A 60,948-nucleotide genomic window follows, 5' to 3' on the forward strand; every position below is an offset into this window, starting at 1 on the left:
CCCTGGTGTGAAAAGCTCCCGGCCCCACTGACGGAGCAGGGCTGCCGCCGAAGGTGCTGACAATCTCACCGCGCTCTGCGTTGAGCTGCGCACAGGCTAGGGACCCGGAGAGCCGGGTGTACCGGGGGGGCAGGAGCTCACGGGGACAGCGTGGGGGTGCACTGGCAGGGAGGTGAGTGTCCCGTTTGCAGGGTGTCTGGATCTGGCCGGGCACGTCCACACAGCAGCCGGGAGGGGTCGGTCCCAGCGGGGACAGACAGATGCGCTGGGGGCTTAAAATAGCCGCGTGGCTGCAGGAGCTCGAGCCAGTCACCGGAGTACGGCCCTGCCTGGCCCCTGGGGGCACACTCGGCGCTAGCCTGGCCCCCACCTGTGCTGCTGTGGCCACACGGCTATTGTCAGGCAGTAGCTGGAGCAGACTGAGCGTGTGTCTGTCGACCCGGGCTGGGCAGGGCGCTTCCCAGCAGCTGGGCACACCCCTGCCAGGCCCCAGGAGCTCCCCAGTGCAGTGCCGAGTCTGTCACCGTCCCTGGACACGTGTTGTGGGAGCGTCAGGGGACGGCTCAGAGCTGCCCCAGAACTTGGCGCTTCCTGGCTTTGTAGGGTTCATGGGGGAGAAGAGGGGTCACATGAGACCAGACATCCTGTCTCTCAAACAGATTGTAGAGCAGCTGATCTCCCTAACCTGAGCCCAGGAGGGGGTTGGGGCCAGGTGACACCTTCTGCCAGGGAAGCTGGACAAAGGGGAAGCAGGGGAGGGGGGGCCTGTGGAAGGCAGGAAAAAGGGGTTTCAGTTTGGAGCTGGCTGGGGAGACCGGGGGTGGGCAGAACCTGGGTCTGGGCTCCCCACTCCCCAGAATGGACCCGGCCGAGGGGTCCGGCTCGCGGTACCTACAAGCTCTGTGTTAGACCCTGTTCCTGTCATCGAATAAACCTCTGTGTCACTGGCTGGCTGAGAGTCACGGGGAATTGCTGGAAGTGGGGGGTGCAGCGAACACATGGATGCTGTGACCGCCCCTTCCTAACCAGAGACCCCGGAGGGGGATGTGACCAGGCCGGAGGAGGAGCAATGGGCCGGGCAGGGGCCAGGCAGCTGGAACCGAGTGGGTCTGGCTGGCTTGGGGCTCAGGGGGAGGACGAGAGCCCTGGCTCTGGGCTCCCCTCTCCCCAAGTTGAACTTGGCTGAAAGTCCCTGATTTCTGTGCTAACAAGCTCTGTCCTACGCTGTGTTCCTGTCGCCTAATAAACCTGCTGTTTACCCAGCTGTCTGACTGCGCAGTGGGGGGGCAGGACCCGGTGGCCCCCCCAGGACCCCGCCTGGGGGACTCGCTGGGGGAAGCGCACGGAGGGGCAGAGGAGGCTGAATGCTCCAAGGAGAGACCCAGGAGGTGAAGCCGGGGGAGCTTCTTGCCCTGCAGACAGGCTGCTCCGAGGGAGAGGAGGCTCCCAGAGTCCTGCCTGGCTTGGTGGGGAGCAGTTCCAGAGCAGCGCCCGGGGACTCCCTGACACCCACTGCACCCCATATCCCACAGACCCCCCTTCCCCTCCCCCTGCATCCTGTGCCCCCTATGCCCCACATCTCCTTGTCTCCCCATGGCACCCCAATCCACGCATGCCCCTGCACCCCACAGCCCCCTGCTCCCACTGTGCTGATCTGCCACCCCCCACAGCCCCTTCCCCCAGTCCCTGCCCCGCTCACCCGCCGCCACGCCGGGGATTGTGATCTGTCTCTGCTGCATGTCCCTTGTGCTCGGCCGGAACGTGCAGCTGAAAGATTCTTCGTCACACGGGGTCTGGACGGTGAGGACCGACATGAGCTGCTGCCTGCCCAGCCGGAGGCGGCGCCGCCACGTCACCACGTGGTGCTGCTCCGGCTTCAGTGCGCTCAGCTCCCCGGGCTGCCCAGGGCCTAGCACCTTCCCCAGGCGCAGGTTCCTCCAGGTCAGGCTGTCTGTGTCGCGGAGCCTCCCCTCCACCCCGCAGAGCAGCACGGTGACGCCGCCCTTCGGCCAACACTCCCAGGCACGGATCGGGGACACTGCGGGGAGACGAGAGCGTCAGGCGGGGGGGAGGGACGGTGTGGGGGAGGGGGAAGGGCGTGAGCCAGAGGGAGGGGGTAGTGTGGGGGAGCGCAGAGCATGAGGCTGGGGAGGGAGGAGGAGCCCCTCAGGGACGGGGTCTGGGCCCACTTACTGCTGATGTGATGATAGCTCCAGTACACGAAGCACCCCAAGGCCACGCCCAGCAGGACCCACGTGGCCAGGCATAACGACTTCCAGACCAGAGGATTGTGGGGGCTTGGTTCGGGTTCTGTGAGGGGGGAGGCACAGGGTTACTGCTCTGCTCCCAGTCCCACATGCAGAGCAGTTAAAAACCATCCAGGCTCCTGCCGGGAGGCTGCGGCGTGACTTGGGTTCAGTGTTTGGAGCCCAGGATGAAGCCGAAGCTCCCAAAACAGAGAGAGACGAAGCAGGCTGCTCCCTCCAGCAACAGGCTCCACCCACCCACCTTGCCCTAGGCTGAGACAGCAGCGCCCACGGGAGCAGATGAAAGTGAAGTCTGGTCATCTGAACACAGCTGGGGGAGCAGGGAGGGACCAATGCCAGGGAAGGGAGCAGCACAGGCAGAGTGATGCTGAGGCCGGCTGGGCCTGGGGGTGGGGGGGGTGTTAGACCATTTCATGGAGTCCCCGGGCGCTGCTCTGGAGCTGCTCCCCACAAGCCAGGCAGGACCCTGGGGAGCCTCCTCTCCCTCGGAGCAGCCTGTCTGCAGGGCAAGAAGCTCCCACGGCTTCACCTCCTGGGTGTCTCCTTGGAGCATTCAGCATCCCCTGCCCCTCCGTGCGCTTCCCCCAGCGAGTCCCCCCGGCGGGGTCCTGGGGGGCCACAGGGTCCTGCCCCCCCACGTCGCAGGCAGACGTGACTCCCAGCCAGCCAGTGACACAGAGGTTTATTAGGCGACAGGAACACAGCGTAGGGCAGAGCTTGTTAGCTCAGCAATCAGTGACCTTCAGCCAAGTCCAGCTTGGGGAGTCCTGGGCCAGACGCCCTGGATTGCCCCCTGTCAGTCCCCCCACACAGACTGCCAGCCTCCAGCGACCCCACCTCCGACACCCCCATTACTGCTCGTGAGGAAGTGGGGCTGGTTTTAATGTTCCCGCTGCATACTGTGGGGGGGCCTCAGCTCTGGCCGACCCTCTGTCGCCTGGCAACTAATGGCCAGGCCCTTCCCCCTGCAAGGGGATGCTAAAGGTGGGGGAGAACAAAGAGGTCAGGTGACCTCGTGGCCCAGGAAAGAGACACAGCCCAGAGAGGAGGGGATGGAGGGGGGTTGGGAGTTTTTTGGAAGCTGGCTGGGAAATGGAGGGGAGCCCCGCGGAGGCTCAGGCCTCCCAGCGGGGCGGTGGCCTCTCTGGGGCCCCAGATGGACCTAACTAAGGGGGGTCTTGTTCTCTGTACCTTCAAGCTCTGTGTTAGACCCTGTTCCTGTCATCGAATAAACCTCTGTGTTACTGGCTGGCTGAGAGTCACGTCTGACTGCGCAGTGGGGGGGCAGGACCCTGTGGCCCCCCCAGGACCCCGCCTGGGCGGACTCGCTGGGGGAAGCGCACGGAGGGGCAGAGGAGGCTGAATGCTCCCAGGAGAGACCCAGGAGGTGAAGCCGTGGGAGCTTCTTGCCCTGCAGACAGGCTGCTCCGAGGGAGAGGAGGCTCCCAGAGTCCTGCCTGGCTTGGTGGGGAGCAGTTCCAGAGCAGCGCCCGGGGACTCCGTGACACTGCTTCTCCTCCTCTTCTTTGTCTCACTTCCTGGGCAAAGAGTCACCTGGTCACATCCCCCTCCTGGGTCTCAGGTTACGAAGGGCACCGGCCCCAGAGGTTTCAGCCAAACTCACTCACCCCTGTTCCCACCACCAAGGTATTGGTGCAGCACACGGGGAAACTGAGGCACAAACCGTATTCATGCAAAACAGTAAAGCTCACATACAATTGTCAGGAAGGAGTTAAAATTCAGCCAGCAAAGAAGACAGAAACTGCTAAAAAGCAAGGACATAGTTTCTGTCAATACCTAGTAACTTAGCTCAGCTTATTAGTAAAAAAAACACCAATGCTGACCACCCCTTCATAACCCACCGGATGTCAGTAAGCACTCATCCCTACCTCCCCCCCCCGCCTCCTTCCCCCGCAAAATACCCATACAAATAACCCCTATATGTACGGACTGTTCTTATATTTACCTTTTTTCGGGGTTCTGTCTGGACTTATAACGTTTGTCTCTGTATGTACAAATAAATGCAAAGAAATTAATAAAAGAATGTCTATAACTGGGCACTATGGCACCATATTTTTGAAGCTGCTGGTCAGTCTTCCCAATACCATAAATAACCCCCCTTCAATATTACCTATGCTTACCTAATACTTTAAAGAAGGGAAATCCCCACTTTGTCACAAAAAGAACAGGAGTGCTTGTGGCACCTTAGAGACTAACACATGTATTTCAGCATGAGCTTTGGTGAGCTGCAGCTCACTACATCGGATGCATAGACTGGAACACACAGACAGGGGATATTTATACATACAGAGAACGTGAAAAGGTGGAAGTATGCATACCAACAGGAAGGTGGTATGGGTACTTCCACCTTTTCATGTTCTCTGTATGTATAAATATCTCCTGTCTGTGTGTTCCAGTCTATGCATCCGAAGAAGTGAGCTGTAGCCCACGAAAGCTCATGCTGAAATACATTTGTTAGTCTCTAAGGTGCCACAAGGACTCCTGTTCTTATTGCGGATACAGACTAACACGGCTGCTACTCTGAAACCTGTCACTTTGTCACAGACACTCCCCCCTTCCGGCCCCCCGCCCGTCACACTGACCTTTCCAGGTGATGCTCTGCCCCAGCGGGGTGCTCAGCGCCGGGTGCTGCACGCGGCAGGTGAAGGTGACCCGGGTGTCAGGCTCTGGGCCGTCGAGGATGTAGCCGCTGTGGAGGGTGAAGGACCCATCCGGTTCCCGTGTGGGGAGCGACTCCATGGAGGGCAGGATCTCCCCGTCCCGCAGCCAATCCACCGTGATGTTCGGGGGGTAGTAGCCACTCACCCGGACATGCAGGGCACCCAGCCCCTCTGGCGTCACCACCGTCTGCAGGGTCAGGGAGGGCGGGGCTGCCGGGTGGGGAGACAAGGTCAGGGAGCTGGGCTCCCTCCCCGTGGGCTGGGGCCCCCGGAGGGGACCACCATGGGGGGCTCTCTAGGTAAGAGTAGGGGAACAGACACCTGTGGGGTCCAGGCAGAAGGAAGGGGGCCCCCAGAGGCACCAGGAGCTCAGTGAGGGGGTGCTGCGTGGGAATGGGGTGCTGTACAGGGAGGGAGAGCTACACTGGGGACGGGGCTCTGGCAGGGGAGTGGGCACTGCTGTGGGGAAATGGGGATGCTATGGGGGTGCAGTATGGGGTACGGTGCTGTGGGGGATGGGGTTCTGTGGGGGAATGGGGTGCAGCGGGGGATGGGCAGTGGTGGGTGCTGCGAAGGCATGTATAGAAGTGGGGGTGCTGTGGGGAGGATGTGGTGCAGCGGGGGGATGGGGCTCTGGCAGGGTGTCACAGAGTGTGGGGGAGTCAGGCCCTGCACCCCCGGCCTCCTGCGATTCCCCAGGACTCTCAGCCAGCCAGTAAAGCAGAAGGTTTATTTGGACGACAGGAACACAGTCCAGGACAGGGTCTTGCAGGCACAGACAACAGGATCCTCCCCAGTTAGGTCCATCTTGGGGTCCCAGGAGCATCAAAGCCCCTTGGGGGGGTCAGAGCCCTGTCTGTGCTTCCCTCCATTCCCCAGCCGGCTCCTGAAAACCTTCTCAGGGCTTGGCTACACTTACAAATTTGCAGCGCTGCAGCAGGGTGTGAAAACACACCCTCTCCAGCGCTGCAAAAGTGTGGTCAAAGCCCCAGCGCTGGGAGCGCGGCTCCCAGCGCTGTACGTTATTCCCCACAGGGAGGTGGAGTACGGACAGCGCTGGCGCTGGCGCTTTGATTACACTTAGCGCTTTACGGCAGCGCTTTGAAGTGCTAAGTGTAGCCACAGCCTCAGTCTCCAGCATCTTGGGGCAGAGGTGTCACCTGGCCTCTCACCCCTCCCTGGGTTCTCACGTTACCTGCTCAGTGACCCTCCCTCCAGCCAGTCTCCCCTCCCCCAATGCAGATCGTCCTCCCAGGCTGACACCCCCCACTCAGCATTCACAGACCACAGTAAGAACAGTCCCAGCTCCTCACATCTCTCCCTGCTTCAAGACCAAACTGAGCGAGGTCACTTCAGCCAGTGACCTGGGGAAGTTCGAACCTACCCACATTCCCAGGGACGCCCCAACATCCCTCCCATTCCTTGGTGAGAATTACCCCAGGCCCTTCCAGTTTCACGCCCCCCTTTAGGTCGGGGGTGCTCCATGGCACCCGTAGTCTGCAGGTGGGAAGGCTGATGTGGCCCATGTCCTTTCCCCACCCCAATACCACTGGGGTTCAAGCTGGGCTGGGGTCTTCTCCCTGCGTTGCAGGCTGGGGGGCTGTGATTCGGGCTCTCTCGGTTCAGAGCCCCCCTTCTGACCCTGGCCCCCCCCCTGGACAGGCTCCTCGGGGCGGGGCGAGGGTCCTACATCCATTTTCCCCCTGTCTCGGGCCTTCCTCCCCCTCTGGCAGGGGTCACAGGAGCAGCAGTGATGCCGGACATGGGTAAAGACCCCAGGCCAGTAAAAGCTCCGTAGCAGCTTCTGCTGGGTACGCCAGGCTCCCGGGTGCCCTGAGGGGGGGATGTCATGGGCCCGGCACAGCAGCTGGCGGCGATACTCCTGGGGTACCACCAGCTGCCTCCTGATCCCCCCTGACTCCATCTTCCCTGGGGGAGCCCATTCTCGGTACAGGAACCCCTTCTCCCACAGGAACCTTTTCCGGCCACCTCGTCCCATGGTCTGTACTGCACCGAGGTCGGCCAGGTCCCTTATCTTCTGCAAGGAGGGATCTTTCTGCACCTGGGCCTGGAACTCAGCGGCTAGGACAGGGATGGGGACTTGCTCTCTCTCACCGGCTGGGTCTGAAGCCGCAGCCTCCCTGAGCCCTGTCCCTGGGCGTTCCCTCCCCACCGGGTTAGGGTCCTGCACCTCAGGCAAGGTACCCGCACTGTCGTCAGGGCGCAGTGCCCCTTGCCGGCTCTGGCTACGGGTCACGGCCAGGGCACCCCGGGTGTTACTGGGCCAGTCCTCGAGGTCCCCCCCATTAACACCTCCGTGGGCAAATGTGGGTGCACCCCCACGTCCTTGGGGCCCTCCTTGGCCCCCCACTTCAGGTGCACCCTTGCTACAGGCACCTTGAATGGGGTCCCGCTCACACCCCTCAGGGTCAGGTAGGTGTCAGGCACCATCCGATCTGAGGCCACCACCTCGGGCCGGGTCAGCGTCACCTCTGCGCCCGTGTCCCAGTACCCAGTGACCTTCCTCCCATCCACCTCCAGGGGAACAAGGCACTCGCTCCGGAGGGGCAGCCCCGTGCCCACCCTGTAAACCCAAAACCCAGAGTCTGGATCATCCAGCCCCCCAGAGGAGCTGACCTGGGGCCCTCTTCCCTCCTTCCCAGGTGGTACGCGGCCAGCCCCCCTTGCCTGGGAATGTTGCCCCTCATCTGACTGGGTCTTTACCCAGTTAACCCTTTGCGGGTTGGGTCTGCTCGGTCTGTCTCTGAACTTGGGGCATTGGGCCCGTGTGTGGCCTCGTTGGCCACAGTGAGAGCAGCTCATGTCTCGTGGGTCCCCTCGAGCAGGGTTCTCCCTGCTTCCCCTCTGGGAGGCCCCGTGGTGACTCTCTCTCTGCGTTGAGGCAGACCTGCTCCTTCGAGACTCCTCCCTGCCATCCCCTGCCTGACTGTCCACATATTGGTCGGCCAGCTGGCCTGCGTGCTGCGGGTTCTCCGGCTTCTGGTCCATCAACCACCGCCTCAGGTCAGACGGGCACTGCGCATAGAGGTGCTCCAGTATGAATAGGTCAAGCAGGTCCTCTCTACTTTGGTCCCCGGCCGTCCATTTGCGGGCATATCCCTGCGCCCGGTTGACCAGTTGTAGGTATGTGACCTCCCGGGTTTTACGTTGACTCCGGAACCTCTTCCGGTACATCTCCGGGGTCAGCCCAAACTCGCGGAGCAGGGCCTGTTTGAACCGTTCGTAGTCCCCTGCCTCCGCCCCTCTCATCCGGCTGTACACCTCCACGGCGGTGGGGTCCAGTAAGGGGGTGAGGCACCGGATCCTGTCTGCGGGGTCAACCTGGTGCAGCTCGCAGGCATTCTCGAAGGCCGTCAGGAAGGTGTCTATGTCCTCCCCCTCCTTCCGCCGGGCCAGGAAGCTCTTATCAAAGCTCTTTGTAGGCTTGGGCCCCCCCTCACTCACCGCAGCCGGGGCCTCACTGCTCCCCAGCTGGGCCAGGGCCAGCTCATGCTGGCGCTGGTTCTCCTCACGCTGACACTGTCTCTCCCGTTCCTCCCGCTCCTGCCTCAGTTCTTGCCTCAACTCGAGCTCTTCCCGTCTCAGCTCCCTGTCATATTCCAGCCGCATCCGTTCCAGGGACAGGGAGCTCCGCCGGGATGATCCCCTGCTGGCCGCTGACCCCTTGGTATTCGCTGGGCTTCCCCCAACCCCTCCCTAGGTATCGGTGAGCAGGGTCTCGGGGTGGCCTCGGCAGCAGTCTGCCCCCCCCCAGCCATGTCAGGTCCCAGGGCCCCCACTGTGTCCTCTGGGTGGCTTCCCTCTGGGACAGGGCTCGGTTCACCCAAGCGATCCTTCTCCTCCAGCTGGGCAATTAGCTGGTCTTTGGTGGACCTCCCAATGCGCAGCCCCCTCTGCCTGCACAGCTCCACCAGGTCGCTCTTAAGGTGCTTAGCAAACATCTTCCTGCTGGCCCCTCGCCAGCCTGTGCTCTCAGCTTCCCACCGGTTCCAGGGGGACCCCTCGTGCACCAGCCCTTCTTCAGGTCACCGCCTCTCTGCCAGGGTCAAGCTGCAGACTCCTCCGCCCCTGGGACTGCTCCTGCGATCCCCCCGGGGGACCCTGTTGCTGCAAAGTCCTTCTCTCTCCCAGGGTCGAGCGGCCAGCGCCTCCGCCCGAGACTGCTCCCTGCAGTGCTCAGGGGGACCCCGTTATTCCAACAGTCCATCTCGCTGGTCACACACTGGTTAATCGCCCCTGAAACCGTCTCTCTCCAACTCCAACTCTTCAGCACACCTGGCTCCTGTCAATCCCTCTTCGTTTTACTGCTCCCCAGTCACTTACTGCAGGAAGCGCCGTCCATGGGGTGCAGTAGATCCCACCGCTACCACCAGTTGTCACGGAGTGTGAGGGAGTCGGGGCCCTGCACCTTCCTGCGATTCCCCAGGACTCTCAGCCAGCCAGGAAAGCAGAAGGTTTATTTAGACACCAGGAACACAGTCCAGGACAGGACTTGCAGGCACAGACAACAGGATCCCCCCTGTTAGGTCCCTCTTGGGGTCCCAGGAGCATCAAAGCCCCTTGGGGGGTCAGAGCCCTGTCTGTGCTTCCCTCCATTCCCCAGCCTGAACCCTGAACCTCCTCCCACTCCCCAGCGTCCTCCCCCCCAGCCTTTGTTCAGCTCCCCCGGCAGAGGTGTCACCTGGCCTCTCCCCCCTCCTGGGGTCTCACGTTACCTGCCCAGGTCCCCTCCCTCCGGCCAGTCTCCCCTCCCCGAATGCAGAGCATCCTCCCAGGCCAAACCCCCCCCCCCAGCACTCACAGCCCCCAGTAAGAACAGGCCCAGCCCCTCATCCAGGGGATGGGCAGTGGGGGGTGCTGCGGAGGGTGTATAGAAGTGGGGGTTCTATGGGGGGAATGGGATGCAGCGGTGGGGGGTGCAGGGGGAAGTGGGGCTCTGGCTGAGGATGAGCAGTGGGGGGTGCTTCAGAGGCATGTATAGAAGTGGGGGTGCTGTGGGAGGAATGGGGTGCAGTGGGGAGGATGGGGTGCAGCGGGGGGATGGGGCTCTGGCAGGGGATGGGCAGTGGGGGGTGCTGCGGAGGTGTATAGAGAAGTGGGGGTGCAGCGGGGGGATGGGGCTCTGGCAGTGGGGGGTGCTGCAGAGGTGTATATAGAAGTGGGGGTGCACTGCGGGACAGGCACTGGGGGTGCTGCAGAAGCGTGTAGAGAAGTGGGGTTGCTGTGGGGAGGACGGGGTTCTGTGGGGGGAATGGGGTGCAGTGGGGTTCTGGCAGTGGGGGGTGCTGCAGAGGCGTGTAGAGAAGTGGGGTGACTCACACAACACGCTCAGCCGGAAGAGCTCCTGGATCGGCGCCCCCAGAGCGACGTGCTGCACCTGGCAGGAGTAGTTGGCGTCGGCGAGGGAGATGCTGGGTACGAGCTGGAGGATGCTGGTCGCGCTGTACAGGCCATCAGGGCCCAGCTGGGCGTGGGGCGTCTCGGGGCCCCCCACGACCTGCTTGTCCCGCAGCCACGTGACGATCACGCTCTTGGGATAGAAGTGGCTCACGCTGCAGGTCACGTTGCTGAGCTCGCCGGCCCTCACCACGGTGCCACTCACCGAGACACGGGGTGGGGCTGGGGGGGAAGGGGAGGGGGGAGTCAATGGGGCCCAGACCCTGTCATCTGCCCCAACCGCCCCACAGCACCCTCATCTGCCCCCCACCCCATCTGCCCCACGCTGCCCTCATCCACCCCCAACCACCCTCCTCCGCCCCCCACCCCCTCTGCCCCCCAAGGCCTTCATCCACCCCACCACGGTGCTGGCCACGGAGACTTGGCCGGGCCATGGGGCAGGGACAGGTGCTGCCCCGGGGGGAGGTGGCTTAGTGGGAGTGACCCCTCAATGCACCTGGGACCGTCCCCCCCATTGATTGCCACGTGGCCAGGAGCTCCCAACACGGATCTATCCAGAGGTGCTGGGGCCACAGGGCGGCTCCGGACCCAACCCTGGAGCCACAGCCCTCTGGGTGCTGCCTTGGGACCCTGCCCCCCAACCAGCCCTGCCCCCCCAGCCCATCCTGCAGTTACCTTCCACGCGCAGCTCCAGCTGCTGACTCTCCCGGCTCGGGGAGTGGATGACGGAGCAGGTGTAGAGCCCGGCGTCGGCGCCCCCCACCCGCGGGAGGAGCAGGGAGGCGTTGCCGACCCGCAGCTCGTCCAGGAACAGTCTGGCCCCGGCCCTGGGGTACGACAGGACCTCATCGAACTCGGCCACCAGGCGGTCCCCCAGCTTCCACTGCACCACCAGCGCCTGCATGTCCACGGCCCCCCCCACGGAGAAGTGACAGCCCAGGAGCAGGTCGGAGCCCGGCTGGGCCCGCACCGGGGAGGCGGGGACGGAGACCACCAGGGCGCCCCCTGCACAGACAGACAGACAGACAGACGGGGTTACTCGCCGCTCTGCGGGGCATGGGGGCAGGAGTGGGGCAGCCCGGGGGGAGACCCCACCACCCCCAGGGACTGAGCTCCCTTCCAGCCCCCACCCCCGTGTGCCCCCAGCCTGAGCCCCTGGCCCCTGCCCCCAACCCACCCTGTGCCCCCAGCTCCACCTGCCCCCCGTACCCCCAGCCTGAGCCCCCGGCCCCAGCCCCCCACCTGCCCTGTGCCCCCAGCCTGAGCCCCTGGCCCCTGCCCCCCACCCGCCCTGTGCCCCCAGCTCCACCTGCCCCCTGTACCCCCAGCCTGAGCCCCTGGCCCCAGCCCCCCCCCCTGCCCTGTGCCCCCAGCCTGAGCCCCTGGCCCCTGCCCCCCACCCGCCCTGTGCCCCCAGCCTGAGCCCCTGGCCCCTGCCCCCCACCCGCCCTGTGCCCCCAGCTCCACCTGCCCCCTGTACCCCCAGCCTGAGCCCCCGGCCCCTGTACCCCCAGCCTGAGCCCACGGCCCAAGCCCCCCACCTGCCCCCCAGCACCATGGGAGCCCACATCCTCTCTGCAAGGGCCAGTCAGTGCTGGGGGGGGAGGGGGCTCCAGGCTGAGGCCTGGCAGCCTCGGCCCCACGTGGGCCGGGCACTGGGTTCCCGCGGGGGCAGGTGGTGCTGAGCCTCAGGCAGAGGAAACGACGCGCTTCCTGTTTGCGCAGCTCGTGCTGCGGCCGTTACATGGTTCCCCGGCACCACCCCGGTCACTGCCCCAGCCCCTTGTGCCCCCAGCCCGAGCCACCGGCCCTGTGCCCCAGCCCCCACCCGCCCTGTGCCCCCAGCCTGAGGCCCTGCCCCATATCCCCAGCCTGAGCCCCCGGCCCCACCCGCCCTGTGCCCCCAGCCCCACCCGCCCTGTGCCCCCAGCCTGAGGCCCTGCCCCATATCCCCAGCCTGAGCCCCCGGCCCCACCCGCCCTGTGCCCCCAGCCCCACCCGCCCTGTGCCCCCAGCCTGAGGCCCTGCCCCATATCCCCAGCCTGAGACCCTGGCCCCAGCCCACCTCCTGCCCCCTATGTTCCCCAGCCTGAGTCTTCTACTGCAAGCTCCCCTCAGGGGCCACCCTGCCCCCAGCTGTTCCCATGCTGGGGTGGGGAGCAGGACCCCTGCCCTGTGTCTGACCCCCACGTCAGCACCACCCCCAACCCCCACCCGCCCGACCTGCCTTCTTGCTAATCGGGCAACTCTCCGGGCTGACTTGGTCGGGGGTCCGTGCACCCCCAGCAGCATTAACCGGTTCTGTGGCCATGACACCCCCTTGCCAGCCCCACGGTGGATGCCAGCGCTGAGCTGGTCCCGGGGGGGCGGGGGGGGGAATTAGTCCCAGAACCCCAGGGCAGGTTGTGGGTGTGATGCAGCAGGGACTGTCTGGGTGGGGGCTGGGAGAGCCGGGGGTGACTTTAGGTGAGGGACAGGACCTGGGCCTGTAACCTGAGCTGGGGGGGGGGGGGGCGGGGGGCGGAGGGGAGATCCACACCTCTGCCCGGGAAGCTGGACAAAGGAGGGGGCCGGCTGGAGAGGGGGGGTCAGTTTCGGTTTGGGGCTGGGGGGTGCAGTGCAGGGAATCCCAAGCTGGGAACTAAACTCCCTGCACCCCCAGAAGGACCAGATTGAGGGGTCCTGGCTCTGGCCACAAGCTCTGCTGTATCCTGCGTTCCTGTTGTCCAATAAACCTTCTGTGTTACTGGCTGGCTGAGAGTCACTGGGAGTCCCGGGCAGAGGGGGGCAGGGCCGGACTCCCCCACACTCCGTGACAGCAGGTGATGGGTGCGAGGGGGCTGGAGGGCAGGAGCGGCCCAGAGGAAGCGCGACGTGGGTTTGCGGTGGGGCCTGGCCATGGGGTGTGCCAGTGTGAGACAGAACCCAGGAGTCCGGGCTCCCAATCCTCCCCTCCAACCCACCAGCCCCCCACCCTCCTTCCCAGGGCCGGGGAGAGAACCCAGGAGTCCGGGCTCCCAGCTCCCCACTTTCACCCACCAGCCCCTCCGGCTCGGAGACCCCCCAGCCCCCGCGGGACCCTGCGCCCAGCCCGCACCCCCGTCCCGCCAAGGCCCCGCCCGGGCTGGCCCCGGGGCCGGGTTTCCTGCCCACGCCGCCCCTCTGGGGCAGGTCTGGGCCGGGGAGCAGGGGGCGGCCCCGGCGGCTACTCACGGGTCCCGCTCGCCAGCAGCAGGAGGAGGAGGAGGCCGGGCGCCACGGCGAGGGGCATCGTGCGGTGCGGGACGGGACGGGGCGGCGCGGCCCCAGCCCCGGTTACTTTCGCTTCTGCGGCGGGACGGGGAGGGGCGGGGCCGCCCTGCCTGGAGGGCTAGATAAGGGCAGGATGCGGGGCTGGGCGGGACCCACAGCTCGGGGCTGCGAGCGCCACCGCCCCAGCGCGCAGAGACCCGGGCAGGAGACTCGGGGGGAGCGGGATTGCCTGGGGGGCGGGAGAGCGGAGCAATGGGGGGGCTGGGAGCTGGGGGGATCCCACCGGGGCGGGTCCGGGAGCCCTGGGGCTGGGAGCTGGGGGGATCCCTCCGGGGGGAAGGGTGGGGAGCCCTGGGGCTGGGGGATCCCACCAGGGAGGGTCCGGGAGCCCTGGGGCTGGGAGCTGGGGGATCCCCCTGGGGGAAGGGTGGGGAGCCCTGGGGCTGGGGGATCCCACCAGGGAGGGTCCGGGAGCCCTGGGGCTGGGAGCTGGGGGGGATCCTTGCGGGGGAAGGGTGGGGAGCCCCAGGCTGGGAGCTGGGGGATCCCTCCGGGGGAAGGGTGGGGAGCCCCAGGCTGGGGGCTGGGGGATCCCTCCAGGGGAAGGGTGGGGAGCCCTGCGGCTGGGAGCTGGGGGGGGAAGCCCTGCGGGGGAAGGGTGGGGAGCCCTGGGGCTGGGGGGGAGCCCCAGGCTGGGAGCTGGGGGGATCCCTGTGGGGGAAGGGTGGGGAGCCCTGGGGCTGGGAGCTGGGGGGATCCCTGTGGGGGAAGGGTGGGGAGCCCTGGTGCTGGGAGCTGGGGGGGGGAGCCCCAGGCTGGGAGCTGGGGGGATCCCTGCGGGGAAGGGTGGGGAACCCTGGGGCTGGGAGCTGGGGGATCCTTCTGGGGGAAGGGTGGGGAGCCCTGGGGCTGGGAGCTGGGGGGATCCCACAGGGGAGGGTCCGGGAGCCCTGGGGCTGGGAGCTGGGGGGATCCCACCGGGGACAGTCCAGGAGCCCTGGGGCTGGGGGGATCCCTCCAGGGGAAGGGTGGGGAGCCCTGGGGCTGGGAGCTGGGGGGATCCCTGGGGGGGAAGGGTGGGGAGCCCTGGGGCTGGGAGCTGGGGGATCCCTCTGGGGGAAGGGTGGGGAGCCCTGGGGCTGGGAGCTGGGGGGATCCCTCTGGGGGAAGGGAGGGGAGCCCTGGTGCTGGGAGCTGGGGGGGGGAGCCCCAGGCTGGGAGCTGGGGGGATCCCTGCGGGGAAGGGTGGGGAACCCTGGGGCTGGGAGCTGGGGGATCCCTCTGGGGGAAGGGTGGGGAGCCCTGGGGCTGGGAGCTGGGGGGATCCCACAGGGGAGGGTCCGGGAGCCCTGGGGCTGGGAGCTGGGGGGATCCCACCGGGGACGGTCCGGGAGCCCTGGGGCTGGGGGGATCCCACCAGGGGAAGGGTGGGGAGCCCCAGGCTGGGAGCTGGGGACCCGTGCCCCATTGCCAGTACATAGGACGGCTCCCACCTGTCACCCGTGTGTTTCAGGCTGGAGGTCGCTGTCCCAGCTCCCTACAGGGTCTCTTGGCCCAGCGAGTTTCTCTCTGCTCTGGGGTCTGGCTCGGTTCAGGCCGGCCCGGAGGTGGGTGATGGCTCAGCGCTGGCCGGGTCCCAGCTTCCAGGGGCTCTGAGCTCGGCCCATCAAGTGGTGGCGTCGGCCCACCTGGAAACCTGCCCACCTGGGGTTTGTTCAGGGGCCCGGGGGTGTCAGAGCCAGGAGCCGCTCCGGTTCCCCCAGCCGGCCACGCACCCCTCAGCAGAGAGGGACAGAAATGCCCCACACTTCCCAGGGGCAATTAATTTGTTTTGAATCTCCTGCAAACCTTTCCTGGCTTTTCATCCCACAGCGGGAACCTGCCCTGCTGCGGGAGTTTCCTCTCTCCTCAGAAATCAAAGGGTTTTGTTGAAAACAGGAAGTTTGACTTTTTTGAAAATGATAAACTGGAAAATTTAAATTTGGTGGGAAATTGTCATTTTGGTCAAGAAGCCGCTACAAAAAACTGTGGCCCAGTTCTGACCAGGCCCCGGGCCCAGCCCGAACTCCGCTGCTAGTGAGAGAACGATGACAGATGAAGGGAAGTGCACTCCAGCAGTGCACTCGGTCCCGGGGGGAGGGAGGGTGCATGACATCACCCCGCTCACCCGCACACCCGGCTTCCTGCTACTTTTATTATTTGTTCTTTGCCTCGCGGTGGCGCCCCAGGACCCCCGGCCGGGATCAGGGCCTTGTCGTGCCAGGGGCTGCACGAGACGTCCCTGCCCCGAGACGCGTACAGTCTCAGCACGAGGAGAGACGCTAGGCGGCTGGAGACAGAGACACGGGACTGCGCTCCGCGTGATAGACACGCTCAGGGCTCCTGCAGATCTTTGCGAAATTCCCACCGGTTGTGAATTGAATTTCACCCTCCTGCTCTGTGTCTCGGACCGTCTAACGCCCAGCACGTCCTTCGGATGGTCCCTCTCCCTCCCTCCCTCCCTCCCGCTCGGGCCGCGGCCGATTCGCCTTTGCTGGTGTGGAAGGGACGATTCTGCAACGTTCTTTGGGGCACCGAGGTCTGTAAACGAGTCCCTCGGGAATTAATCAAAGGCCTTCGCTTCTGTCCCACCTGAGACGTTCCCAGGCTGCAAATCCCCCGCCTCAAGGCCCGGTCCAGAGCCTGCGTCCCCGTGTCCGCCCCAAAGCCAAACCCGGAGAGGAACGGGGCTGAGGAAAGCCACATCGGAGAACAGGCAGCACCAGGCCCTACACCAAAGCCTGGGTAGAAACGTCCGATCTCCAGCGAACGCAGAAGCAGGACGTGTGGCCAGTTTAGGAGGGAAGCTGATTTCTGCTGAGTTGTGTTTAAACAGCTGCCCCAGCCCATGTGGGAGTTAAATCCTGAGCCCAAACGCTGTTACCAACACGACTATTATTGTCTGTGTTACAGCAGCACCTCGCAGCGACCGCCGAGATCAGGGCCCCCGGCACACCTGGTGCTGAGCAGACCCCCCCAATCAGGGGTAGGGCCCCCATCATACCGGGGTCTGTGCAGACCCCCCCGATCAGGGGTCGGGGCCCCCATCATACCGGGGTCTGCACAGACCCCCCTGATCAGGGGTCGGGGCCCCCATCATACCGGGGTCTGCACAGACACCCCCCCAGATCAGGATAGGGGCCCCCGTCATGTCAGGTGCCGTGCAGACCCCCAGACACACCGGGATCGGGCCCCCCCTCACTCCCCCTCCAGCTCCGAGCCAGCCGAAGTGACAACAGTGAGCGAAATCCCAAACCGAAAGTGAAAGGCAAAGGCGGAGCCAGCCAGGCCAGGCAGATCTCAGTGCGCCGGCTGCAGCTGAATCGTGCCCAGCATTAAACAAACCCAGCCCCAAACGCACTCACTGTAAGCGGCTTGGCAACGTTTAAAACACCCCCCAGCCCAGGGTGGGGGCCCCGTAGGGCTGCCAACTTTCTAACTGCACAAACCCGAGCCCCCTTGCGCCCGCCCCCCCGAGGCCCCGGCCCCGCGCCTGTCCCCACTAGGGCCTTGTAGGTGGGCTAGGCCAGGCCCGTCTGGCCCCAGAGCCGCCCCAAACAGCCGTTCCCCTGCCCCCCTCCGGGGCCAGAACAGGACCCCGGCAGCCCCCAGCTGAATCCGCCTACACAGAGCCGGGTTCAGTCTGTGTCTGCAGCTGGCCTGGCCTGGCCTGTGCTGGGAAGGGGGTCGAGGGCCTGACACAGCAGCCCAGTGCCAGGGACCCCAGGCTGGCAGGGCCAGCGGGCTCGGGGGGACCCCGGCACATCCCCTGGCTCCCCACAACGGGGGGGCCCAACCCATCACAGACGGGTTTGGGGCTGGAGGGTTTGTTTGGTGCAGCCGAGGGACAGATGGGGATGACGGGGTGGAGGGCTGGGCACCGCAGGGAGGTTGAAGGGAAAGTTTAAGGCTGAGGAGGACGTTTGGGGAGGGGGCTGGGGGGGAGATTTGGAGCACTGGGGACTGAGGGGCAGGGCTGGGGCTGTTGGGGGCAGAGAGGTTTGGGGCTGGGGGTGAGTAGATTGTTGGGGGTCAGCAGGGAAGGGCAGGGAGCTGGGTGGGGAGTTCATAGGGGGCAGGACGGGGGGGCTGATTGAGGGTGGGGGTGAAAGGATTTTGGGGAGGGGTTAAAGTGGGGCTGAGCAGACAGCGTGGGAGGGAGCGGGGGGGCGGGTTTGAGTTCTGGAGTTTGGGGAGGAGGAGTAAATGGGGCCTGAGGGGGGGTATATAGGATTGGGGGGCACGTTCTGTGGCTGGGGGGTTGAAGGGCTGTTAAGGGGACAGGGGCATGAGGGGACATGGGTTGGGGTGGGGTGGTCCCACGGGGCGGCTCTGGGACGCAGGTTGTGAGCTGTTGTCTGAATAAAGCCGCGGGTGATGCTCAGTCTGTGTCCTCGTCTGCGATGTGTGTGGTGGGGGTGAACCCCGCAGCTGGGCCCCCATCCCAGCCCCACACTCTCTGCACCTGGGGCGGTGGGACAGGCCCCCCGGGAGGGGAACGGGGGCTGCCCCATCCCAGGGGGTGCAGGGTCCGGCCCCTCTCCCTGCTGGGACGCTGCCGGGAGGGAGGAGAGGGTGTCCCGTGTCCGGGGCATTGGCCGAGGCCTGAGTGGGCTCGGGCAGCGCTGCCCCCGGGAAGGGGCGACTGTGACCCCAGGGGGGCGGAGCCCAGAGCCGGGTGGGGGTGAAATACCCCCAGGCTGGGGTCCCCACGGCGACCCAGAGCCGGGCTGGGGCAGGGACCCGCCCCCCAGGCCCGGCTGGGACAGCCCTACACGGGGGTCCTGGGGGTCCCTGGGTCCCGGCCCCACGAGGTCACCGGCTGCCCCAGGATAAAAACAACCCGGGCAGACGGTGCCGAAGTGCCTGGGGGGGGGGGATGGGACGGGACGTCCCAGCCAATCAGGGGGCTCCTGGCCACGTTCAGGGCTTATCGGGGCCCTGCCACACGGCTGGCCCTTTATCAGCGCAGCCCTGGCACTGCCGGTGCAGAGACGGTGCCTCCTGCCGCCCTGCGCGCACCCCCGGAGATGTGTCTGCGCGGGGCCGTGCTGGCCCTGTGCTGCGCGGCAGCTGGTGAGTACGGGGCCTGTCGCGCCGCAGGCCCCCGGGGTCTCCCCGAGATGGGCCCCTCGCTGCCTCGGGGTCTCCCCGAGACTGGCCCCTCGCTGCCCCTGTGACCTCCCCGAGATGGGCCCCTCGCTGCCCTGTGACTTCCCCTCGCTGCCCTGTGACTTCCCCTCGCTGCCCCAGGGTCTCCCCGAGACTGGCCCCTCGCTGCTCCGGGTCTCCCCGAGATGGGCCCCTCGCTGCCCTGGGGTTTCCCTGTGACCTCCCCGAGACCGGCCCCTCGCTGCCCTGTGACTTCCCCTCGCTGCCCTGGGGTCTCCCCGAGACTGGTCCCTCATTTCCCCGGGTTGCCCCTGTAACCTCCCCAAGACCAGCCTCTCACTGCCCCTGGGTCTCCCCAAGACTGGCCCCTTGCTGTCCCGGGGTTCCCCCTGGATCTGCCCAAGACTGGCAGGAGGGCGAGGGGGGCCGGGAGCCAGCTCGGGGGGGGGGGGATGAGAGCTGCCCCTGCTTCCCCACAGCAGGAGGGCCAGGCAGTTCCCCCCATCACCCCAGGGCAGGGTGTGGGGACCCCGACAGAGCTAGGGGGCAGGGCCAGGGGGCTGGAGAACGGCCCGGCCCGGGGAGATTCAAGGCCCAGCCAAAGCTTTGGGGGTGGTGGAAACTGTCCTGCAGGGAGCAGGGGCAACCCCACCCCAGGAGAGGTCCCTCCGCCCCAGAGGATGCTGGGAGTGAACCGGGCCCTACCCCCCAGAGGATGCTGGGAGTGAATGGGCCACCCCCCCCACCTCAGAGGATGCTGGGGGAGAATGGGGCACACACCCCTGCCCCAGAGGATGCTGGACATGAACGGGGCGCCCACCCCCTGCCCCAGAGGATGCTGGGGGAGAACGGCCCACCCCCTGCCCCAGAGGATGCTGGGGGAGAATGGGGCCCGCCCCCGCCCCAGAGGATGCTGGGAGTGAATGGGGCACCCCCCCGCCCCAGAGGATGCTGGGAGTGAACCGGGCCCTACCCCCCAGAGGATGCTGGGAGTGAATGGGGCACCCGGCTGGCGGGGCAGCAGGCGGGCCCATGGCAGACCAGCCCCGGCGGGGGTGACCCTGCCCCTCTCCCCACAGCGGCCTGGCTGCAGGTGTCGGTGGGCCCCTCGCCGGTGCGGGCGCGCCCCGGGCAGCGCGTGGTGCTGGAGTGCCTCGTCGGGGCCGACTACCCGCCCCTGGAGCTGGAGCTGGAGCAGCTGCAGGTGCGCTGGCGGCACGAGGGGCGCACGGTGCTGGAGTTCGCCGGGGCGGTGCGGGCGGCGCGGGCGGGGCTCAGCCTGGCCCAGGACGAGGTGAGGAACGGGAACGTCTCGCTGGTGCTGCAGCGCGTCACCGCCAGCGACAGCGGGGAGTGGACCTGCTACATCCTCTACCCGCCCGACCAGGCCCAGGGCAGCCTCACCCTGCGCGTGGCAGGTGAGCACGGGAGGGGGGGGGGGCAGAGCAGAACCAGCGCCCCCTGCTGGGGGGCAGCGACCCGCCGCATGGCCAGTTCTCCTGCCCCCACAGCGCCCCCTGCTGGGGGGCAGTGACCCGCCACACGGCCAGTTCTGCCCCCATAGCACCCCCTGCTGGGGGGCAGCGACCCACCCGCACAGCCAGTTCTCCTGCCCCTGCAGCGCCCCCTGCTGGGGGGCAGCGACCTACCCGCACAGCCAGTTCTGCCCCCATAGCGCCCCCTGCTGGGGGGCAGTGACCCGCCACACGGCCAGTTCTGCCCCCATGGCGCCCCCTGCTGGGGGGCACCAACCCACCCACACGGCCAGTTCTCCTGCCCCACAGCGCCCCCTGCTGGGGGGCACCGACCCACCCACACGGCCAGTTCTCCTGCCCCACAGCGCCCCCTGCTGGGGGGCACCCACCCGCCCACACGGCCAGTTCTCCTGCCCCCGCGGCGCCCCCTGCTGGGGGGCAGTGACCCACCTGCACGGCCAGTTCTCCTGCCCCCGCGGCGCCCCCTGCTGGGGGGCAGCGACCCGCCGCACGGCCAGTTCTCCTGCCCCCACAGCGCCCCCTGCTGGGAGGCACCCACCTGCCCGCATGGCCAGTCCTCCTGCCCCTGCAGCGCCCCCTGCTGGGGGGCAGTGACCCGCCACACGGCCAGTTCTGCCCCCATAGCGCCCCCTGCTGGGGGGCAGCGACCCACCCGCACAGCCAGTTCTCCTGCCCCCACAGCGCCCCCTGCTGGGGGCAGCGACCCGCCACACGGCCTGTCCTCCTGCCCCTGCAGCGCCCCCTGCTGGGGGGCACGACCCACCGCACGGCCTGTCCTCCTGCCCCCGCAGCGCCCCCAGCTGGGGGGCAGCGACCCACCTGCACAGCCAGTTCTCCTGCCCCCGCAGCGCCCCCTGCTGGGGGGCAGCGACCCGCCGCATGGCCAGTTCTCCTGCCCCACAGCGCCCCCTGCTGGGGGGCACCCACCCGCCCGCATGGCCAGTTCTCCTGCTCCCACAGCGCCCCCTGCTGGGGGGCAGCGACCCGCCGCACGGCCAGTTCTCCTGCCCCCACAGCGCCCCCTGCTGGGGGGCACCCACCCGCCCGCACGGCCGGTTCTCCTGCCCCCGCAGCGCCCCCTGCTGGGGGGCAGCGACCTGCCACATGGCCAGTTCTCCTGCCCCACAGCGCCCCCTGCTGGGGGGCACCCACCCGCCCACACGGCCAGTTCTCCTGCCCCTGCAGCGCCCCCTGCTGGGGGGCAGCGACCCACCTGCACAGCCAGTTCTCCTGCCCCCGAAGTGCCCCCTGCTGGGGGGCACCGACCCGCCGCACGGCCAGTTTTCCTGCTCCCGCAGCGCCCCCTGCTGGGGGGCAGCAACCCACCACACGGCCCATCCTCCTTCCCCCGCAGCGCCCCCTGCTGGGGGGCAGCGACCCACCTGCACGGCCAGTTCTGCCCCCATAGCACCCCCTGCTTAGGGGCACCGACCCGCCGCATGGCCTGTCCTCCTGCTCCCGCAGCGCCCCCTGCTGGGGGGCACCGACCCACCACAAGGCCAGTTCTCCTACCCCCCAGCACCCCCAGCTGGGGGGCAGCGACCCATCTGCATGGCCAGTTCTGCCCCCACAGCGCCCCGCTGCTTGGGGGCAGCGACCCACCTGCACGGCCAGTTCTCCTGCCCCTGCAGCGCCCCCTGCTGGGGGGCAGTGACCCGCCGCACGGCCAGTTCTCCTGCCCCACAGCGCCCCCTGCTGGGGGGCACCCACCCGCCCGCATGGCCAGTTCTCCTGCTCCCACAGCGCCCCCTGCTGGGGGGCACGACCCACCGCATGGCCTGTCCTCCTGCCCCCGCAGCGCCCCCAGCTGGGGGGCAGCGACCCACCTGCACAGCCAGTTCTCCTGCCCCCGCAGCGCCCCCTGCTGGGGGGCAGCGACCCGCCGCATGGCCAGTTCTCCTGCCCCACAGCGCCCCCAGCTGGGGGGCACCCACCCGCCCGCATGGCCAGTTCTCCTGCTCCCACAGCGCCCCCTGCTGGGGGGCAGCGACCCGCCGCACGGCCAGTTCTCCTGCCCCCACAGCGCCCCCTGCTGGGGGGCACCCACCCGCCCGCACGGCCGGTTCTCCTGCCCCCGCAGCGCCCCCTGCTGGGGGGCACGACCCACCAGCACAGCCAGTTCTCCTGCCCCCGCAGCGCCCCCTGCTGGGGGGCACCGACCCGCCGCACCGCCAGTTTTCCTGCTCCCGCAGCGCCCCCTGCTGGGGGGCAGCAACCCACCACACGGCCCATCCTCCTTCCCCCGCAGCGCCCCCTGCTGGGGGGCAGCGACCCACCTGCACGGCCAGTTCTGCCCCCATAGCACCCCCTGCTTAGGGGCACCGACCCGCCGCATGGCCTGTCCTCCTGCCCCCGCAGCGCCCCCTGCTGGGGGGCACCGACCCACCACACGGCCAGTTCTCCTACCCCCCAGCACCCCCAGCTGGGGGGCAGCGACCCATCTGCATGGCCAGTTCTGCCCCCACAGCGCCCCGCTGCTTGGGGGCAGCGACCCGCCGCACGGCCAGTTCTCCTGCCCCACAGCGCCCCCTGCTGGGGGGCACCAACCTGCCCCACGCCTCATACTGCCTGCACCCACCTGCCTTGCCAGTGCCCCAGCCCACTCCCCCATCACTGCCCTGTGGGATGAGGCCATGGCTGGAGTGGGGCAGGCTGCCGTGGGGCTGGGATCCCGCAGCGACCCTGACGCGGTGCTGTGCTGTTGTTGCAGACCCGACGGTGCCCCCCGACGCCTGCCCCCTGGGCGGGGGCGCCCCACGGCTGCGGCAGCTGGAGGAGGTGATCGGGGGCTGCGTGCGCTCGGCCAGTGAGCTGCAGCGGCACCTGGCCCGGCTGGCTGCCGAGGTGAAGGCGTGTCTGGGCAGCCCGGAGGCCGAGGAGAGCCCAGCCCGGGCACAGGCTGAGAGCGCCAACCAGACGGCACAGGCGTGAGCCCTCGGTCGTCCGCCCAGTGCCCGCTGGGCTCGCAGTGCCCCCGACACAGCTCCCGCAGCAATGGGGCTGAGATCCCTGGGGACAGATGGGGACACCCACGTCACAGCAACGGGGCCGGGGTTCCTGGGGACCGACGGGGACACCCACGTCACAGCAACGGGACCGGGATCCCCGGGGACCGACGGGGACACCCACGTCACAGCAACGGCTTCGCTTCTGCAGGGTGTGATAGCAAATTAGGGGGCTCGGGATCCTGCACGGAAATGGGGACACAGGCCCCGTCTCCCCTACGGGGCTCTGGGACGTGTCGAACTGCTGGGGCCACCAGGGGCCGGGTGTCAGATGGGGGTGGCCGGCTGGATACAGGGGCTGACGGCTGGGTGCCCATAGGGGGGTCTATTTGCTGGCTCTGCTGGCTGTGCCGCTGGGAGACCCCGGGTAGCGAGCTCGGCGGGGACAGCGGGGGTGGGGGGTGTCATGGGTCTACCCTCACTTGAAACTGGGCGGTTTCAAAGTGAGGACCCGCATGCCACCATGTCCTAGGTCTCACCCCCACTTTGAGCTTGTGGGTTCAAAGATGGGGACCTGACTTGGTTTCCCTCTAAACTAAAATCCTAGTTTAGATCTAGTAAGCTGCCACCATGTCACGGGATCTCACCCCCACTTTGAGCTTGTGGGTTCAAAGATGGGGACCCGCATGTATTCTGCCACCACCCTAACCCTTAGGGTGGGGTTCCTTCTCGCTGCCACCACTCAATTAGGAAATGTGAATTGAGACACAGTCCTTCCCCAAAATCCTAGGGGATTCCAAGAGCCCCAAATCCATGGAGTTCTTACACCCAGGAGAAACAAACCATTCCCCCTGCTTCCTCCCCCCTCCCTTTTCCTAGGAGAGATACCGGGATCCAACTACAGAGGGATACCTCCCCCTCCCCTTTCCCTGAGAATCCACCCAAGGAAAGACCAACAAGTCCTTAATAGAAAAGAAAAGAATTTATTAAGAGAACAAAAAGAAAATACAGAATCTCTATGAGCCCAAGCTGGACACTCATAGGGTATAACCTTATCAATCTCTGGAGAGAATCCCCTCTCCCCCTTTTCTCAGTAAAAGCAATATCAGCAAACAGGAATAAAGCATTTCCTTTAGCAAACACACAATTGCAAATGTAGAAATCAAATCATAAGACTAATTTGCCTTTCTAATTAATACTCACTATTAATTAGTAGAAACTACTCCAGGAGAACTTGGAGACATGACTGTCCTCTGTTAGGTCCAAAAACAGTTCTCACACAGACAAAGGCTTCCCTCCACAGAGATTTGAAAAAATCTTATCTCTGATTGGTCCTCTGGTCAGGTGGTCACCAGGTACTACATGTTAACCCTTTACAGGTAGACCTTAACCCTTAACTAACTACTTATGACACGCCCCCCAAATCGTCAGAGTGGGATCCACTGGCGGCGATTTCCTCCTAAACTGCAAAACCAACAGAGTAATAAACACATGCACTATTACATATACTACTAAGCATATAACATGTAAAGAACACTTTTTAGCCACTAGATTCTGGGAAACTTTCACGAGAGAGTGCATCAGCAACTTTGTTGGAAGCTCCTGAAATGTGCTGAATGTCAAAGTCAAAGTCTTGGAGAGCTAAGCTCCAGCGGAGAAGTTTCTTGTTGTTTCCCTTGTTGGTGTGCAGCCACTTTAGCGCAGCATGGTCAGTTTGTAGCTGGAACTGCCGGCCCCAAACGTATGGGCGTAGCTTTTCCAAGGCATACACAATGGCGTAACATTCTTTTTCACTGATGGACCAGTGGCTTTCCCTCTCAGACAGTTTCTTGCTGAGAAACACGACAGGATGGAAGTTGTGATCCGGTCCTTCCTGCATTAGTACCACTCCTACCCCACGTTCAGATGCATCGGTGGTAACTAGGAAGGGTTTGTCAAAGTCCGGGGCCCTTAATACAGGGTCCGACATGAGCATCGCCTTAAGCTGGGTAAAGGCTTTCTGACAGTCATCAGTCCACTTAACTGCATTTGGCTGGGTTTTCCTGGTCAGATCAGTTAGTGGGGCAGCGATTTGGCTGTAGTGTGGTACAAATCGCCTGTAATATCTGGCCAAACCTAAGAAGGATTGGACCTGTTTCTTTGACCTTGGGACAGGCCACTGTTGGATAGCCTCCACCTTGGCCTGTAGGGGGTTGATGGTTCCTTGACCCACCTGGTGTCCTAGGTGATATTTTAGGCTCTGGCTGAGCCTCTTGGGTAGAGTCGTCTGCTGCTTCTGCCAGTTTAGGCCCGTTGGCGCCCCCTGGCGGTGGAGTTGCAAGCGCTGGCGTCAGTGCTGGCGCTGGTTCTGCCGCTGGTTGCTTTTCCAGTTCCGGTCCTGGGACTGGATGTACTATGGCTGCTGTAGTTGTTGGCATGAGATCCGGTTCCACCACCTCTGTCTGGGTCTCTGGTAACACAGACAGGGTCCTGGTGGATGGCTCAGGAACAGGGATGGGAGTGCCTGCTTGTTCGGCCTGGCCGCGGGTGACCACTCCCCCCCTCTTGGCCAGCTGCACATGGTTGGCCAAGTCTTTCCCCAATAGCATGGGGATGGAATAATTGTCATAGACAGCAAAAGTCCACTTTCCTGACCAGTCCTTGTACTGGTCTTCAGGGATGCTGTACCCATGGCAGGTACTTTTAACCTTTTTGAAGAAGGCCTTAGTGTCCTCACCTGCCATGTAGGTGGGAAATTTCTTGGGATGGGGAACAGTGCCTTTTGGTGCTGGCCACACCCCTCTGCAGTCAGTGAATTTTATGTGTGGCTTGCTGGTGTTGCTTTTTGGTGCTGGCCACACCCCTTTGCAGTCAGGGAATTGGTTTCCCCAATTCCTAACCCTCTCTATTCTCGAGAGACTGAATAGAAAAGAAACAAAACCTTTTCATTTGCAAATGTGTAGTTGCTGTTTGCTGATATACTGAGAAGACCCAAAAAAACTGGTTTGTCCTGTTTCTAGCACTTGCTAAGTACCTCACAGTGGGGGTCCTTTCTAACAAGCCTCCTAGAAAAACTTGCACCTCTTTCCTAGCTGTTTTTAAGCAGACAGAAAGAAAAAAAGGAGAAAAAAGAAAAGAAGAAGGAAAAAAATCCTTTTCTAACACAGCCTGTTAGAACCCTTATGCCTCAGCTAAACCCAGCTGAAAATCTGTTTTCAAAAAAACAATCTTCCTAATAAGCCCAGCTAACCGGCTGGTGCTACTTAGTACCTGCAGAAAAGTGTAGTAAATCCTCTCAGAGATTTGAAAAAATCTTATCTCTGATTGGTCCTCTGGTCAGGTGGTCACCAGGTACTACATGTTAACCCTTTACAGGTAGACCTTAACCCTTAACTAACTACTTATGACAGGGGGGCACCCATGGGGGGCTGTTGTTCAGCATGTTGGGGGGGGGGGTTGCACGGCGGGGGAATCAGCTCCCAGTGTGGTGCCAGCTGCAGCGCGCGGATAAGGAATAAAACGCTTGTCACGCGCCCTGTGTCCTGCTGCCAATCGGCATCCGCGTGTCCTTATCCCCAATGGCTCCAGCCCCTGTGGGGGGTGCAGGGACGGGTCCGATTCTTCTCCCCACACTCATTTGCCCTGGGCTTCACCCTCAATTCCCCACTGGCCCCGTCTCGGGGTGGCCCCTGCCAGGGTGGGCAGGTTTCGGGCTGCGCTGAAGCCCATGCTGGGTCTGCCTGGCCCAGAGGCCCCCGGCAGCACCGGGCTCCCCACCTGCTAGGGAAGGAGGTGGCAGGCAGTGGCATTGTGGGGAGCAGAGGCGGGTACGCCGGGTGCAGGCCAGAGCACGGCCGAGCAGTTGCCCAGCATGATGGGCTGTAGCTAGGGTGACCCAAAGGGAAAACAGGGCACTGCGTGGGGCTAGCCGGAGCCCTCTCCCATCCCCCCATGCAGCTGGTGTCGCCCCCCGCCCCCCGGCATGTTCCTCCACACCCCACGTTTTTGACAAAACTGGGCCTTTGTCCCAGGTGAGCAGATTGGCCAGAGCAAACGGGACGAGTGCCTCCTTCTGCCAGAAGTCAGGACGACGGGGACAGGGCTTGCAAAAGGGCCGTCCTGGCCAAACTGGGACGTCCCGTCACCCTGTAGCCAACACAGACCTCGGCGGTGGTGCCCGGGCAGCCAGCGTGTGCTTTGCCCCACAGCGCAGGAGGGAGGAAATGCCGTACGCCCCACGGAGACGGGGCCAGAATGACGTCACTGGGTCTCAGGGGACACCCCCTCTGCTCCCTGGGGACTGGGGGAGTTCCCCGAATGCTCCTCTCCCTCTCCACCATGCAGGGGGCACTGGGCAGGGGCTGCACCCCCCCTTTGCACCCTGCCCTGGGCAGGGCCGCCTGTGGGAGCCCCCAGAGACCGACAGCCCCCTGTGCCCACTGGGGTGGGGGAGCTGCTGCCCCTTACCTGGCTGGGAGGGGGCTTGACAGACGGGGGTGTGGACAGAGCAGGCCAGGGAGAACGTGGGAGTCTCCGTGGGGTCTCCCTGTCACAGGTTGGGTCACAGAGACCCCTTGGGACTGTCACCTGACGTGCTGAGACTACCTCTGAGCCCATTTTCCCTGCCAGCCTGGGACTCCAGAACCTGCCTTGTGGAGCCAGACACGCCAGCCTGCTGCAACCCGACCCAGGCCTGATCCACGCCCCCAAAGCTGCAGGCCTTAACCAAAAACTGCCCAGCAGGTCACCTGCCTCCAGCACCCAGACACCCAGCTCCCAACGGGATCCAAACCCCACATCAATCCCTTTTACTCTGTATAACGTGAATTGTCCACCCTCTGTAAGGCTGACAGAGAGCCAGGCACAGCTGTTCGCTTCCCCCTCCCCCCGCTAGTAAATCGTTATAAAAAGTAGGACTGAAGTGGTTCCAACTAATAACAGCCACAGCAAAGTACGTCACACAGCAAAACAAAACAAAACACTCACGTCTAAGCCTAAGAAACTGATTCCAGGTAAATCTCACCGTAACGAGGCGAGGACTCACCGCTGCGGCGCCTCCTGCTGGCCGTCCTGGGAATTGGCTCGCCAGCCTCCGGAGAGCCCTCTGCCGGCCGGTCTCTCGCCTGCCGCTGGTCCCCGTGTCCCTCCCGGACCCCGGTGCCCCTTTCCCTTGGGTGCTGCCCCCTCGCAGCACCTCCCAGTCTCTGGGTCTCCCCTCCCCGGGGAGCCCCCCCATCCCCCCCTCGCCTCAGTGTCAGGCTACTGCCAGTCCCCCCTAGCCCCCGCTCCCTGGGGCAGACTGCAGCGTACACGCCCCTCATCACCGGCAAGGGGGCTTGGACCGGCTGCCTCTGCCTACCCTGGGCTGCCCCCTAGCACCTCTCTGGCCTTTGACAAGGCCGCAGCCTGGGGCTTTTCTGGGCAGGGGCTCCCCAGCCCCCTTGCCCTGTTCCCCAGCCCTGCTCCCCTCAGGTGCCCTGTTCAGCGTCCCCACCGCCAGGCCCTTCTCCCGCGAGAGACAGAGCGAGACTGACTGCTCCTGGCCCCCTGCCCTCTCATTAGGGCCAGCTGCGGCCCGACCGGGGCGTGGCCCAGGTGTGGCTGGTTCCCCAACCAGCCCGGGCTCGCTGCTTTGCCCTGCCACGGCCCTCGCCCAGGGGTGTTGCTAAGGCCTTCAGGGAGGGCAGGAGCGGGGTTACCGCCCCGCTACACTCACCCTCAGCGTGTCCCGCCCCGACACCAAGTGGAGGGACCTCCTGCCACCTCTGGAGGGTGAGGAGCCCCGGTGGGCCAGCCTCTACTCCACCCTGGTCCCGAGGCCACCGGGGATATCAGCTGGCGGCTCCTCCATGGGGCCGTGAGCACGGGCGTGTACTTGGCGCGGTTCACCCCTGTCCCAGACACCTGCCCCTTCTGCGGCGTGAGGGAGACCCTGGCGCACGTTTACATAGAGTGCGCCAGGCTGCAGCCCCTATACCGGCTCCTCACCAATATCCTGTTACGTTTCTGGCTGCACTTTTCCCCTCACCTCCTTCTCCGTGCACTCCCTAGCCGTGGCCCCACAAAGTCGCGGGACCTCCTGGTCAACCTCCTCCTCGCCCTGGCCAAACTGGCCATCTATGCGACCAGGGAGAGGCGGCTGGCCAATGGAGACTCCTGCGACTGTGGGGCTTGTTTCCGATCCTCTGTCCGTTCACGTCTCCGGGCAGAGTTCCTCTGGGCGGCGTCTGCTGGCTCCCTTGACGCCTTCGAGGAGCAGTGGGCGCTGTCCGGGGTTCTCTGCTCGGTGTCCCCGTCAGGCTCCCTTCTTCTGACCCTCTGACCGCACTCCTGTCCCTGTTCTTGTATTAGTTGTCCCCCGAAATGAGTGGGTTCCTGAGGTCCTGTAGATCCTCCCCTTAGGCTGGGGGGCGGGGGTATCCGTTAGCAGTGGGTGGGCTTCAAGGTACACTCACCTCAGAGATGTTCCAATAAGCTTCTCTCACAGACTAGACTCCTTCCTAGTCTGGGCCCAATCCTTTCCCCTGGAACAGACCTTGTTAGTTCCAGCTGATATCTCAGGTCATAAACTGGGGTTCTCTCATGACTGGCATCCTCCTTTGTCCTGTGTCACGGACTCTCAGATGGTGTCCACTCATGGCCCCGTGCGGTCCGTGGGGGGTGCCCCTTTCACTGCGACAGCCCTTCTCGGGGGTCCACCCTCTCTCGGGGTCAGGCCTCTCCACCTTCTGGAGCCGCACCTCTCTGAGCCTCAGCACGTCTGTCTCTGCCATGGGCCCCTCAGGGAGTCCCCTCGCTCTGGACCCCCCGGGCCTCCACGCCCACAGGGAATAATGCCCCCCTGTTCTCTAGACCAGAAAATATTTCCCAAAGCCCCTTCACCCCCTTTCCTGGGGAGGCTTGAGAATAAACTACCAACCAATCGCCTTAGCAACGTGAGCACAGACCAGCCCCTTTGTCTTCAGGACACTGACATCAGTCAGGTTCTTAAAAGAAGAACTTTATTTATAAAGAAGCAGCAAAGAATCCTGTGGCACCTTATAGACTAACAGACGTTTTGCAGCATGAGCTTTCGTGGGTGAATACCCACTTCTTCGGATGCATCTGACTTGCATCTGAAGAAGTGGGTATTCACCCACGAAAGCTCATGCTGCAAAACGTCTGTTAGTCTATAAGGTGCCACAGGATTCTTTGCTGCTTCTACAGAACCAGACTAACACGGCTACCCCTCTGATACTTTATTTATAAAGAAAAAGTAAAAGAATCACACCTGCAAAATCAGGCTGGAAGGTAACTTTACAGGGTAAAGAAAAAGATTTAAAACTCAGAAGACTCCCCTCTGGACTCAGCTTCACAGTTACAAAAACAGGAATAAATCTACCTCTGTAGCATAGGAAAATTCACAAGCCAAAACAAAAGATAACCTAACGCATTTCCTTGCCCTACTTACAGTTTCTGTGGTTTTAGATGGAAGAGTCCAGGTATATTTTCAGGAGGTGTTGTACCTGCCTGGCTTCTCCCTCCGTCCAGAGAGGGAACAACAAACAAAACCTTCCCCCCCCCCCCAGATTTGAAAGTATCTTCTTTCCTCATTGGTCCTTCTGGTCAGGTGCCAACCAGGTTATTGACTGTTTAACCCCTTACGGGTGAGGCGATTCAGTTCAGCTGCCAAGGAGGGATTTGATGCCACTGCATACAGAGAGGTTCTTACCCTTCCCTCTATATTTATGACACACGCCATCGGCCGCCCCCGGCTCCCCAGCATGGCAGCAATGGCCACACGACCTCCCCTGGTGGGCAGCTGGCACAGCCCTGGCTACGCTGTCTGCTCAGAGCTGCCTGGAGAGGCACCTGCTGTCCCATCTGCCCCAAATTCTTCCACCCGCTCGGCCCTGTCTGCATCATCTCCCCTGCGTGTGGCACTGGCCTCAGCATCGGGCGCTGGGCCCCCAGCTGGAGGGGCACTGACCACGGCATCTGGTGCCACTTTAGTCACTGGGGTGGTGCTGGTGACCCTGTCTCCTACCACACCGATTGCTGGCCTGGCACCGCCTGGGCCGCCCTCTGCCAGTTCGCTGGTTGTGTCCTCGTCAGCTGCGTCATCTCCCGCCCGCTCCTTCGCCGACGCGTCGCTGGTTGTGTCCTCGTCGGCTGCGTCGTCTCCCACCCGCTCCTTTGCCGACGCGTCGCTGGTTGTGTCCTCGTCAGCTGCGTCGTCTCCCACCCGCTCCTTCGCCGATGCGTCACTGGTTGCGCCCCCCTTTGCTGGTGTGGGGCTGGCTGCGCCATCCCTGGCCAGTTCCCTTGCCGGTGTGGCTCGGGCCGTGTCATTCTGTGTCATCGTGATGTCTCTGCATGTGTCACCAACCCCCCCCCCCCATACGCTACAGAGATCCCTTTGACAGAGGAAGCAGGACTCGGTCTAGGCAGGAGGCCGAACTGCGCCCACTGATTTCTACGGAGCAGTGGAGACTGTGGGGTATCCCCCTGCCCATCTCCCGTACTGCCCGGGGCTGGGAGTAACTCAACAGGCTGTGACTCTTGCTGTTACACTGGGAAAGGGAGGTCACATTGGGGCCTTATCGAGTTTCTGAGGCCATTGAATCCACCCAGAAGCGCAGGACCCACCAGTACAGGCTCAGGACTTTGTCACAGCTTGCAGCGCCCAGCGGGCACAGCTGGACACTGCAAGACAGAGGTTCCCAGGGTTGTGTCTGGGAGCGGAGATACTGGCTGATGTCATTCGGTTGCACAATCCAAGGAGCAGCTCACCCGCCAGAGGCTGTGCGTGACCAGCCCAGGAGTGGGGGGTTCTCCCAGCGGAGCAGGGTCAGGCTGGCTCCCAGAGCCAAGCATTGGAGTGGCCTCATAGATCACTGGTCCGGATAGCACCAGAGGGGAACGTCACAACTGGAAAGGAACAAAAAGACAAGTGAACACGGGCACAAACTGGAGAACACCCTCCAGAGACTGAGACGACCCTCAGGAAGTGGAGAGCTTCCCGCTGCCCCGGCACTTGGGCCCCTGCCCGTCCGTCTGAGCTAGTTTAGCCACCAGACGCACATGGCCAGAAACTATAAATAACGATTCTGTCTGAAAATCTATAAAGGTGAAAAATTGATTAAGCTTAAATTGGGTGGATGTGTGCCTCAGTTTCCCACCTTACCGGGCACGCCAGCCCCCCACAAGCCCTGGGGGTGACCCAGGCTATGTCACTGTCACCTCAACCCCACCCAGACTCTGAGCTAACTCTGAGGCCACGTAGCCCCCCCTCCCCTGCCCCTGGGGGTGACCCAGGCTATGTCACTGTCACCTCAACCCCACCCAGACTCTGAGCTAACTCTGAGGCCACGTAGCCCCGCCCTCCCCTGCCCCGCGTGACAATGGGACTGACGGTTTTTACCTGTCTGGTAGCTCTTCCCGCTACAGACCCGGCATGCACACAGCAACAGGAAAGTGACGAGGAGGAGGATCCCTGAGACAAGGGCGACTATGTCACCTGTCCACCCTGCGCCATGAGAGAGAAAGCGTCAGGCGGCGTTACCAGCACCAGAGCCAGGAGCAGCGGAACGGGAAGGGGAGGTGGGGGGGACACGGCCTGTGCACTGTTTAACATGGCAGTAATTTTGGGGTGGGGGCTGTGATGTCCCCCCACCCTGCAAGCCTCGGGCAGAAGCAGAGCGGAGCCGGCAGGGGGAGCTGATAAAGCTGCCTCACCTCAACGCGCAGCCCCTGTCAGCAGCGCCAGCCACTTCCTGCGGGAGGGGAGATAAAATTCCCCTTGACCCCACTAAAGATCCTACTGCCACTGGCCCTGTGTAGTGCTGAGGGCTCCAGCCCCCAGATACTGGCCCCCTACAGCCCTGAGGGCTCTGGCCCCACTGCACCGGCCCAGAGGGTTCCAGCATCTCCCCTCCTCCCCTCCAATTTTCTCTGCTCTTGTGCGTTCGGCCCCCTCTCTAGCTCTCTCTCCCGTCCCACGGACCCAGGAATCTCCCCTCTGGTGGGAGCTGGAGACTGGGGTGTGACGCGGGAAGAGTCTCCCCTGAGCAGTGACTGATCGGGGTGAGGGGGCCCCAAGAGAACCAGCCCCCAGCCCAGACTCTTACATGGGATTATCAGGGGGAACTCCTCCCGCAGGGGCTGGGCCAGAGCCGCGTGGCTGACGCGGCAGGTTAAGATGCTGCCTCTGTCCCACTCCATGGGGGCGAAGGTGTAGGTCAGGGTGAGGTTAAAGGTCCCGTCCGGGTTCCCCTCGGGGGTAGAATATGTGGGAGCAGCCTGTCTGCAGGGCAAGAAGCTCCCACGGCTTCACCTCCTGGGTCTCTCCTTGGAGCATTCAGCATCCTCTGCCCCTACGTGCGCTTCCCCCAGCGAGTCCGCCCAGGCGGGGTCCATTCTGGGGGGCAGTGAGCCAGTGTTAACCCTCTGTGGGTCCAGTCTGCTTGGTCTGTACCTGAGCCTGGGGCAGTGGGTCTGTATGTGGCCTCTTTGTATGCAGCCCAAGTCCCGTGGGTCCCCTCGAGCTGGGCGGTTGGCCCTGACGCTGGCCGTTCCCCTTGGGTGGGGATTCCCCATATTCCCTCTTTGGGAGGTCCCAGGATGACTCTCTGTCTGCGTCGCGATGGGCCTGTTCCTTTGGGGCTCCTCCCTGCCACCCCCCAACCGGCTCTTCACATAGTCATCGGCCAGCCGCCCTGCATGTCGCGGGTTCTCCGGCTTTTGGTCCCTTAACCACAGCCTCAGGTCGGATGGGCACCGCTCATACAGCTGCTCCAGCACCAGCAGTTTAACCAGGTCCCCCGGCGTCTGGGCCCCAGCTGCCCACTTGCTGGCGTATCCCTCCATGCGGACGGCCAGCTGCAGATAGGAGACCTCAGGGGTTTGATCCTGACTCCGGAACCTCTCCCGGTACATCTCAGGGGTCAGCCCAAACTCGCGCAGCAGGGCCTGCTTGAATGGGTCGTAGTTCCCTTTCTCCTCCTCTCCCAGCTGGCCGTACAATGCCACGGCCTTGGGGTCCAGTAAGGGGGTGAGAACCCTGTTGCCTGATTTGGGGAGGGTTAGTAGGGACAGTGGAATTTATCCACTTAATTTGGTTGTATGTAATAATTAATTTTCTAATTAATTAAGAATGTTAGTAATAATTAATAGATATTAATAATATGGGTATGGCTCGCCAATATGTGTGATCAGAAGATAAAAGTTCGTCTTGAATCAGGCTTCACAGAATTTAATACAAGGAGATTGGGGTATAACAGGAATTAGGACAGAGACAGAGTTTAGTCAAACAAGACCTTTTATTTAAAATCAACAAAACAAGAAGTAAATGTAAAATGTTAAAAGCAGTATGAGATTACAAAGTTACAAAATATCACAGTTCTTTAAGAGATATGATATGATATTATACAGTTCTAAATGTACTCTACAGCGCTAGAGTAAATTTCACACCTCTGCTAGAGGAAGTTACAAAGAAACTGGTTATGAGTAAAACCCTCTTTTGTTTAACCTAAATGCTCTAGCAGAAATGAGAATATGTTCATACTCACAACTTTGAGAAGAATCAATACTACGACTTAGTATTAACAGCTTTCATAGGAGAAAAGGCTTCGAAGCAGGTTGAGACGACAAGGAAACAGAGAGATGTATCGCCCGCTCTAATGGTGGATTATCACACCTTTTATAGGGAGAACTCCTTCCTCTTACGCCCAAATTTGGCTTTCCCCATGGAAAGGTGAGGGTACCTGTTTTCATAGGCTGACCTTTGTATACGTATTAATGACAACTATCTACGTATCTTGTGGTGTACTTGTTAGGTCCTTTTGCACCTAACTAGGTGAAAGGTTAGCAGATATTCAGAAAGTCCCTAGACAATTTGCGTAGGTTTGTTTCCTATTATCACTTTTCTGAGTAAGGGTCTTAAAGGTTGCTTTCAGCGTCACAGAGGAAATAGGCCAGGATGTCTGGTTTAGAAGCTTCTAGGTATCTTGCGTTTACAGCTATTGCAAATTCTATTAATCTATGCAGCCTACACACTTTTATCAAAAAGACATTTTATACAGACCAACAGATTAATCCTCAGGGCTACAACCCGGAGCCTGTCCGCAGGATCCACTTGGTGCAGCTCGCAGGCCGTCTCACAGGCATCCAGGAAGTCACCCATGTCCTCCCGCTCCTTGCGCGGGGCCAGGATGCACTTATCAAAGCTCCGCGCCGTCCTGGGCCCCCCCCCACTCACCGTAGCCGGGGGCCCGCTGCCCCCCAGCCTCGCCAGGGCCAGCTCATGGTGACGCTGTCGCTCTTTCTACTCCCGGTCATGCTCCCTCTGTCGCTCGTTCTCCTCCAGTTCCCGCTGTCTTTGTCTCTCCTCATGTTCTCTGTGTCTCTCATGATCCTCCAGCTCTCTCCGTTTCATCTCTCTCTCCCATTCCAGCCGCCTGCGCTCCACGGAGGCCGAGCGTCGGCAGGACGATCCCCGGCTGGGGGGTGAGCTTCACCGGGCCGATCCCCTGCTGGCCGGGGGGGTCACGGTGCCCTCGGTAGCTGGGCTCCTCCTCCCCCTCCCCCTAGGCCTAGGGGTGGGAGGTCTCAGGGAGCCCTCAGCGGCCGGCTGACCACTCCCAGCGGGGACAGACACTGGTGCCTGCGCTGCATCTGCCCGGCTGCTTCCCTCAGAGACGGGGATCGGTTCATTCACACGATCTGCGTCCTCCAGCTGGGCAATCAGCTGGGCCTTGGTGAGCTTCCCACTGCGCAGCCCCCTGTGCTTGCACAGCCCCACCAGGTCGCACTTGCGCTTCTGGGAATACATCTTCCTGCTGGCCGCTCGCAGGCCGGGGTGCTCGCCGCTCCCCACGGGTTCCAGGGGGACCCCTAGTGTGCCAGTCCTTGAGGTCACCACCTCTCTGCCAGGATCGAGCTGCAGACTCCTCCGCCCCGGGGATCGATCGCTGTGATCCCCCAGGGGGACCCTGTTACTGCAAAGTCCTGCTCTCTGGTCACACTCACCCAGGGGTTGATCATAAGAACATAAGAAAGGCCGTACCAGGTCAGACCAAAGGTCCATCTAGCCCAGTATCTGTCTACCGACAGTGGCCAATGCCAGGTGCCCCTGAGGGAGTGAACCTAACAGGCAATGATCAAGTGATCTCTCTCCTGCCATCCATCTCCATCCTCTGACGAACAGAGGCTAGGGACACCATTCTTACCCATCCTGGCTAATAGCCATTTATGGACTTAGCCACCATGAATTTATCCAGTCCCCTTTTAAACATCGCCCCTACAATCGCCCCTTCATTTTACTGCTCCCCAGTCACTTACTGCAGGAAGTGCCGTCCACGGGGTGCAGTAGATCCCACCGCTACCACCAGTTGTCACGGAGTGTGGGGGAGCCCGGCCCTGCACCCCCCAGCTTCCTGCGATTCACCGTGACTCTCAGCCAGCCAGTAACACAGAAGGTTTATTAGACGACAGGAACACAGTCCCAGACAGACCTTGTAGGTACAGAGACCAGGACCCCTCAGTTAGGTCCCTCGGGCGGGGGTGGGAAGAGGGAAGGGCGCTTAGATCCCCAATTTTTCCCCCAGCCAGCTCCAAACTGAACCCCACTCCAGCCAATTCACCCAGCCTCCCCCCCGGCTCCTCCTCCAGCCTTTGGCCAGTTTCCGGGGGGCAGAAGGTGTCACCTGGCCCCAACCCCCGTCCTCGCTCAGGTATCATCCCTCAAGTGAAGTCACCCCCTGATATCCCATCCCCCATGCAGACAGTCCCAGTAAAACTCTCCTGGAACATCCCAAGGTCAATCCCCCACTCTGGGGCTGGGAGGGGGTACAGGGGGAAGGGGTGTCATGGGCCTTAATGGGGCTGATAGTGATAAGCAGGGCAGTGGGGCAGTCAGGAGGGCTAATGGGCTGTGGGGGGTCATGGGGCACTAGGGGTCAATGAGGGACAATGGAGCTGACAGGGATTACGGAGGCCCAGGGGGTTCTGGGAGGGGTTTGGGGGGTTATGGGGGGTCAGTTAGGGGCCAGGGGTAACAGGCCTCATGGAGGAACATTGGGGCAGGGAGGAGGTTATGGGGCACAGGGGCTGTGTCAGGGTTGTGGGGTCCCACTGGAGTCGTGGGGGGCACACGGAGCTGGGAGGCTGTGGGGACAGGGAGGGATTTCTGAGGGGAGCTGGGCTATGGGGGGCCAGACTCCCAGAGGGGATTTGGAGCTGGGGGGAACAGGGCACTCAATCCCGCTCACTGCTCCACAGACACGGCCCAGGCCCCCGGCTCGGTGCCCGCACTGGACAGTCTATTTCCGTCCCTTCCACACCAGTGTCAGTCCCACGGGCAGCGCCACTATTCACAGCGTCCGTCTGTCCGTCCGTCGGCCCCCAGCCCTTCCCAGGCCCAAGAGGGGACCAGGCTCCCTGCCCCGAGCTCCCTCTGGGCCTGGGAGCAGCTCGCCCGGCTCCATTGCTCCCTGGGCCTTGGGATCAGGTCTCAGCCAGAGGCTGGTTAACCCTTGGCTCCCCCAGCCTAACGAGCTAATCACAGCCCGAGCTTTCAGGGCGATCAGTGTGCTGGGAGAGAGCAGGGAGCCTGCCCCCACTCGGGGGGCGGTGGAGGCAAAGGGGCTCGGGGCAGTGTGATGAAGTGGGGGAGTTTCTTGTTTTTCCTTGTTTCCTTTTGGGGGGGTTTCTGTGTTTCCCAGGGGGTTGCATGCAGGGGGGTGGGACTCAGTGTCCCCGGGTGTTACTGGTGTAACGAGGGGAGGGGAGAGGGAGTTTGTTGGGACACAGGGACCGGAGAGGGACTCGGGACCCCGGCCCGGCCTGGAGGATGGAGACCCCAGCGACTGGTGACCTGGGGACCCGGAGACCCAGCTCAGGAGTCACAGCCGGTTCTGGCCAGTGGGGACAATGGGCTGCGGGGAGAGGACCCCGGTGACCTGACCAGCCGGTTCCAGGCAGAGGGGGGCTGAGAGGAGACCCAGGCCTGCCTGTTTACGACCCTGTTTCCCTGGAGAGAAGCCAATGGACAGCGGGGGCTTGGGGCCGGGGGTATTGGAGGCCCAGCTGGGAGCAGTGGGGCTCAGGGCTGGAGAGGGGGAGCAGGCAGAGCCCCCCTGGCTGCAGGGGGACTGGGATGTGCTGGGCTGAGGGAGGCCAGGCCTGAGGCCCAGAGAGTTTCCTGTGCTGGGTTCAGCTCTCAATAAACCTCCTGTGTTACGCTGGGGGAGAGTCGCTCCGGGCTAGAGAACAGGGTTGCATTATTCCCTTTGGTGGGTGGAGATGTCACGGGGTCCCCGGGCGATGCTCTAGAACTGCTCCCCACCAAGCCAGGCAGGACTCTGGGAGCCTCCTCTCCCTCGGAGCAGCCTGTCTGCAGGGCAAGAAGCTCCCACGGCTTCACCTCCTGGGTCTCTCCTTGGAGCATTCAGTATCCTCTGCCCCTCCGTGCGCTTCCCCCAGCGAGTCCGCCCAGGCGGGGTCCTGGGGGGGCCACAGGGTCCTGCCCCCCCACTGCGCAGTCAGACGTGACTCTCAGCCAGCCAGTGACACCGAGGTTTATTCAATGACAGGAACACAGTCCACAACAGGTCTTGCCAGCACAGACAACAGGAGCCCCCTTAGTTAGGTCTATATGGGGCCCCAGGGAGGCCACCGCCCCACTGGGAGGCCTGAGCCACCTCGAGGCTCCCCTCCATTTCCCAGCCAGCTTCCAAAAACTACCCTCCCCAGCCCCTCCTCTCTGGGCTTTGTCTCTTTCCCGCGCCAGGAGGTCACCTGATCCCTTTGTTCTCCCCCAACTTTAGCCTCCCCTTGCAGGGGGGAAGGGCCTGGCTATTAGTTGCCACAGAGACAGAGGGTCGGCCAGAGCTGAGGCCCCACCCCACAGTATTCAGAGGGAACATTAAAACCAGTCCCACTTCCTCACAACCCGGTCTCCTGGCAACCCCCACCTAGATACCTAAGAACTGCCTAGGGGAAACTGAGGCACCCACACAGTATTCAGAAAAAACATTATGAACATTCCCAGTTCATCACAGCAGCACATGGGTGTCACAGTGCCTCAGTGGGTCACAGTGCAGCACACCAGGACAAACTGCTGAAAAATAGGGCAGTCTCCCCCCAAACTGGTGGTTATTCTCATTAGATTACACCAGGCCAGTAACAAATGCAAACTTCTGTCTCACCGCGCTGGTTAACAAGAAGTCAAAGACACAGTCTCCTTCGGCATTCCAGCCTTTCTTTCTCCTCCCGGAGACTCGACTATATGATGAGCGGTTACTGAACACCAGTTTCATCAAACAAAGGGTTCTTCTAATCTCATGAGATCAGGCAGACAGTCAGGTCAATATGTAACTCAGATCTTACCTGTAGCGTAGGGACACCTCCAGATTGCCCCTCAGTACCCCCACAATCTGGGTCTCCCCTCCCAGGGGAACCCCCAACCCTCTACCCCTACCTTGCCCCAGTGGCTACTGCCCGTCTGTGACGTTATGAGTATATCTCATTGAAAGGTGACCGGGCCAGAAAGAGTTAATTAACTCACCTCACCGACTGACCTGACCCAGGGGTGAACCTTGAGGACGGGTTAGGAAGATCTGTAAATGACTAGAGCTGTGAAATGCAAGTCTGCATTGCTAGAGGTAGAAGGGGAGATGTTTGCTCAGGGCTTGTGATGTCAGCAAACAAGTCTTGTCTATTGCTATAGTTTTAATTCAAAGATCAAAAAAGGAATATTAACATTTATGATGATACTTGAGTGAAATAGTGTTATTGTCTCTGTGTCTCTCTGAAGGTTGTGGTAACCTGTATCTGAACTGTTTAATGTGCTAATTGCCAGGAGATTTGGGAGAAGGAGTTAAGCCTATTGTTTTCTCAGGCTGAAAGGCTGCTGGAAATGTATAAGAACCCTGGGACACGATCCTGCTTCATCTCAGATCTGCTTTGGGTTTCAAGAGGGGGAAACCTTAAGCCACAAGGATTGAGATCCCCAATCAATAACTGGAGACGCCTGAATATGGACATTGGACTGTAACCTATGGACTATTTCTAAAAGGACTTTTGGCAACTACAAGCTCATCTCTGCTACGTATCTGAACCTGAAGAATTGAATTCAAGTCTGTCTGTAGATTAATCTTTTAACCAACACTCTCTCTCTTTTCTTTGTTAATAAATTTTAGCTTAGTTAATAAGAATTGTCTGTAGCGTGTATTTTGGGTAAGATCTAAGTTATAATTGGACCTGGGTATGTGGCTGATCCTTTGGGATTGGAAGAACCTTTTCTTTTATACGATGAAGTAAGATTCTCAGGAATCATCATCATATCTGACAGGTGTGTCTGGCCGGAGGCCTGAGGCTGGGCACTTTAAGGGAACTGCGGGGTTTGGACATCTAAGTGACCAGTGAGGTGCTGTAGAAGCTGTTTTGTGCTGGTTGGCAAATCTAAGTATTGGAATAACCACCAGCGTTTGGGGTTTGTCTGCCCCGTTTGGTTTGCAGTTCACCCTGATTGAGTGACCTCAGCTGGCTCCCACGGGCAGCACCGTCACACCATCATCATCTAGCCCCCGCTTGCTGGGGCAGACTGCAGTGTAATGGCCACTCGTCATCAGCAAGGGGTAGGACCAGCTGCCTCTGCCTTTTCCCAGGCTGCACCTCCGTAGCCCCAGAACGGTCATAGGCCTTCACCAAGGCCTGCAGTTTTACCAGGCTGGAGCACCCCAGCTCCTCTGGCCTTTCCCCAGCCCTGCTCCACTCCAGGTACCCATTTGTCCCCAACAGCCGGGTCCTTCCCTCTCCACAGCTAGAGAGAGACTGACCCAGCTCTGACCTGAGCCCTTATAACAGGGCCAGGTGTGGCCTGATTGGGGTGTGGCCCCAGCTGTGGCTGGCTCCCCAGTCGTCCTGGCCTTTTCTCTAGGGCCGGGACCAGGGTAACTTCCCTGCTACACAGTGATGAGCTGCCAAAATGCTAACAACCGGTTCCCTCCTCGTCACCCCATGAGGGGTCATGCCCCCCCGGGACTCCTGCCCCATCCAACCCCCCCCCCCCATGTTCCTTGACAGCCCCCACCCCAGGACCCATGCCCTAACCACCCCCTTCCCTGTCCCAACTGCCCCTTGCCACCCCATCCAACCCCTTCTCTGATCCCTGATGGCACCCTGGGACCCCTACCCCATCCAACCACCCCTTCTCTCTGTCCCCTGACTGTCCCTGGAATCCCTACCCCTGACTGCCCCCCACCACCCCATCCAACCCCTGCTCCTTTCTGACTGCCTCCCCCCCCGACCCTTGCCCCGTTCAATCCCCCTGTTCCCTGCCCTCTGACCGCTCCGACACTAATCACCCCCCCAACTCCCCTGCCCTCTTCCCACACCGGCTCCCTGCTCCCTTACCGTGCTGCCTGGACCCGGGGCCAGCCCCGGGGGCTGGGCAGGCTGGAGCCGCCCCCCCCTCCCCGGCTGGACCCGGACCCGGGGGCTGGGCAGGCAGGAGCCGCCCCCCCCCCCCCGGCTGGACCCGGACCCGGGGGCTGGGCAGGCAGGAGCCGCCCCCCCCCCCTGCTGGACCCGGACCTGGGGGCTGGGCAGGCAGGAGCCGCCCCGCCCCCCCCGCTGGACCCAGACCCGGGGGCCGGGCAGGCAGGAGCCGCGCCCCCCCCGGCCGGCCCCGGCCAGGAACCGCGCCGCCCCGGCCGGCCCCGGCCAGGAACCGCGCCGCCCCGGCCGGACCCGGGGGCCGGACCCGGGCGCAGGAGCCGTGCTGCCCGGCCGAGGTCACAGCTGGACCCTGGGGGCAGGAGCCCAGCCGCCCGACCCCAGAGTCTCGCTACGACCTCCCGAGCAGCGCGCCGCCTGGAGCCCTCCTCCCGCTGGCTCCCCCGCCCCAGCTCACCTGGTGGAAGCGCTGCTTGCTTCTCAGCCCTCCCAGCTTCCCGCGTGAACAGCTGATTGGCGGGAAGCTGGGGAGGGGGAGGAGAAGCCGGAGGAGCTTCAGCAGAGGAGGCGGAGTGAGGTGAGTTGGGGCTGGGGAAGGGTAGGGAGCTGCTAGAGCTTTAGTTAAATTTAAAAGCCCTTTTGGAACTAGTTGTCCCTCCAGGAACAACCGGTTCTAAAGGGGGCTTCTAAATTTAACAACCGGTTCGCGCGATCCAGTGCGAACCGGCTGCAGCTCACCACTGCTGCTACATTACCCAATAACCACGCTGCTGCCAGCCCGTTAGTAGTTAATAGCTGAAGGTTTATTCATAGAGAAGAGAAGACGACGAGCGTTACACATGGTTAATAGCTCATATGCCTACAACAATGGCGTGTTCTTGGATCAGGCCTGTAGCAGGGATGGACTAGACGGCTGGCTTGTAAAGTCTTGTAGCCAACTTCCAAAAGACTGGATGGGCCTCAGTCCCCAGTTCAAATGACCCTTGTAGCTGTAAATCCACAGTCCGGAGAATCAGAGCAGGACACGAAGCCCAATTGCAGATGTCTCAGGGTCTTTTATGGCCTCTGCCAGGTGCTGGGAATTTTACGGTCCCAAACACAGCCCACAGGCACAGTCTGTGGAAAATTACCGGCCCAAGATGGAGTCCAGGGTCACATGAGCACGTCACATGAGTCTCATCGGCAGCCATTGCCCGGATTCTGGCTGGGGCACCCGCAGGAAGGCTCACTCACCAGCTCCCTCTAGGGTTAGGGGCGTTTCCTTTAACGGGCCATCGAACTCGAACAGTCCAGTCACGGTGTGCTGCCTAGACTGGATGTAACCTGCCTGGGGGTGTTACCTCAGGAACAAACACAGGGGCTGAGGCCTTGTCTGTACGCACATTTGACAGCGCTCTAACTTGCTGGCTCAGGGGTGAGAAATATCACTCCCCTGAGCACAGCAACTCTGAGTGTTTTAAAGCGCTAGTGTAGACAGGCTCCCGGAGCTCGGAGCGACTCCCCTCGCAGCAGTGGGTTACCAGAAGCGCTGGGAGAGCTGTCTCACGCACAACCACACTCGTGCACTCGCACATCAACGTGCTGCCGCGGGAGTGCTCAGGGGGCAGCGCTTTGAAGTCTCTCGTGTAGCCGTAGCCTGAGTCGACACTTAGCAGCTTAAAGCGCCTTAACGGGACAGTGTGGCCGCGCTCTCTGTAAACCACCTCCACGAGGGGCACAGGAACGCAGTTCCCAGCACTGGAGCCTGTCTACACTGGCACTTCACAGCGCTCAGACTTGCTGCACTGGCGGGGGGGGGGGTGAGTTTTCACACCCCTGGGCGAGAAAGTTTCGGCGCAGTAGCTTGCCAGTGTAGCTGATACGGGGTACAGTCAATATTGATAACTTCACATACAAAACTGATACAGGCATCTGTAGCCCAAGGGCCAGTGCGCTTCAACAGCAGCCCTGGGAACGACAAGTTGAGGACGACAAACTGCAGCATGCTGGGAGAACGGCCTGGTTCCTGCCGGGAGGTACCCGCTGCTCTCCCCACCCGGGGTCTCTGCACTGACTGGGCTGGGAGCACGGAGCAGGCTGGCAGAGGAGGCTGCTGGACTGTGAGCCTGTTCTATGTTCTTTACAGAATAAAGCCTGTACCTGGTGGTTTGTCTGAGTGGGTCTGGTCTGAGGTGAACACACTGACACACAACGCAGAGCACACACAGGAGGCTCAGGCCCAGTCCCCTAAAGTTGTGTAAAGGGTCACAAACAGGCTTCCCTGATCTCGAACCACCTCATTCTGGGCCGGTGAACGGGGGCGGGGGGCTACACACATAAGCAGGATAGCCACACTTAGCAATTCACAACTTTCCCAGTGACGCCGGACATGACGTGCTTGGTACAAGTTCTCTTGCAGTCAGGGCTGGCTCCAGGGGTTTTGCTGCCCCAAGCAGCCCAAAAAAAAAAAAAAGCCGCGATCGCGATCTGCGGCAATTCAACGGGAGGTCCTTCGCTCCAAGCAGGAGTGAGGGACCCTCCGCCGAATTGCCGACGAATACCTGAAAGTGCTGCCCCACTCCGGAGTTGCTGCCCCAAGCACCTGCTTGATAAGCTGGTGCCTGGAGCCGGCCCTGCTTGCAGTTGTAGCACAGTGGCAACACCAGTGCTGTGCACGGTCACACGTCGATCACACAGCATCACAAGGGGTCAGTTTGTTCTCTCCTCTCCGAGTGGTTTGCAGCTGGCTCTGTCTCCCCAGCACCGGCCGTGGCGTGAGTGCAGGACAGTCAAAAAACGGACGTGTCTCCATCGAGAGGGGGGCCACCTGGAGGGAGGAACAGAACGGGAATGAAGCCCCTGCCTGGGGACCCTGTGAACACCCCAGACTCAGCCCCACTAGCTAAACTCCCCACCCTGCCCAGGCCCTGCCATCCACAGAACAGAGCCTGCTGGAGACGGGGAGAAGCCACCCCATGGCGTCACCCAGGTGGGTGCCGGGTTCTGGGGGGCCCGGAGCTCGCTGCCTGCCCCTGTAATCCCGGGACACACCGAGCTCAGACCTGGCTGTAACTGCCCCAGGCTGGGTATTGGGGAACCAGCCCCCCCGTTCCTGAGCTGTTCGTTAGCTCTTCCCTCCCCAGGCCAGAGAACCAGGCTGCCAGTGTGGTCAGGTACTGGCCCCCCAAGCGCTGATGGTGAGGGGTGTGGAGAGCGGAGATATGTCCCACGCTGGCTGGTAAAGGGGAGAGTTTAACGTGTCTCTCCAGAGAACTGACTCCGGCACCGCTGGGAAAGGGGGCGGGTGGGGACTGTGGAAGCAGGGAAAGAATTAACAAGGATTTGAAGGGGATCTTAATGCATGTCAGTCAGTTAGCAAGAGTTAGCCCAGCTGTAACCCTAATGACGTGAGACTTCTAGAAGCAAGGATAGTGTGAGACATAGGGAAAGAACTGTGTACAAAGTTATTACGACCTTGTAACTGATAACCAAATATGCAGGCTGGCGTCTTTTAGGAGTGAGACAAATAAGATAGCAGAATGGCTTATGTATAAACAAAATGTAGTTGTTGCTCTCTATTGTCTGTATTATTGCTATTTATTGTCTGTAAAAGGTATAAAGGCTTGCTGTAATTGTTTACCAGTTGAGAGACCTGTCCGGGACTGGGGCGACCCTGTGTCCTATGGCACTCTCTCCCTCCATTGTAATTACTGGAGAAATAATAAAGTATTTGATTTTGCTGCACCCAAACGAAAAAGCGAGAACTGAGTTTTTCTCCGACAATTTGGGGGCTCGTCTGGGATGGCAACGCCCACGGACCCACAGACGGCTACTACGGATCATTCCCCTTCGAACCCCATGGCACCACATGAGAGGTATGAGACCTTTTGAAATCTCTATTGGGGTATCGGAGGAGGACTGTCCGTGAGGACGTCTGTCTCTGTTGGGCTCACGCCATCTGTACTTATTGACTGTGCAGCAGGATCAGATGCAGAGTGGTATTGGGGAAAGGCCCCAACAAGGTTAGTTTATAGCAGTACTGGGAACTGCTGAGTTGGCCAAGGTAAATGCATAAGGTAAATGCATAAGGTAAATGCATTAGAATGCACCGGTGCTGAGGGGTTTTTACCGCCTCAAGAGGGGTTGTCATACCGCCTCATGGTATTGGTCCGGACCAGGTAAAGATGCATCGTGGTAAAAAAAAAAAAAAAAAAAAAAACAGAGGTAAAGAAGAAAAAGAGGAAAAAAAGGAAAAAGAGGCCTTGGTGTGTGTGTGTGTGTACACCAGTGTGAGTGCTGTTACCGGAAGACGCCCAGAGTACCCTGTGAAGTGAAGGCTAGTGATCAGGACTACTCTAACGCAAGCCTGGTAACTAGTGGATCTTTAGGAGATCCGACCCACAGTGGGCTGACTCGGCCTGGCATCGTCCGGCGAGGAAGCTTCCTGGGTCTAGGAGTGTGTGAACCCATCTTCCCTCCCCCCCTTCCTTTCCGTGTGGGCTACTGACAGTCTGATCATCTCACTGGATGCTATCAGAGTAAGCGGTGCCATCTCCAAGAGACTAGCCGACTCTTTTTGCTGAAGGGAGGTGTAGGAGTGTCATGGTCATCCTCGTTAGTCTCTCCTGTGTGAGTGCCCTGTAGGGAGAGATCCTTAGTTTCTGAGCCGCTAGTGCGGACAGGGCCCCCTCTCTGTGTGTGTAAGTGGAAAATGGGTAAGGGACAGTCTAAACATTCCACCTCATCCCCTAAGGGTACCCCAGCATAGTACATGTACGTACATTATGGTCCTAAAACCTGCAGGTATTTAGAGAATTGGAATCTTCACACTTGTGAAAATCCATCTAAACAGTGCCCATTAGAAGGTACCTTCAATCTAGATATGATCATATATCTCAGAGGAGCTTTTAATCACCAAAGAAAAGCCTCTGACACAGTGTGAGCAATTTGTCTAGGAATGGGTTAATTTGAAATTCAGCTTGTCCCAGAGATAAAGGGAAAGTTGCTCTACGTTCAAGGTCAAGAACCAGCACAGACTATGCTAAGTGCAAAGAAAAACTGCTTTCAGCCCCAGCTGGTTGTGGAAAAATAGAGACACAGGCAAACCAAAGGCAATACAAGTTACAGAATTGAAATTACATTTGCAAAGCTTAACTTTCCAGTGAGATCCAGCAGTGTGCTTCTGCGACCCTGTAGCTGGTGTGGCTTGGAAATTCCTGGAAAAGCCACAGGCAGCTAACCTGATGGTGGCCCGTACGGGGAATCTCTGAAAGAGACACCGCAGGAGACTCCAGGGTGTAAAAGAACAGCCATCCCAAGAGCAGAAGTATGTTGGAAATTCTGAACACGCTGTATACAGGATAATCTCCCGTCCACCTATTCCCCCTTCTCTGACCGTTATACACAGACGTGGCCAGTCTGGCCATGTGTGAGTATTAAGGTGGCTTAAGGCTTGGAGCATTCATATTTTTCCTGAGTGATGTGGGAGCATTCCCAACACTCTCCATTGTTGTTTTATTATTTTTAATGAAGCTTTAAAATTTGATTATATGGTGTGTTTTCTCTATCCTCCCCCACCGTCCTGCAGTGTCAGTCTGATCACCTGACATGAGGGATAAATTGGTAACAGGAATTTGTCACAGTTTGGTGAGCGATTGAGAATGTGGGAGCCCTGCAGAATTTACACCATCTATCTGTTTTACCCTTGTTCTTTTATGTTTGCTTTGTTTGGTATTGTTGGTGTTATATGTTAAGAATTGCATGATTAATGGTGAGCCCTAATAGAATAAGGAAACACTATCTGGTTTTGTTCTGTTTTGTTTAACCGGTTACTGTTGTTTTTCTGCTCTGTTCATTTGGGCGTTAGGTGTGTGGGCGGAACTGAACTTCTCGTTCCTAATTCCTCAGGGTGGAAGCCATGTGTGTGATGAAGCTCTGAGGTTGTATTGAGATCCTTCTGTCCCGCCCCCTGTAGCGGACAATGTAATAGAAGTAGAAAAATCTGGCTTAGACTGTAATTCTCTCTGCTTTCTGTGTAATTTTCTTTTCTGTTTAAGTGTCAGCAGACATGGGTGGGTCTCTGGGTAGACCCCCTAAAGGGGTTTGGATTATGTGTTAAGTAAATGGCCTTTACCCAATGGCCATGTATTTTTGCCCAGGTGGCAAGCCTTACTAGGGAGGACTTGGGTAGTCTTGTAAGTAGAAATGTTTTAGGGAAAAGACCAGAAGGGTGGGGGCTAGTTGAGAAGCCCACCCTCCTAGCGAAACTGGTAGTGGAACAAGCTAGTGCCCATGGAAGGGACGGTTCCGCGAGAAAAACAGGATCGGGCCCAGGCGGGCAGGCAACAGACAGAGAGATTGGAGAACAGGTTGGAAACTTTTGAACGTGTAGTGGAAGGAAAGAGTAAGTGAGTATAAGCATGGGGATTTCAAATACTCAGGAGGATATTTGGAATGGTGATTTGAATTGGTAAGTGGCTGTTGAAAGACAAAGCAAGTGATTTACAGGACAGTGAAAAGTTGACTCTGTAGTTGCTGGAAGGAACAGCAGTTGAACTTTGTAAAAATGCTAAAGAGAAAAGTTTTTGGTGTCTTTGACATGTTTGTAAATAAATTCAGGCAAAGAAATTATTAGATTGCAATCATTTGGCTATGAACAATTTTGTTAAATTAGTTAAAGAATGTATACAGTGCTATGTAATTAATATTGTATTAGGCTCTAAGGGCACTATAAGTGGTGATGTTTTCTTTCAGTGTTTCAAAGCAAAAGTTAAAAGTAAAAAGCAAGCCAGAAAGCATCTGTGTTAATGCAAATTATCTAACTGATAAGGAAGAAGCCGCTGTAACCTGGGCTGCCTATAAAACACATACAAGAAAATATGGGGTAATTCCCCTGTTTTGCCTAAAATCAACAAGAGTATTTGTATATTTTAAGTAATTGACTGCCCAGAAGGGATAGACCTCTGTTTTTGTCTTTCAGATAATAAAAGAAAACTAATGCCAGCTGAACAGCATTCAACGTACCATGCGTTTACTGACAGAGTAAAAATTATGTTTTGTGTTCTATGTTCTGTCTTGTGGTGTTTGTCTCGTGGCCAGAATTGTTGTGTTTAATATTTTCATGGGATGGTCTGATTTAAACTCTTGCGGAAGTGTTGGATTGAAATGTGGATACTTGTTTTGTTCGACTTAGAATACAAAGTGTTTGGATACATCAGAAAAATGTGATCTACTAAAGCAGGGGTCTCAAACATGCGGCCCGCGGGCCGCATGCGGCCCGCGGAGCTCTTCCCTGCGGCCCGCGGAGCTCCCCAGGGCCGCCCAGAGGGGGGGGCAATTTGCCCCGGGCCCCCAAGAGAAAAGCGGAGGCTCCCGCCTCCGCCCCTCTCCTGGAGCTCCGTCCGAGCGCCTGAGCCGGCCCCGGCGGCTCCCGCTTCTCCCCCCCCCCACCCGAGCGCGTCTCCGGCCGAGCCGGCCCCGGCGGCTCCCGCTTCCCCCCCCCCCCCCCCCGCGCGCGTCTCCGTCCGAGCCGCCCCCGGCGGCTCCCGCTTCTCCCCCCCCCCACCCGAGCGCGTCTCCGTCCGAGCCGCCCCCGGCGGCTCCCGCTTCGCCCCCCCCCCGACCCGAGCGCGTCTCCGTCCGAGCCGCCCCCGGCGGCTCCCGCTTCTCCCCCCCCCCGCGAGCGCGTCTCCGTCCGAGCCGGCCCCGGCGGCTCCCGCTTCTCCCCCCCCCCTTACCCGAGCGCGTCTCCGTCTGAGCGCCTGAGCCCCGCCCCGATCCGAGCCGCGTGGGGAGGGGGCGGGGCTGGGAGCTCTGGGCTGAGCGCTGCGCTTGGCGTGGAGCTCACAGCCCCGCCCCCTCACCACGCGGCTCTGAGCGGGACGAAGCTCAGGCGCTCGGACGGAGACGCGCTCGGGTAAGGGGGGGGGGGGAAAGCGGGAGCCGCCGGGGCTGGGCCGGGGCCTGGGTGGGAAGCGGGAGCCACCGGGGCCGGGGCCGGGCTGGGGGGTGGGGGAGGGAAGCGGGACCCGCCGGGGCCGGGCCGGGGGAAGGGAAGCGGGATCCGCCGGGGCCGGGCCGGGCCGGGCCGGGGGGGGCGGGTGAAGGGAAGTGAGACCCGCCGGGGCCGGGCCGGGCCGGGGGGTGGGGGAGGGAAGCGAGACCGGCCGGGGCCGGGGTGGGAAGCGGGACCGGCCGGGGTGGGGAAAAGAGGGACCCGCCGCCGCCGCCGAAGCGCAGCCCGGTCTTCGGCGGCGGGGGGCCCCTTCCGTTCCGGGACCCGCCGCCTAAGTGCCCCAAAGACCCGCGGCGGGGACGGCGGGTCCCGGAACGGAAGGGCCCCCCGCCGCCGAAGACCCCGGGCCCCCGGAATCCTCTGGGTGGCCCTGGAGCTCCCCCAGTTACTTCCTGTCACCGCCAAACTCCCCTCACCCCCGCCCCCCTCCCCGAGTTATTTTCTGTGCCTAAGCTCCCCGCGCGCTGCTCCCCAATGTTTGGGGCCGGGTCTCTCCCCTGGCCCCACCTGCCGCCCCCACGCGCCTCCCCCCAGTGTCTACCAGCCCCCACTTGCTGCCCCCTCACCGCCCGGTAGCCTGCCCGGGAGCTCACGCTGACTCCACTCCTCTGCTATGCCGGCTTCCGGCATCACCTGCTGTCTAGCGCCCTAGGGGGGGCTAGCGCCCCCCTGCACTAGGGCCAGGGCAGGCTGCCCTTCCCCTAGTCCTGAGACTCTCCAATGCCCCGAGCCTCTCCAATGCCTCAAACCCCTCACCCTCAGCCCCACAGCCCTCACCCCTGCACCCCCTCCTATCCCCAAACTCCGTCCCAAAGCCTGCATCCCCATCCCCTGCCGCAGCCTGGAGCCTGCACCGAGCACAGAGCCTGCACTCCAGACCCCCTCCCCCACCCAAACTCCCTCCCAGAGCCTTAGGCAGTAAATCTAAGTGCGTGTTTTGTCCTTTGAGTGAGGTGCATTACTGAGTGTATATATTTATTAAAACAGCTTGGAAATGACTTCGTCAAAAAAAAGAACACTCATGGAAGAAAAGAGAGTTTTCCAAGACAAATGGGAGAATTTATATTTTTTCACAGAGGTAAAAGATAAAATTCAATGCCTTATTTGTCAGCAAACGATTGCTGTTCCCAAGGAGTATAACGTGCGTCGGCACTATGACACGATGCACCGTGAAAAATATGATGCATTCACCGGAAAAATCCGAGAGGAAAAAGTTCAGCAACTTAAAGCAGCATTTGCCAAGCAAAGAAATTTATTTTCAGGGATTAACAAGTCTAGCGAAGATTCAGTAAGAGCAAGTTTTGTGATAAGCGAAATGATAGCTAAATCATCGCGACCTTTTACAGAAGGCTTATTCATAAAAGAATGTCTTATGAAGGCCAGTGAAATTTTATGTCCTGATAGGAAGAAAGTTTTTGAAGGCATAAGCTTGTCTGCAAATACAGTTGCCTGCAGGATAACGGATTTAGCTGATAATGTGGAAAAACAATTGATTCAAATGGCAAAAGACTTTGAAGCATTTTCAATTGCTCTTGATGAGAGTACAGATATATCAGATACCGCACAGTGTGCAGTGTTCATTAGAGGTGTGGACTGCAATTTGAATATAACTGAAGAATTGCTAGACTTAATGCCACTGAAGGGTACCACAACGGGACGTGACATATTTCAAGGACTGGAAGAGTGCATTGAAAAAGCTGCGCTGCCATGGAACAAACTCGTATCTTTGGCTACGGACGGTGCGCCATCAATGTGCTCTGAAAACATTGGTGTGGTTGGATTACTGAAGACCAAACTGAACAGCCTCAATATACCAGGAATTAGCTTCACCAGTATACATTGTATTTTGCACCAAGAAGCCCTGTGTAGTAAAAGTCTACAAATGAAAGAAGTTATGGATGTAGTTGTTAAAACTGTTAATTTTATACGTGCACGAGGGCTGAATCACAGACAGTTCACTTCTTTTCTAGCAAGTATGGACAGTGAATATGGGGAACTTCTGTATCACACTCAAGTTAGATGGCTGAGTCGTGGAAATGTTTTGAAGCGTTTTTTTTGCACTTAAAGAGGAGATTGATTCCTTCATGAAAAAGAAAAAACAAGGAGGTTCCACAGCTTGCTGATTCCACTTTTATCTGCAACCTTGCTTTTCTAACAGATGTAACTGATCACCTGAATGCACTGAACTTGAAACTTCAGGGTAGAAAACAGGTGATAACACAGATGTATGACAGTATTAAGTCATTCAAAGTCAAGCTTACTTTATGGGGGAAACAGCTGACTGCTGGCAATTTGGTCCATTTCTCAACTCTGAATTCCTTAGGAAAAGTTGAACCCAAATCCTTGAAAGAATATGCAGAGATCATTTCTAACTTACACCAACAGTTTGATGTGCGGTTTAAAGATTTCAAGGCACTTGAACCACATTTTCAACTTTTTTCCACACCATTTGCTGTTGAAATTGACAATGTTGCAGAGGAAATGCAGATGGAGTTAGTGGAGCTTCAGTGTGACACGATTTTGAAGCAGAAGTATACAGATGTTGGAATTCCAGAATTCTACAGGTTTCTTTCACAAGAAAGATTTCCCATGTTATTCTCTGCTTCTGCAAGGATAATGGCAATGTTTGGAAGTACATATATATGTGAACAGTTTTTCTCTTCCATGAAGATTAACAAATCTGTGTTAAGGTCAAGGCTCACTGATGAACATTTGCAAGCAACACTGAGATTGGTTTCGTCTCAGGATATCAAACCTAATATTGATGCTCTGGTTGATGCAAAACGCTGCCAGCTAAGTGGCCAAAAATGAAATGACTGTCAAAATTAGCACTGACGTTTCACATTACAGTTAAAGAAGTTAATAAAAAAGTTAATAAATTGACTTTTAATAGCATACTATATTTTAATACTATACTACTATATTACTCTTCTTTTTTTTTTTTCTGCCTACCTCCAGGCGCTTCCCGCCGCCAAGCCACCAAACAGCTGTTGGTGGCGCTTAGCACTTTCCAGGAGGGAGGGGGGAGGAGCAGGGAGCCGCGCGCTTAGGGGAGGAGGTGGAGAAGAGACAGGGCAGGGGCGGGGTCTCATGGAAGGGGTGGATTGGGGGTGGGGCCAGGGGCAGCAAGGGGGCGTGTCAGTGATGCGGCCCTCGGGCCAATGCATTAGTCCTCATGCGGCCCTCGGGGTCATTTGAGTTTGAGACCCCTGTACTAAAGTCTAATACATTTTCTTGGGTGGGAGAAAGAAACTACATTGGCCAAATCTTTTAATTACAAATTGTTGTTAAAATTTGCATACTGACGGTCTTTGGAAGCAAAGACATGAGAAGTTAACCCACTCCCCATATTGTACGTGGGATCTTCTGGTTACCTCGGATTTCAGAGGGCTGGGGATGGTAGGAAGCTATTGCTGTTGTTAAATGTACCGCTCACAAGACCCCTCATGATGAAGTTACCCGTGGAAATGCTTTGGCAGACTCTGCAGCCAAAGCAGCGGCCCTTTCCGTACCTCAGGCTGAACATACTTGTGTCCTAATTGGGCAGCCTTCACTAGCCTCCCTTGAGGATCTGGCTAAGATCCAGGAGGCTGCATCAAGAACCGAGAAACACTCTTGGAGTGCTGTGGATGCATTTTACATACTGATCATCTTTGGTGTGCGCTGGATGGTCACCTGGTGTCACCGGAGATGTTACTGCCCTATCTTGCTCGCATATACCATGGAATGGCACACGTGAGCAAAGGGGGGATGGTTGCTGCAGTTAACATAGATTGGTGTGCACCGAGTTTCCCTTCTGCAGCACATTCCTACTGTCAACACTGTGTGATTTGTCAACAGCACAACATTGGTAAAGCTGTTAAAGCTAAGCGGGCAGCCCACCCTCCTCCTTGGGGACCTTTTGTAAATATTCAGATTGATTTTATTCAAATGTCTAAATGTTGTGGTTATGAATATGTATTTGTTGTGTATTTGGTTGTCATGGTTTTTGCTGCTATGGCAACTGAGTTTGAGTATTATGGTCTGTAAATAAAATGGAGGTTTTGGTTAGCTGTCTGCTCTCTGGCCTCAAGTGATTGCTTCCTACTCCGGCTGCCCCAAGGATATAACAGTATTAGTTTTAGTTGATGTATTTACCAATTGGGTTGAAGCTTTTCCTTGCAGGAAAGCAGATGCCAGGACTGTTGTGAAACTTCTGCTTAAAGATTTTTATACATGTTTTGGCATCCCTGTGAGTATCAACAGTGATCGTGGAACTCATTTTACTGGACAGATTGTAAAGGAGTTATGTGCAGCTCACTGCCCTCACCACCCACAGTCTGCTGGGACAGTGGAACGCCAGAACCGGATTTTAAAGAATAAACTGGCCAAGATTTGTGCTGAGACAAACTTAAAGTGGCCAGATGCCCTTCCTTTGGCACTGATGAGTATGAGAGCCATTCCCAATCAAAAGACTGGACTCAGCCCTCATGAGATTTTGACAGGATGCCCAATGCGACTACCAGCTGCACCCCCACTAACCCCAGCTCAGATGGACATTCATTTGATGGATAACATAATGCTTAAGTATTGTCAGGCACTAATGAAATGTGTTAAGTCTTTTTATACACAGGTGAAGGCAGCATTACCGAAGGATCCTGTGCAACCTTGCCACTCGTTGGAACCAGGAGACTGGGTCTCCATAAAGATCCATCAACGAAAGACTGCCTTGGCTCCACGCTGGAAAGGCCCTTTCCAAGTCCTGTTGACTACCAACACCGTTGTGAAGTGCCACAGACTGACTGCTTGGACCCAGGATTCTCACTGCAAAAAGACCCCTCCACATCAGGAGAATTTTCCTACTAATGATTAGCCTATTCTTTCTTCTAGTTCTACTGTGCTTCTGGACAGCAGGAAAAAGGACAAGGTGACGTGCTCGTAACCTCTCCCTTGTCCACTGACAGATCTACTGTGCCTTTAAACTTTTCTAGAAAAAGCAAAACCATTACAGGGTGATGTACTGGGTAATCTTCCCTGTAGGATGCTGAACCACGACTGCTTCAGGAAAGAAGAAGAAACACTCACTCCACTGACATTGCCAAAGTCCAGGAATTCCTGACCAGAAAGGACATTGAGAACTGACTCTGGTGAAGAAGCAAAGAATTACACACTGGCAGGAAGAAAAAAAAATTTGTGGGACCCATGTTTGGGAATGTGGTATTGATTGGATTTTGGGGTTTATTCTACAGGCTGCACCCTGTGTTTTGGAGAAATCCTTCAGTATGTATTGCCCTCCCTAATTGGATTTTAAATGACATTGCCCTTATCCAGTTTTCAGATCACTTCTACATACCCAGATTGCTCACAAGGGACTGCCATTAGATTAGCACAACAAAAAGCCTGGGTTATTTCCTCTGGACAAAAAGGGAATTGACCAGATCCCTGTGGGCTGGGGCCAATAATGTAGTAGCCATTTGGGATATTCTTAAAAGCCAGGAACATGATACGAAATTGGGCCAACTAGAAAAGGCCACTAGCCTTATTTTTGAAGCTCAGCTATCTTAAGTACAGGCTGGAGTTGGTGAGTTACATGTCATTTCCGCCCTTAGTTCTATGACCCAGAAGTTACTGACAGAGATGGTATTGAATATCACTGAGGCTGGGAAGGCATTGCAGTGGGATCTAGACCAGACTTGGCCCACTGCCCTTACAGACACATCAGGAACCATCTGATCTATGGTCATGGAAACATACTTGGAAACTTTCTGGATGGAAATGTGGATGTTCACAGTGCTCCTTCCAAGCATTTGGACCAGTTAGGGGGGTGTGGGCTCCCACATACCGAATCCTGCCGGGTCCATGAGGAGGATGCATGTGGGACTGAATTATTTACCGAGTCATCTGGGAAATTAGACCACCTGGTATACCTAACTGATTTATAGACAGTACCCCTAGAATAACTCCTGACATTTTGGATAAGGATAGAGAGTCAATTGACATTTTGGCCGTTAGAACCACCACAGCTCAGTGTATCTATAAACTGAAGCCAGTGGAAGTTGTCACTGTTTATGACAATATTTGCTGAGAGGGTGGAGGTCAAGGAACTACCCTGACGGGACACCCATTTTTTCAAGCTAATGATAGCTGTGTGTATGTTAAAGCCACCACATTGCAAGATATACATATTAATCTTATGTATGATGTCTTGTGCTTTGTAATCAAAATTGTACAACAGCCCCATTATATTATTCCTATGGGAATGTTATTGTTTGTAGTGTTGTTAGTTAGCTTAGGATTATGTTATTGTTGTTGTTGTTGTAAAAAAACGTAATGATAGCAATACCTTTCATGTTCATGCTAATCATGCTTTGTCATTACATCCAATCAAAACCCCTACGGTTGAAACATCTGATGTAGAATCTGAAATCCACAAATTAATGCAAATAGAGATTTGAAAATATTTGTTGTACTAGAAGTACAAAAGGGGGGAGTGTGGAAGTAGGGAAAGAATTAACAAGGATTTGAAGGGGATTTTAATGCATGTCAGTCAGTTAGCAAGAGTTAGCCCAGCTGTAACCCTAATGACGTGAGACTTCTAGAAGCAAGGATAGTGTGAGACATAGGGAAAGAACTGTGTACAAAGTTATTACGACCTTGTAACTGATAACCAAATATGCAGGCTGGCGTCTTTTAGGAGTGAGACAAATAAGATAGCAGAATGGCTTATATATAAACAAAATGTAGTTGTTGCTCTCTATTGTCTGTATTATTGCTAGTTATTGTCTGTAACAAAAGTATAAAGGCTTGCTGTAATTGTTTACCAGTTGAGAGACCTGTCCAGGACTGGGGTGACCCTGTGTCCTATGGCACTCTCTCCCTCCATTGTAATTACTGGAGAAATAATAAAGTATTTGATTTTGCTGCACCCAAACGAAAAAGCGAGAACTGAGTTTTTCTCCGACAGGACAGACAGGGCTGAGCTCACACGAGACGCCCATGTCCCGGCTCTAGTATTAAATCCCACGCACTGAACGAGGAAGCACCAGGCCTGGGCCAGGAATCCCCCAGGGCTCATAATGTGCTTGTAACGGCCGAGCCCAGGGGAACCTGCTGACAGGTGACTCTAGCTCGGCTGTTCACGGTGACGAGGGGATCACCAGCTGCTCCTTAACTGCTGGGGAATCTTTCCCCCCTTGGGGTAATAGGGCCACCTCCCTGCCCTATCGACTGCCCCAGGCTGCTCTGGGCGATGCTGGCACACGCGGTATTTACGGCTGCACAGGGGTTTCATTCTACACCTTTGTTAGGGTTCCTGTGAGGTTTGGCCCCTGAGGTGACTCATGTAAGGTCTGGGCAGGGTCCCTGCAGCCCTTTGAGCTGGGGTAGAATGAACCAGAACAAACAAATCTCTGGCTTGGTGTGAAAAGCTCCCTGACGGAGCAGGGCTGCCGCCGAAGGTGCTGACAATCTCACCGCGCTCTGTGTTGAGCTGCGCACAGACTAGGGACCCGGAGAGCCGTGTGTACGGGGGGGGGGGGCAGGAGCTCACGGGGACAGCGTTGGGGTGTATCAGCAGGGAGGTGAGCGTCCCGTTTGCAGCTTGTCTGTACTGGCAGGGAGGTGAGCGTCCCGTTTGCAGGGTGTCTGTATCGGCAGGGAGGTGAGTGTCCCGTTTGCAGCTTGTCTGTACTGGCAGGGAGGTGAGCGTCCCGTTTGCAGGGTGTCTGTATCGGCAGGGAGGTGAGTGTCCCGTTTGCAGGGTGTCTGTACTGGCAGGGAGGTGAGCATCCCGTTTGCAGCTTGTCTGTATTGGCAGGGAGGTGAGCGTCCCGTTTGCAGTGTGTCCGTATCTGGCCAGGCACGTCCACACAGCAGCCGGGAGGGGTCGGTCCCAGCGGGGACAGACAGACGCGCTGGGGCCTAAAAACAGCCGCGTGAGCTCAGGCCAGTCACCGGAGTACGGCCCTGCCTGGCCCCTGGGGGCGCACTCGGCGCTAGCCTGGCTCCCACCCCCTTGCTGTGGCCACACGGCTATTGTCAGGCAGTAGCTGGAGCAGACTGAGTGCGTGTCTGTCGACCCGGGCTGGGCATGGCGCTTCCCAGCAGCTGGGCACAACCCTGCCAGGCCCCAAGACCCCCGCTGCGAGGTGCGAGTCTGTCACCGTTCCCGGACATGTGTTGTGGGAGCGTCAGGGGACGGCTCAGAGCTGCCCCAGAACTTGGCGCTTCCTGGCTTGCATGGTCCATGCTGGGGGCGGGTGGTGGTGGTGGTGGGGATCATGTGTAACCAGCCTTCCCGTCTTTTAAACAAATGTTAGAGTTCGTATGGACTTTTCTGTGCCTAACGCAGTCACCGAAGGGGGGAAGGGGTGGGTCGGAAGTGGTGCTGTGTGGGCATATGGAAGGTGCGGGAGATGCTGGAGGCAGACAGTGGGGGAGGCTGATGGTGCTGGGAGGGGGCCAGTGTGTCGGTCTTTACCCCCTAACTCCACCCAGTGGTGCCGGCCTTGTGCCGGTGAGGGGAGCCCATCCAGTGCTGTCTCTGGTCCCTACGCCTGCCACAGCCCCTCGGAGCAGACGAGCCCCCAGCACCGGAGCTGGGAGGGAGCGTCTCTGCCCCAGGCCCCCCCACCTGCTGCTGCTCCCCAGGCATGAGCTGGGGCTCATGGCACAGATGTCGCCTCACAATTTCCCGCCCAGTTTTCCAGCCAAGGAGCACCGGGGCGGGGGGGGAGTGAGGCCCTCTTCTGTGAGGGCAGCCTGGCTACTGCTGTATGGAAGCCATGGGAGAGGGTGGCCATCTTTGGTAGGGGCAGCCTCATTTTCATGTGGTCAGCCATCTTTCCTGAGGGCAGCCGGTAGATTCAGTGCCATTGGAACAACAGGGGACAGCAGCCATCTTTACTGTGGGCGGCCTGGCCTGTGGAAAAGGGGCCGTCTCTGCTGAGGTTTGAGTAGTTTCAACCCCAGGAGTTGGCGTCAGTCCCACGGCGCGGTGTGGGGAGCAGCAGCTCTCCCGGGCAAGGGCCAGTTGTGCCCTTAGAGCAAGGACTGGAAATAGCCATTAATCACTTTGCTTAATTACAGCTAAATGTCATCACCTGTCCCTTTGCCGCTAGTTCTCCATGGGGTTTAGTCATGGGAAGGAGACAGACCCAGCTGTTATTAGCAAACGGTGTCAACAAAGGTCAGACACGTTAGGTAAACCCTTCTCAGAGGTGCCGTTCCCATTCCCGAACCGGATCCCAGATTTAGCTGAAATTCCCTAGACAATTCCTGCTTTGCCCTCAGACCCTGGGCTGTGAGTCTGGGGAGGACACACTGTTCTCCTGCGAAATCATGAGGGGGAGTCCCTGCCTTAAGTGGGAAACTGAACCCAGTTTAACCAGAGGGGCTGCTGCACCCGCCCATCAATTCTCTGCAGACCTGACACCCTCTTTCCCCAGCGCTGGGGGAACCTGCAAGCAGCCAACGGGCAAGTCCCCAAACGATCCAGGAACCGCCCCACGCGCTGGGAACCGGCCGGAGGAGGCTCAGCCCAAAGCGACGCTTCCTCTGGACGCTCCAAGTGCCTGAGAGCAGAGACCTCCTCAGCCACAACCACCCCAGCGTCAGCGCGGCGCTGCCCGGCCCCCTCGCTTGTACCTCGCAGCTCCAGCGGCCCAGTGGATTTTCCTTCAGGCTCCTGCAGGGTTTCATGTTCCACAGAACACCGGTACTCTGCCCCGTCGTCCTCGGGCAGCACGGGGGTGAGGCAGAGCTGGGACATCACGAAGTAGGATTTCCTGTCTGGCGCGGCTGTGGGGTCTGGGGTGACAATCTCGTGGGTGTCCGGCTTGTCTAAGCACCTGAACGCCGACTCTCCCCTTCCCCGTCGGTACCAGGTCACGCTCAGCTCCTTGGGGTAGAACCTGGATATGTAGCAGATCAGTGTGACCTGCTTCCCGGGGGCCAGGACCTGCGGCCGGGAGATCTCGCGAAGAACTGGAGCTTGTGGTGGCTCTAGAATGTGTGGAAATCGCACGTCATAGCAACAGCACCTGAGGTCTGACACACGCCCCCCGTCACCATCTGGTCTGACCTGGCTCCGTGTCCCCAGCAGCCTCTGCCAGGCCCTCCCCCCACCCAGCGAGAGCTCCCCTGAGCGACCCCTGTGACACCCACAGCCTCAGGGGTGCTGTGGTTATCCGGGAGAGGGGTCAGGAGTCAGTGTGGGGCCACAACTGCCCTCACGGTGGGGGGTCAGTTGAGCTCACAACCCCTCTGCCTGCAGGCGTTACGCAAACCCACTTCCCTGAACACGCAAACAAGCCAGATTGCTCCAGTCACCAGCGAGCTCAGATGTGGCACCAGATGGTCAGAGGAGCCCAGGGCCACGTTCCCCAGCACTCGGCACCAACATACCGAGCTCTCCTGGGAATCTCGCCACTTACTCTGGTGCCTAAATGGGAGCTGAGCTGAGCAGTTTGGAAAAGGGGCCTTGGAAACTGACCTGCCACGTGCAGCTCCCCAGTGTCTCTCTCCAGGGGGATCTCTAGGGTGACGTGTCCCACCCGGCAGATGAACTTGGCCCCCTGGTCTCTCTGCACCGAGGGGGTGAAGCTGAGTCTCGTCTCCTGCTGGAAGCTTTTCCCGTCCTGTGTGTGGGGAGCTCCGGGCTCGATTCTGTACTCGGCAGAGTTTTCTAGAGGAACCAGGATGTCTCTCTTGCTCTTTTCCTCAAATCGAGCGCTTGTGGTTGATCTCTGCGTTCTGAGCCAGGCCACACTCAGCGCCCCGGGGAAATGTCCCGTCATGCGGCAGCTCAGGGTGATTTCCTTCCCCACTGTCACTGACTCGGGTTTGGAGATTTCTGACATGGCTGGGGCTGAGGAATGAAACATCCAGAGACAGTTACAGGCCCCGTAAGGGGGAGACGGGGCCTGGTGGGAGCTGATCCCCCCTCACTTCAGACAGGAGAGATCTGACCCCTTATTTCCCAGCACCATCTAGTATTGGTGCAGTACCGCCAAGGAAACTGAGGCACACCCCATGTTAGCAGAAGACAGTAAAACTAGTAAAACTCCCATGCAACATTACCAGGTTAATGCTCCCTATTCTGTCACACCTGGTACCCCATAAAATCACCCCGTGTGTGACACTGTTACCCCCCGACCCATCGGCGTCTCCAGCCGGAAAGGGGGACGAGGAATATTAGCTCCCAAAGCTCCTTCATCCCTCAGGGACCCCGCGGGGGGCAGCGACTCTTGCTCATTCCCCGTCCGACCCCAGGGAGCCCCCTCACCTGTGTCCTCGGCTCTGATCTCTCTCTCGATCGGGGGCTCTTGAGGACTTTGCTGAACGGACACT

The 60,948-nt window shown here is 59.6% G+C and overlaps 3 protein-coding genes across 3 annotated transcripts in view; 1 reads left to right on the forward strand and 2 right to left on the reverse strand.

Moving 5' to 3' along the window:
* LOC123367995 (tyrosine-protein phosphatase non-receptor type substrate 1-like) overlaps nucleotides 1–13,689 on the reverse strand; it is a 15,922-nt gene extending 2,233 nt beyond the window's left edge. The window contains exons 1-7 of the mRNA XM_045012408.1: nucleotides 13,580–13,689; nucleotides 11,042–11,371; nucleotides 10,289–10,588; nucleotides 4,871–5,158; nucleotides 4,234–4,272; nucleotides 2,194–2,310; nucleotides 1,700–2,038 (exon numbers count right to left, since the gene is read on the reverse strand). Of these exons, the coding sequence (XP_044868343.1) occupies nucleotides 1,700–2,038; nucleotides 2,194–2,310; nucleotides 4,234–4,272; nucleotides 4,871–5,158; nucleotides 10,289–10,588; nucleotides 11,042–11,371; nucleotides 13,580–13,637 (1,471 nt within the window). The 5' untranslated portion in view covers nucleotides 13,638–13,689. The remainder of the gene's footprint in view (nucleotides 1–1,699; nucleotides 2,039–2,193; nucleotides 2,311–4,233; nucleotides 4,273–4,870; nucleotides 5,159–10,288; nucleotides 10,589–11,041; nucleotides 11,372–13,579) is intronic.
* Nucleotides 13,690–18,642: 4,953 nt separating this feature from the next.
* LOC123370161 lies at nucleotides 18,643–23,649 on the forward strand. The gene is made up of 3 exons (XM_045016437.1): nucleotides 18,643–18,733; nucleotides 19,849–20,187; nucleotides 22,976–23,649. The coding sequence occupies exons 1-3, from the start codon at nucleotides 18,688–18,690 to the stop codon at nucleotides 23,194–23,196; spliced, it is 606 nt and encodes a 201-aa protein (XP_044872372.1). The 5' UTR covers nucleotides 18,643–18,687; the 3' UTR covers nucleotides 23,197–23,649.
* Nucleotides 23,650–42,399: 18,750 nt separating this feature from the next.
* On the reverse strand, nucleotides 42,400–60,461 carry LOC123368520 (tapasin-like). Its single transcript, XM_045013372.1, has 3 exons — nucleotides 60,092–60,461; nucleotides 59,245–59,601; nucleotides 42,400–44,433 (listed from the first exon to the last, which is right to left on the reverse strand). The coding sequence occupies exons 1-3, from the start codon at nucleotides 60,456–60,458 to the stop codon at nucleotides 44,396–44,398; spliced, it is 762 nt and encodes a 253-aa protein (XP_044869307.1). The 5' UTR covers nucleotides 60,459–60,461; the 3' UTR covers nucleotides 42,400–44,395.
* Nucleotides 60,462–60,948: the final 487 nt, after the last annotated feature.

Source organism: Mauremys mutica, chromosome 4 (genome assembly GCF_020497125.1).
Source record: "Mauremys mutica isolate MM-2020 ecotype Southern chromosome 4, ASM2049712v1, whole genome shotgun sequence".
Lineage (NCBI taxonomy): Eukaryota > Metazoa > Chordata > Testudines > Geoemydidae > Mauremys > Mauremys mutica.

What these genes read in the sequence shown, in the direction of transcription:
- LOC123370161 (XM_045016437.1), top strand. Translation starts at nt 18,688, where the DNA reads ATGTGTCTGCGCGGGGCCGTGCTGGCCCTGTGCTGCGCGGCAGCTG. An exon ending in CCTGTGCTGCGCGGCAGCTG is followed by an intron (nt 18,734 to 19,848) that starts GTGAGTACGGGG and finishes CTCTCCCCACAG; the next exon opens with CGGCCTGGCTGCAGGTGTCG. An exon ending in CCTCACCCTGCGCGTGGCAG is followed by an intron (nt 20,188 to 22,975) that starts GTGAGCACGGGA and finishes CTGTTGTTGCAG; the next exon opens with ACCCGACGGTGCCCCCCGAC.
- LOC123368520 (XM_045013372.1), bottom strand. Translation starts at nt 60,458, where the DNA reads ATGTCAGAAATCTCCAAACCCGAGTCAGTGACAGTGGGGAAGGAAATC. An exon ending in TGGGGAGCTGCACGTGGCAG is followed by an intron (nt 59,602 to 60,091) that starts GTCAGTTTCCAA and finishes CACACATTCTAG; the next exon opens with AGCCACCACAAGCTCCAGTT. An exon ending in TGGGCCGCTGGAGCTGCGAG is followed by an intron (nt 44,434 to 59,244) that starts GTACAAGCGAGG and finishes TCCTCCCTCCAG; the next exon opens with GTGGCCCCCCTCTCGATGGA.